This window comes from Rutidosis leptorrhynchoides, chromosome 2 (genome assembly GCF_046630445.1).
Source record: "Rutidosis leptorrhynchoides isolate AG116_Rl617_1_P2 chromosome 2, CSIRO_AGI_Rlap_v1, whole genome shotgun sequence".
Lineage (NCBI taxonomy): Eukaryota > Viridiplantae > Streptophyta > Magnoliopsida > Asterales > Asteraceae > Rutidosis > Rutidosis leptorrhynchoides.
This window is the reverse complement of record NC_092334.1, coordinates 63,047,882-63,119,970: the sequence shown is the minus strand read 5'-3', so window position 1 is coordinate 63,119,970 and position 72,089 is coordinate 63,047,882. Positions and strand designations below refer to the sequence as shown.

At 32.0% G+C, this 72,089-nt stretch overlaps 3 protein-coding genes across 3 annotated transcripts; all 3 read right to left on the bottom strand.

The window, feature by feature from the left end:
- Nucleotides 1-39,716: 39,716 nt before the first annotated feature.
- On the bottom strand, nucleotides 39,717-45,646 carry LOC139890941 (serine carboxypeptidase 1-like). The gene is made up of 9 exons (XM_071873873.1): nucleotides 45,632-45,646; nucleotides 42,685-42,853; nucleotides 42,286-42,393; nucleotides 41,927-42,198; nucleotides 41,603-41,852; nucleotides 41,389-41,488; nucleotides 40,260-40,355; nucleotides 39,979-40,084; nucleotides 39,717-39,851 (listed from the first exon to the last, which is right to left on the bottom strand). Exons 3-9 carry the CDS (start codon nucleotides 42,359-42,361, stop codon nucleotides 39,717-39,719), a joined length of 1,035 nt encoding a protein of 344 aa, XP_071729974.1. The 5' UTR covers nucleotides 42,362-42,393; nucleotides 42,685-42,853; nucleotides 45,632-45,646.
- Nucleotides 42,575-43,060, bottom strand: LOC139887930 (serine carboxypeptidase II-3-like). The gene has a single exon (XM_071870976.1). It carries the CDS (start codon nucleotides 43,058-43,060, stop codon nucleotides 42,575-42,577), a length of 486 nt encoding a protein of 161 aa, XP_071727077.1.
- Nucleotides 44,373-46,101, bottom strand: LOC139887929 (short chain aldehyde dehydrogenase 1-like). The gene is made up of 3 exons (XM_071870975.1): nucleotides 46,079-46,101; nucleotides 45,809-46,029; nucleotides 44,373-45,037 (listed from the first exon to the last, which is right to left on the bottom strand). The coding sequence occupies exons 1-3, from the start codon at nucleotides 46,099-46,101 to the stop codon at nucleotides 44,373-44,375; spliced, it is 909 nt and encodes a 302-aa protein (XP_071727076.1).
- Nucleotides 46,102-72,089: the final 25,988 nt, after the last annotated feature.

Below are 72,089 nucleotides of genomic sequence, written 5' to 3'. Positions count from 1 at the left end.
GAAAGGACGATACAAACGCTTGAAGACATGCTACGAGCATGTGTTATTGATTTCGGAAACAGTTGGGATCGACATCTACCGTTAGCAGAATTTTCCTACAACAACAGCTACCATTCAAGCATTGAGATGGCGCCGTTTGAAGCACTTTATGGTAGAAAGTGCAGGTCTCCGATTTGTTGGAGTGAGGTGGGGGATAGACAGATTACGGGTCCGGAGATTATACAAGAAACTACCGAGAAGATCATCCAAATTCAACAACGATTGAAAACCGCCCAAAGTCGACAAAAGAGCTACGCTGACATTAAAAGAAAAGATATAGAATTTGAAATTGGAGAGATGGTCATGCTTAAAGTTTCACCTTGGAAAGGCGTTGTTCGATTTGGTAAACGAGGGAAATTAAATCCAAGGTATATTGGACCATTCAAGATTATTGATCGTGTCGGACCAGTAGCTTACCGACTTGAGTTACCTCAACAACTCGCGGCTGTACATAACACTTTCCACGTCTCGAATTTGAAGAAATGTTTTGCTAAAGAAGATCTCACTATTCCGTTAGATGAAATCCAAATCAACGAAAAACTCCAATTCATCGAAGAACCCGTCGAAATAATGGATCGTGAGGTTAAAAGACTTAAGCAAAACAAGATACCAATTGTTAAGGTTCGATGGAATGCTCGTAGAGGACCCGAGTTCACCTGGGAGCGTGAAGATCAGATGAAGAAGAAATACCCGCATCTATTTCCAGAAGATTCGTCAACACCTTCAACAGCTTAAAATTTCGGGACGAAATTTATTTAACGGGTAGGTACTGTAGTGACCCGAACTTTTCCATGTTTATATATATTAATTGAGATTTATGTTTACATGATTAAATGTTTCCAACATGTTAAGCAATCAAACTTGTTAAGACTTGATTAATTGAAATAGGTTTCATATAGACAATTGACCACCCAAGTTGACCGGTGATTCACGAACGTTAAAACTTGTAAAAAAACTATATGATGACATATATATGGTTATATATATATAGTTAACATGATATTATGATAAGTAAACATATCATTAATTATATTAACAATGAACTACATATGTAAAAACAAGACTACTAACTTAATGATTTTGAAACGAGACATATATGTAACGTTTATCGTTGTAACGACATTTAATGTATATATATCATATTAAGAGATATTCGTACATCATAATATCATGATAATATAATAATTTAAAATCTCTTTTGTTATTATAAACATTGGGTTAACAACATTTAACAAGATCGTTAACCTAAAGGTTTCAAAACAACACTTACATGTAACGACTAACGATGACTTAACGACTCAGTTAAAATGTATATACATGTAGTGTTTTAATATGTATTTATACACTTTTGAAAGACTTCAATACACTTATCAAAATACTTCTACTTAACAAAAATGCTTACAATTACATTCTCGTTCAGTTTCATCAACAATTCTACTCGTATGCACCCGTATTCGTACTCGTACAATACACAGCTTTTAGATGTATGTACTATTGGTATATACACTCCAATGATCAGCTCTTAGCAGCCCATGTGAGTCACCTAACACATGTGGGAACCATCATTTGGCAACTAGCATGAAATATCTCATAAGATTACAAAAATATGAGTAATCATTCATGACTTATTTACATGAAAACAAAATTACATATCCTTTATATCTAATCCATACACCAACGACCAAAAACACCTACAAACACTTTCATTCTTCAATTTTCTTCATCTAATTGAACTCTCTCAAGTTCTCTCTTCAAGTTCTAAGTGTTCTTCATAAATTCCAAAAGTTCTAGTTTCATAAAATCAAGAATACTTTCAAGTTTGCTAGCTCACTTCCAATCTTGTAAGGTGATCATCCAACCTCAAGAAATCTTTGTTTCTTACAGTAGGTTATCATTCTAATACAAGGTAATAATCATATTCAAACTTTGGTTCAATTTCTATAACTATAACAATCTTATTTCAAGTGATGATCTTACTTGAACTTGTTTTCGTGTCATGATTTTGCTTCAAGAACTTTGAGCCATCCAAGGATCCATTGAAGCTAGATCCATTTTTTTCTTTTCCAGTAGGTTCATCCAAGGAACTTAAGGTAGTAATGATGTTCATAACATCATTCGATTCATACATATAAAGCTATCTTATTCGAAGGTTTAAACTTGTAATCACTAGAACATAGTTTAGTTAATTCTAAACTTGTTCGCAAACAAAAGTTAATCCTTCTAACTTGACTTTTAAAATCAACTAAACACATGTTCTATATCTATATGATATGCTAACTTAATGATTTAAAACCTGGAAACAAGAAAAATACCGTAAAACCGGATTTACGCCGTCGTAGTAACACCGCGGGCTGTTTTGGGTTAGTTAATTAAAAACTATGATAAACTTTGATTTAAAAGTTGTTATTCTGAGAAAATGATTTTTATTATGAACATGAAACTATATCCAAAAATTATGGTTAAACTCAAAGTGGAAGTATGTTTTCTAAAATGGTCATCTAGACGTCGTTCTTTCGACTGAAATGACTACCTTTACAAAAACGACTTGTAACTTATTTTTCCGACTAGAAACCTATACTTTTTTTGTTTAGATTCATAAAATAGAGTTCAATATGAAACCATAGCAATTTGATTCACTCAAAACGGATTTAAAATGAAGAAGTTATGGGTAAAACAAGATTGGATAATTTTTCTCATTTTAGCTACGTGAAAATTGGTAACAAATCTATTCCAACCATAACTTAATCAACTTGTATTATATATTATGTAATCTTGAGATACCATAGACACGTATACAATGTTTCGACCTATCATGTCGACACATCTATATATATTTCGGAACAACCATAGACACTCTATATGTGAATGTTGGAGTTAGCTATACAGGGTTGAGGTTGATTCCAAAATATATATAGTTTGAGTTGTGATCAATACTGAGATACGTATACACTGGGTCGTGGATTGATTCAAGATAATATTTATCGATTTATTTCTGTACATCTAACTGTGGACAACTAGTTGTAGGTTACTAACGAGGACAGCTGACTTAATAAACTTAAAACATCAAAATATATTAAAAGTGTTGTAAATATAATTTGAACATACTTTGATATATATGTATATATTGTTATAGGTTCGTGAATCAACCAGTGGCCAAGTCTTACTTCCCGACGAAGTAAAAATCTGTGAAAGTGAGTTATAGTCCCACTTTTAAAATCTAATATTTTTGGGATGAGAATACATGCAGGTTTTATAAATGATTTACAAAATAGACACAAGTACGTGAAACTACATTCTATGGTTGAATTATCGAAATCGAATATGCCCCTTTTTATTAAGTCTGGTAATCTAAGAATTAGGGAACAGACACCCTAATTGACGCGAATCCTAAAGATAGATCTATTGGGCCTAACAAACCCCATCCAAAGTACCGGATGCTTTAGTACTTCGAAATTTATATCATATCCGAAGGGTGTCCCGGAATGATGGGGATATTCTTATATATGCATCTTGTTATTGTCGGTTACCAGGTGTTCACCATATGAATGATTTTTATCTCTATGTATGGGATGTGTATTGAAATATGAAATCTTGTGGTCTATTGTTACGATTTGATATATATAGGTTAAACCTATAACTCACCAACATTTTTGTTGACGTTTTAAGCATGTTTATTCTCAGGTGATTATTAAGAGCTTCCGCTGTCGCATACTTAAATAAGGACAAGATTTGGAGTCCATGCTTGTATGATATTGTGTAAAAACTGCATTCAAGAAACTTATTTTGTTGTAACATATTTGTATTGTAAACCATTATGTAATGGTCGTGTGTAAACATGATATATTAGATTATCATTATTTGATAATCTACGTAAAGCTTTTTAAACCTTTATTGATGAAATAAAGGTTATGGTTTGTTTAAAAATGAATGCAGTCTTTGAAAAACGTCTCATATAGAGGTCAAAACCTCGCAACGAAATCAATTAATATGGAACGTTTTTAATCAATAAGAACGGGACATTTCAATATATACACATTAAATGTCTTTACAACGATAATCGTTACATATATGTCTCGTTTAAAAATCATTAAGTTAGTAGTCTTGGTTTTACATATGTAGTTCATTGTTAATATACTTAATGATATGTTTACTTATCATAGTATCATGTTAAGTATATATATATCCATATATATGTCATCATATAGTTTTTACAAGTTTTAACGTTCGTGAATCACCGGTCAACTTGGGTGGTCAATTGTCTATATGAAACATATTTCAATTAATCAAGTCTTAACAAGTTTGATTGCTTAACATGTTGGAAACATTTAATCATGTAAATATCAATCTCAATTAATATATATAAACATGGAAAAGTTCGGGTCACTACAGTACCTACCCGTTAAATAAATTTCGTCCCGAAATTTTAAGCTGTTGAAGGTGTTGACGAATCTTCTGGAAATAGATGCGGGTATTTCTTCTTCATCTGATCTTCACGCTCCCAGGTGAACTCGGGTCCTCTACGAGCAGTCCATCGAATCTTAACAATTGGTATCTTGTTTTGCTTAAGTCTTTTAACCTCACGATCCATTATTTCGACGGGTTTTTCGATGAATTGAAGTTTTTCGTTGATTTGGATTTCATCTAACGGAATAGTGAGATCTTCTTTAGCAAAACATTTCTTCAAATTCGAGACGTGGAAAGTGTTATGTACAGCCGCAAGTAGTTGAGGTAACTCAAGTCGGTAAGCTACTGGTCCGACACGATCAATAATCTTGAATGGTCCAATATACCTTGGATTTAATTTCCCTCGTTTACCAAATCGAACAACGCCTTTCCAAGGTGCAACTTTAAGCATGACCATCTCTCCAATTTCAAATTCTATATCTTTTCTTTTAATGTCAGCGTAGCTCTTTTGTCGACTTTGGGCGGTTTTCAACCGTTGTTGAATTTGGATGATCTTCTCGGTAGTTTCTTGTATAATCTCCGGACCCGTAATCTGTCTATCCCCCACTTCACTCCAACAAATCGGAGACCTGCACTTTCTACCATAAAGTGCTTCAAACGGCGCCATCTCAATGCTTGAATGGTAGCTGTTGTTGTAGGAAAATTCTGCTAACGGTAGATGTCGATCCCAACTGTTTTCGAAATCAATAACACATGCTCGTAGCATGTCTTCAAGCGTTTGTATCGTCCTTTCGCTCTGCCCATCAGTTTGTGGATGATAGGCAGTACTCATGTTTAGACGAGTTCCTAATGCTTGCTGTAATGTCTGCCAGAATCTTGAAATAAATCTGCCATCCCTATCAGAGATAATAGAGATTGGTATTCCATGTCTGGAGACGACTTCCTTCAAATACAGTCGTGCTAACTTCTCCATCTTGTCATCTTCTCTTATTGGCAGGAAGTGTGCTGATTTGGTGAGACGATCAACTATTACCCAAATAGTATCAAAACCACTTGCAGTCCTTGGCAATTTAGTGATGAAATCCATGGTAATGTTTTCCCATTTCCATTCCGAGATTTCGGGTTGTTGAAGTAGACCTGATGGTTTCTGATGCTCAGCTTTGACCTTAGAACACGTCAAACATTCTCCTACATATTTAGCAACATCGGATTTCATACCCGGCCACCAAAAATGTTTCTTGAGATCCTTGTACATCTTCCCCGTTCCAGGATGTATTGAGTATCTGGTTTTATGAGCTTCTCTAAGTACCATTTCTCTCATATCTCCAAATTTTGGTACCCAAATCCTTTCAGCCCTATACCGGGTTCCGTCTTCCCGAATATTAAGATGCTGCTCCGATCCTTTGGGTATTTCATCCTTTAAATTTCCTTCTTTTAAAACTCCTTGTTGCGCCTCCTTTATTTGAGTAGTAAGGTTATTATGAATCATTATATTCATAGATTTTACTCGAATGGGTTCTCTGTCCTTCCTGCTCAAGGCATCGGCTACCACATTTGCCTTCCCCGGGTGGTAACGAATCTCAAAGTCGTAATCATTCAATAATTCAATCCACCTACGCTGCCTCATATTCAGTTGTTTCTGATTAAATATGTGTTGAAGACTTTTGTGGTCGGTATATATAATACTTTTGACCCCATATAAGTAGTGCCTCCAAGTCTTTAATGCAAAAACAACCGCGCCTAATTCCAAATCATGCGTCGTATAATTTTGCTCGTGAATCTTCAATTGTCTAGACGCATAATCAATCACCTTCGTTCATTGCATTAATACACAACCGAGACCTTGCTTTGATGCGTCACAATAAATCACAAAATCATCATTCCCTTCAGGCAATGACAATATAGGTGCCGTAGTTAGCTTTTTCTTCAATAGCTGAAACGCTTTCTCTTGTTCATCCTTCCATTCAAATTTCTTCCCTCTATGCGTTAATGCAGTCAAGGGTTTTGCTATTCTGGAAAAGTCTTGGATGAACCTTCTGTAGTAACCAGCTAGTCCTAAAAACTGGCGTATGTGTTTCGGAGTTTTCGGGGTTTCCCACTTTTCAACAGTTTCTATCTTTGCCGGATCCACCTTAATACCTTCTTTGTTCACTATGTGACCGAGGAATTGAACTTCTTCCAACCAAAATGCACACTGTACAATTCTTCCTTCCTCAATACTTCTAACACCTTTCTCAAATGTTCACAGTGTTCTTGGTTATTCTTTGAGTAAATAAGTATGTCATCAATGAAAACAATGACAAACTTGTCAAGGTATGGTCCACACACTCGGTTCATAAGGCCCATGAACACAGCTGGTGCATTAGTTAAACCAAACGGCATGACCATAAACTCGTAATGACCGTAACGTGTTCTGAAAGCAGTCTTTGGAATATCATCTTCTTTCACCCGCATTTGATGATACCCGGAACGTAAGTCAATCTTTGAATAAACAGGCGAGCCTTGTAGTTGATCAAATAAGTCGTCAATTCTCGGTAGTGGGTAGCGGTTCTTGATGGTAAGTTTGTTCAACTCTCGGTAGTCGATACACAACCTGAATGTACCATCTTTCTTCTTGACAAACAAAACAGGAGCTCCCCACGGTGATGTGCTTGGTCGAATGAAACCACGCTCTAAAAGTTCTTGTAATTGGCTTTGCAGTTTTTTCATCTCGCTGGGTGCGAGTCTGTAAGGAGCACGAGCTATTGGTGCAGCTCCTGGTACAAGATCTATTTGAAATTCAACGGATCGATGTGGGGGTAATCCCGGTAATTCTTTCGGAAATACATCGGGAAATTCTTTTGCAATGGGAACATCATTGATGCTCTTTTCTTCAGTTTGTACTTTTTCGACATGTGCTAGAACAGCATAGCAACCTTTTCTTATTAGTTTTTGTGCCTTTAAATTACTAATAAGATGTAGCTTCGTGTTGCCCTTTTCTCCGTACACCATTACAGGTTTTCCTTTTTCTCGTATAATGCGAATTGCATTTTTGTAACAAAAAATCTCTGCTTTCACTTCTTTCAACCAGTCCATACCGATTATCACATCAAAACTCCCTAACTCTACTGGTATCAAATCAATCTTAAATGTTTCGCTAACCAGTTTAATTTCGCGATTCCGACATATATTATCTGCTGAAATTAATTTACCATTTGCTAATTCGAGTAAAAATTTACTATCCAAAGGCGTCAATGGACAACTTAATTTAGCACAAAAATCTCTACTCATATAGCTTCTATCCGCACCCGAATCAAATAAAACGTAAGCAGATTTATTGTCAATAAGAAACGTACCCGTAACAAGCTCCGGGTCTTCCTGTGCCTCTGCCGCATTAATATTGAAAACTCTTCCGCGGCCTTGTCCATTCGTGTTCTCCTGGTTCGGGCAATTTCTAATAATGTGGCCCGGTTTTCCACATTTATAACAAACTACATTGGCATAACTTGCTCCGACACTACTTGCTCCGCCATTACTCGTTCCGACACCATTTGTTCCTTTCGTTCTATTAACCCCTGGTCCGTAGACCTCACACTTCGCCGCGCTATGACCATTTCTTTTACACTTGTTGCAAAATTTGGTGCAGAACCCCGAGTGATACTTTTCACACCTTTGGCATAGCTGCTTCTGATTGTTGTTGTTGTTGTTGCGGTTATTATTGTTGTTGGGATGATTGTTGTAGTTGCTGCTATTGTTGTTGTTGTTGTTGTTGTTGGGCCGTTTGTTGTAGTTGCGATTGATGTTGCGATTGTTGGGATAATTGTTGCGATTATTGTTGTAATTGCTGTTGTTGTTGTATTGGTGATTCTTATCACCGTTTTCCTCCCACTTTCTTTTGACTTGCTTCACATTGGCCTCTTCAGTAGTCTGTTCTTTAATTCTTTCTTCAATCTGGTTCACTAGTTTGTGAGCCATTCTACATGCCTGTTGTATGGAGGCGGGCTCGTGTGAACTTATATCTTCTTGGATTCTTTCTGGTAATCCTTTCACAAACGCGTCGATCTTCTCTTCCTCATCTTCGAATGCTCCCGGACACAATAGGCACAATTCTGTGAATCGTCTTTCGTACGTGGTAATATCAAATCCTTGGGTTCGTAACCCTCTAAGTTCTGTCTTGAGCTTATTGACCTCGGTTCTGGGACGGTACTTCTCGTTCATCAAGTGCTTGAATGCTGACCACGGTAGTGCGTACGCATCGTCTTGTCCCACTTGCTCTAGATAGGTATTCCACCATGTTAACGCAGAACCTGTGAAGGTATGCGTAGCGTACTTCACTTTGTCCTCTTCAGTACACTTACTTATGGCAAACACCGATTCGACCTTCTCGGTCCACCGTTTCAATCCGATCGGTCCTTCGGTTCCATCAAATTCCAAAGGTTTGCAGGCAGTGAATTCTTTGTAGGTGCATCCTACACGATTTCCTGTACTGCTAGATCCAAGGTTATTGTTGGTATGTAGCGCAGCCTGTACTGCGGCTATGTTTGAAGCTAGAAAAGTACGGAATTCCTCTTCATTCATATTCACGGTGTGTCGAGTAGTCGGTGCCATTTCCTTCAAAATAGTCAAATGGAACAAGTTAATCATACAGAGTATTAAGAGTAGTTAATAGTATTTCGTAGCATAATATGAACTCATTTATAAAAGCTTTTTCTTCATATTAGCGTTTTATAAGTTTAAATTCGGGTAGTACCTACCCGTTAAGTTCATACTTAGTAGCTAATATACAATTCAACTACTACAATTCTATATGAAAAACTGATTATAATAATATTTCGCGTTCAAACTTTTCCACAATATTTTACAAACTTACAATACCGCTTATTTTACATATAGCATGAAATATAGCACACAATAAATTTGATACAAGATGGTTGTGAAGATAATTCTAGCTAGTACACAAGTCGTTCAGCAAAGGCAATAAAGACACGTAATTCATACGTCCAGAAACAAGTCATGCATTCTGGTTTTACTAGGATTACTTCCCATCCTTGGTCTTGTGGAACATAACCGTTATGGCCGTTGATAATACAGCGTGTTGTAACGTCGTCAAAGGGACGAGGGTTACGTAATGTCCAACAGTCCCGTAACAATCTAAAAACCTCATTTCTTACCCCAATTACCGACTCCGTCACTTGTGGGAACATTTTGTTTAATAGTTGTAGCCCGATGTTCTTGTTCTCACTTTGGTGAGAAGCGAACATTACTAATCCGTAAGCATAACATGCTTCTTTATGTTGCATGTTAGCCGCTTTTTCTAAATCACGAAGTCCAATATTCGGATATATTGAGTCAAAATAATTTCTTAACCCATTACGTAAAATAGCATTTGGGTTCCCCGCAATATATGCGTCAAAGTAAACACATCGTAACTTATGAATTTCCCAATGTGATATCCCCCATCTTTCGAACGAAAGCCTTTTATAAACCAAGGCATTCTTGGAATGTTCTTCGAATGTCTTACAAACTGATCTCGTCTTAAATAGTTGTGCCGAAGAATTCTGACCGACTCTAGACAAGATTTCATCAATCATGTCTCCGGGTAGGTCTCTTAAAATATTGGGTTGTCTATCCATTTTGTGTTTTTATACTGTAAAATAGACAAGAGTTAGATTCATAAAAAAAAATACTTATTAATACAAGCAAATTTTTACATATATCATAAAGCATAACCACACTATATTACTTATATTACACCACACGAATACAACTATCTTATTTCGACTCGCTTGTTTCTTCTTCTTCGGTTTTGGTTCGTTTTGCCAAGTTTCTAGGGATATATGATGTTCCCCTAATACGAACCGTCGTTTTCCACATTGGTTTAGAAAAACCTGGTGGTTTAGAGGTTCCCGGGTCATTGTTACAACTTAAGGACTTCGGGGGTTGACGATACATATAAAGTTCATCGGGGTTGGAATTAGATTTCTCTATTTTTATGCCCTTTCCCTTATTATTTTCTTTTGCCTTTTTAAATTCAGTTGGGGTAATTTCTATAACATCATCGGAATTCTCGTCGGAATCCGATTCATCGGAGAATTGGTAATCCGCCCAATATTTTGCTTCCTTGGCGGAAACACCATTGACCATAATTAACCTTGGTCGGTTGGTTGAGGATTTTCTTTTACTTAACCGTTTTATTATTTCCCCCACCGGTTCTATTTCTTCATCCGGTTCCGATTCTTCTTCCGGTTCCGACTCTTCTTCCGGTTCCGACTCTTCTTCCGATTCCTCTTCGGGAACTTGTGAATCAGTCCACGAATCATTCCAATTTACATTTGACTCTTCATTATTATTAGGTGAGTCAATGGGACTTGTTCTAGAGGTAGACATCTATCACATAATATCAAACGCGTTAAGAGATTAATATATCACATAATATTCACATGTTAAAAATATATAGTTTCTAACAAAATTTGTTAAGCAATCATTTTTCAAGTAAACACGGTCGAAGTCCAGACTCACTAATGCATCCTAACAAACTAGATAAGACACACTAATGCAAAATTCTGGTTCTCTAAGACCAACGCTCGGATACCAACTGAAATGTCCCGTTCTTATTGATTAAAAACGTTCCATATTAATTGATTTCGTTGCGAGGTTTTGACCTCTATATGAGACGTTTTTCAAAGACTGCATTCATTTTAAAACAAACCATAACCTTTATTTCATCAATAAAGGTTTAAAAAGCTTTACGTAGATTATCAAATAATGATAATCTAAAATATCCTGTTTACACACGACCATTACATAATGGTTTACAATACAAATATGTTACAACAAAATAAGTTTCTTGAATGCAGTTTTTACACAATATCATACAAGCATGGACTCCAAATCTCGTCCTTATTTAAGTATGCAACAGCGGAAGCTCTTAATAATCACCTGAGAATAAACATGCTTAAAACATCAACAAAAATGTTGGAGAGTTATAGGTTTAACCTATATATATCAAATCATAATAATAGACCACAAGATTTCATATTTCAATACACATCCCATACATAGAGATAAAAATCATTCATATGGTGAACACCTGGTAACCGACATTAACAAGATGCATATATAAGAATATCCCCATCATTCCGGGACACCCTTCGGATATGATATAAATTTCGAAGTACTAAAGCATCCGGTACTTTGGATGGGGTTTGTTAGGCCCAATAGATCTATCTTTAGGATTCACGTCAATTAGGGTGTCTGTTCCCTAATTCTTAGATTACCAGACTTAATAAAAAGGGGCATATTCGATTTCGATAATTCAACCATAGAATGTAGTTTCACGTACTTGTGTCTATTTTGTAAATCATTTATAAAACCTGCATGTATTCTCATCCCAAAAATATTAGATTTTAAAAGTGGGACTATAACTCACTTTCACAGATTTTTACTTCATCGGGAAGTAAGACTTGGCCACTGGTTGATTCACGAACCTATAACAATATATACATATATATCAAAGTATGTTCAAAATATATTTACAACACTTTTAATATATTTTGATGTTTTAAGTTTATTAAGTCAGCTGTCCTCGTTAGTAACCTACAACTAGTTGTCCACAGTTAGATGTACAGAAATAAATCGATAAATATTATCTTGAATCAATCCACGACCCAGTGTATACGTATCTCAGTATTGATCACAACTCAAACTATATATATTTTGGAATCAACCTCAACCCTGTATAGCTAACTCCAACATTCACATATAGAGTGTCTATGGTTGTTCCGAAATATATATAGATGTGTCGACATGATAGGTCAAAACATTGTATACGTGTCTATGGTATCTCAAGATTACATAATATACAATACAAGTTGATTAAGTTATGGTTGGAATAGATTTGTTACCAATTTTCACGTAGCTAAAATGAGAAAAATTATCCAATCTTGTTTTACCCATAATTTCTTCATTTTAAATCCGTTTTGAGTGAATCAAATTGCTATGGTTTCATATTGAACTCTATTTTATGAATCTAAATAGAAAAAGTATAGGTTTATAGTCGGAAAAATAAGTTACAAGTCGTTTTTGTAAAGGTAGTCATTTCAGTCGAAAGAACGACGTCTAGATGACCATTTTAGAAAACATACTTCCACTTTGAGTTTAACCATAATTTTTGGATATAGTTTCATGTTCATAATAAAAATCATTTTCTCAGAATAACAACTTTTAAATCAAAGTTTATCATAGTTTTTAATTAACTAACCCAAAACAGCCCGCGGTGTTACTACGACGGCGTAAATCCGGTTTTACGGTGTTTTTCGTGTTTCCAGGTTTTAAATCATTAAGTTAGCATATCATATAGATATAGAACATGTGTTTAGTTGATTTTAAAAGTCAAGTTAGAAGGATTAACTTTTGTTTGCGAACAAGTTTAGAATTAACTAAACTATGTTCTAGTGATTACAAGTTTAAACCTTCTAATGAGATAGTTTTATATGTATGAATCGAATGATGTTATGAACATGATTACTACCTTAAGTTCCTTGGATAAACCTACTTGAAAAGAGAAAAATGGATCTAGCTTCAACGGATTCTTGGATGGCTCGAAGTTCTTGAAGCAGAATCATGACACGAAAACAAGTTCAAGTAAGATCATCACTTGAAATAAGATTGTTATAGTTATAGAAATTGAACCAAAGTTTGAATATGATTATTACCTTGTATTAGAATGATAACCTACTGTAATAAACAAAGATTTCTTGAGGTTGGATGATCACCTTACAAGATTGGAAGTGAGCTAGCAAACTTGAAAGTATTCTTGATTTTATGTAACTAGAACTTGTAGAATATATGAAGAACACTTAGAACTTGAAGATAGAACTTGAGAGAGATCAATTAGATGAAGAAAATTGAAGAATGAAAGTGTTTGTAGGTGTTTTTGGTCGTTGGTGTATGGATTAGATATAAAGGATATGTAATTTTGTTTTCATGTAAATAAGTCATGAATGATTACTCATATTTTTGTAATTTTATGAGATATTTCATGCTAGTTGCCAAATGATGGTTCCCACATGTGTTCGGTGACTCACATGGGCTACTAAGAGCTGATCATTGGAGTGTATATACCAATAGTACATACATCTAAAAGCTGTGTATTGTACGAGTACGAATACGGGTGCATACGAGTAGAATTGTTGATGAAACTGAACGAGGATGTAATTGTAAGCATTTTTGTTAAGTAGAAGTATTTTGATAAGTGTATTGAAGTCTTTCAAAAGTGTATAAATACATATTAAAATACTACATGTATATACATTTTAACTGAGTCGTTAAGTCATCGTTAGTCGTTACATGTAAGTGTTGTTTTGAAACCTTTAGGTTAACGATCTTGTTAAATGTTGTTAACCCAATGTTTATAATATCAAATGAGATTTTAAATTATTATATTATCATGATATTATCATGTATGAATAACTCTTAATATGATATATATACATTAAATGTCTTTACAACGATAATCGTTACATATATGTCTCGTTTAAAAATCATTAAGTTAGTAGTCTTGTTTTTACATATGTAGTTCATTGTTAATATACTTAATGATATGTTTACTTATCATAGTATCATGTTAAGTATATATATATCCATATATATATCATCATATAGTTTTTACAAGTTTTAACGTTCGTGAATCACCGGTCAACTTGGGTGGTCAATTGTCTATATGAAACATATTTCAATTAATCAAGTCTTAACAAGTTTGATTGCTTAACATGTTGGAAACATTTAATCGTGTAAATATCAATCTCAATTAATATATATAAACATGGAAAAGTTCGGGTCACTACATGGCATGACTGTCATTACAAATGAGAAAAATGAGCTTATTCCTACTAGGACTGTAACAGGATGGCGTATTTGTATTGATTATAGAAAATTAAATGACGCCACCAGAAAAGATCACTTTCCCTTACCTTTCATTGATCAAATGTTGGAAAGATTAGCCGGAAATAGTTACTATTGTTTTCTTGACGGTTTTTTCGGATATTTTCAAATTCCAATAGCACTCGAGGACCAAGATAAAACCACATTCACGTTCCCTTATGGTACTTTTGCTTATAAACGCATGCCATTTGGACATTGCAACGCCCCTGCAACCTTTCAAAGGTGCATGATGGCGATTTTTCACGACATGATAGAAGAATGCATGGAAGTTTTCATGGATGACTTTTCAGTCTTCGGTGATACATTTGAATCATGTTTAGTTAATCTGGAACGAATGCTTATTAGATGCAAACAATCAAATCTAGTACTTAATTGGGAGAAATGCCATTTCATGGTTAAAGAAGGCATCGTTCTTGGACATAAAATTTCAAAGGAAGGAATTGAAGTGGATAGAGCTAAAGTAGATGTAATTGCTAAACTTCCACATCCCACCAATGTTAGAGGAGTTAGGAGTTTTCTAGGGCATGCCGGTTTTTACCGACGTTTCATTAAAGATTTTTCTAAAATTGCCACTCATATGAATAAACTCCTAGAAAAAGATGCTCCATTCATCTTTTCAGATGAATGTATCAAATCTTTTAATATTCTTAAAGAGAAACTCACTAATGCGCCGATCATGATAACACCAAATTGGAATCTACCATTTGAACTAATGTGCGATGCAAGTGATTTTGCAATGGGAGCCGTTTTAGGACAAAGGATTTAAAAACGATTTCAACCTATATATTATGCTAGTAAGACATTACAAGGAGCACAAACAAATTACACAACTACTGAAAAAGAACTCCTTGTTATTGTCTTTGCTTTTGACAAATTTCGATCATATCTCGTTCTAGCTAAAACGGTGGTCTATACCGACCATTCTGCTCTTAGATACCTATTTTCGAAACAAGATGCTAAACCAAGATTAATCCGTTAGATCTTACTATTACAAGAGTTTGATATTGAAATCCGAGATAAAAAGGGAGCAGAAAATCTCGCAGCCGATCATCTTTCTCGTCTTGAAAATCCTGAATTAGAAGTTCTAAATGAATCGGCCATACAAGACAACTTTCCTGATGAATATCTATTGAAGATAGATTGTAATGAAATAACATGGTTTCCAGACTATGCAAACTACTTAGTATGTGGATTCCTTGAAAAGGGATTATCGTACCAAAAACGAAAGAAATTCTTTAGTGATATAAAACACTATTTCTGGGAAGATCCACATTTGTTTAAAAGTTGTCCCGGTGGAATAATACGCCGATGTGTATTCGGAGATGAAGCTAGTAAAATCTTAAACCATTGTCACACAGGACCAACAGGAGGGCATTATGGGTCTCAACTCACAACAAGAAAAGTTTACGATGCTGGATTCTATTGGCCTACAATTTACAAAGACGCACACCTTCTTTGCAAATCCTGTGATGCTTATCAAAGGGTCGGAAAAATAAGTCAACGTGATGAAATGCCACAAAATGTCATTCAAGTATGCGAAGTATTTGACATTTGGGGTATTGACTTTATGGGTCCATTTCCAAAATCTCATAATAATTTATACATTCTCGTAGCCATTGATTATGTATCTAAATGGGCGGAAGCACAAGCTCTCCCAACTAACGATGCACGAGTTGTAGTCAACTTTTTAAAACGTCTTTTTGCAAGGTTTGGAACACCGAAAGCTTTAATAAGTGATCGGGGAACTCATTTTTGTAATAATCAACTTGAGAAAGTTCTTAAAAGATATGGAGTAACTCATAAAATCTCCACCACATATCATCCACAAACAAGTGGACAAGTTAAAAATACCAACCGAGCTTTGAAACGTATTCTAGAGAAAACCGTAGGATCAAATCCGAAGGAATGGTCCATAAAATTGGAGGATGCACTCCGGGCTTTTAGAACAGCCTACAAAACTCCAATTGGAACCACACCTTTTAAACTCGTTTACGGAAAAGCATGTCATCTTCCAGTAGAAATTGAACACAAAGCATTTTGGGCTTTGAAGACATGTAATCTTGATTTACATGAAGCCAGACGTCTACGGTTAAGTCAACTAAATGAATTAGAAGAATTAAGACAAGAAGCATACGAAAATTCTTTAATCTATAAAGAAAGAACAAAGAAATGGCATGATAAAAGAATCAGAAGTTCAAAAGAATTTAAAGAAGGAGACAGAGTTCTTCTTTTCAATTCACGATTCAAGCTATTTCCTGGAAAATTGAAATCAAGATGGTATGGACCATTCATAGTCAAAAGAGTTTTCCCGTACGGAACGATAGAATTAATAAATTCAAATGGGATTGAATTTAAGGTTAATGGTCGCAGAGTTAAACATTACATAGATAGTCCGATGGAAGTAGACAACGAAGTTAATCACAATTTCGATACCACAGCTAACTAAGTGTGGGGAGAATCAAGTCTTTAAAGGATAATATGTATTTCTGTTAGAGTTAGATTTTCTGTTTTCGTGTAGTTCTCGAAAATGGAACCCGAATGGTCTTTCCCTAGCAGACCCTAAAGAACTAGTCTTCTCCCCCCATTCTGAATTTTTATTTTTTTAGGTTTTTACGAAATGAAGACTTCCTGTGAACTAAACCATGGTCTAATGCTACATGCTTTGATCACTAAACGTAATAATGACACACTTCCGAGTGAACTGGTATCAGTAATCAGAGAAAAATTGGACGGAGTAAGAAAAGAATCCAGATGCGAATATAATAAGTTACAATTTGGTAAAGGAAAATCAAAATCCGCAGCGAAAAGAAGAGCACGACACCTTGAAAGATGTCACAAATGCGGAAAATGGTCACACGAAGGTAAATGTTCAAATAATCAAACCTATTCAAACACCGAATTTGTTACTTTATGCAGAGATGGACCGTTCATATGTTTAGAAGAAAAAACACTGAATGCTCGAGGTTACGCCTATGTAGCCATGGAAAATCAATTAGTCCGACTATCTTATGAGTGGGCTAGAGCATATCACTAAGAAATCTATCTCACAGGTAAGTCTGTACAGTTTTTATTTTTATTTTTATTTTTAACCTTTTGATAATAAACGATAATTTGTTCGCTATAAAGTATTAAATTGGTATTCGATAAAATTAGGTCTTGCGACCGAAATTATTGATATCATTCAAAAATTTATTGCATCACTGCGAAATTTACCGTTTATTCTTAAGGTACAAATATCTTTAATCAATCAACCCAAAATATTTCAAAAATTCGTCATGAGTTAAATTAGGTCAATGAACTGAAATTACTTTACCGAAAAGAGGGGCGCATATTTTTGATAATATTTGATTGATTAAAGTGGGATAGAAGCCAAAAAGATTTTTAATTTTATTTTTACCATGTTTTTAAAATTAATATATAAATATTAAATTAATATTGTAAACTTCTTTAAAATTGTAAATATTTGAAAAATTAATATTTTTAATATAAGTTTGTATGTATAAAAACATAAATATAATATAAGTTTGATGTAAAATTTTATTAATATGAATTTTTAATTTTATGCATTTTAAATTTAAGTTTGGTGTGAATTTATAATATGAATTTTTAATTAAGTTTGGTGTGAATTTAAAAACGAAAATTTACTTTATTTCGTTAAGTTAAAATATGATTTTTAAAATTCGTCGTGAGTTGAAGACTAGGTCATTGAACCAAAATTGCTTTACCCGAGGGAGGGACGAGAACTTTTATTATCATTATTTTTAATCTTATTGAATTAAAGTATGCCAAAAACATTAGAAAAAACCCAAAAATCTTTGCTTTTAAAACCGCGCTTAAAAATGACAAATTTCAAAATTTTGTCGAGGGACGGACTAGGACATCGATCCAAAACGCCCTCATCCTAAAAAGAAACAAAATTTTAATTTTTGAATTAATTTTATGTTTTATAAAGTTATAAGATTTTTATTTAAAAAAAAAAAAAAAACCACCGCGACTCGCGGTGATTTAAACTGGCCCACCACCGCACTCGCGGAGGTCACAAAACCCAGATGGTTATCTGGTCGAATAGACCAGTCTCAATACACACATACACACACATTTTTACCCGAAAAACCCACGAAAATTCATCACAAATTCGCCATTTTTCATCATTTTTCATCAAATCTTTCATAAAATCGCAATGAGGAGACTATTATCAAGGAATTACTCGAGGAAATCGGTAAATTTCTACACCTAAACACCATTAAATCCGAATTTTAGTTTTCTTGAACAATTTCATACATAATTCGATTTTGATGCTTTCTAGTGTAATAATGCTTCAATTGTTTGTGTATTATGCTTGTATAACCTAGATTGATGCTATTTAACATGATTAGAAGCTTTGAACTTCAATTTTTGAATAATCTAGGGTTTGTGTTCTTGAGCAAAATTAGGGCTTTTTGATATAAACAGGTTATGGTCGATTTTTGTCATGAATTATTGTTAAATTGAGTAGTATAATATGTTTAGGTAGTTAAATGATCCAAACATTGATCCTAAACATGATTTTTGGAGATTAAAGTTGTAACAACCCGTCCTTATCCACCTGAACGAAGTTCTTAACATCTGGTTCCATTGCGATGGTCGACACCAAGTAATGTCCTTAACATGAGCAAATGCACAGCGGAAGAGTTAATTCGTACCTGAGAATAACATGCTTTAAAATGTCAACATAAAGTTGGTGAGATATATAGGTTTGATGCTAGCAGCGTTATAACTATGGACCACAAGATTTCATATATAAACATATAATAAAAATATTCTAAGTGGTTGAGCACTTGGTAACCATACTTAACATTTAATCACGTCGCATATTCCCTTTATTATGAAATCTTACTACACCGTACCAAGTGTAGTCACGAAACGAAGTACTGTGCAACCGTTGAATACTGGTCGTCCAGTCCGGTTGGGGTTGTCAGGCCCGATAGATCTATCAACAGGATTCGCGTTTACAATACCGCTGTAAATATTAGTTACCAAGCTACAGGGAAGTATGCCAGTGGTACAACTCAACGTAGAATATATTTTTCAGTTACTTGTGTCCATAACGTAAAACATAAAATACATGTATTCTCATCCCGAAATATTTAGAGTTTAAAAGTGGGACTATATACTCACCTAATGTATTTTGTAGTAAAAATACATATAACATCATTGAACACGTATAAGGTTGGCCTTGGATTCACGAACCTATATCATTTATGTATATTAATACATATAATCATAATCAAACAAATTTGTATATATTATAATCTAATTTATATATTATATATATATAATTTGTATATGTATTCAAATTGATTAATATTTATATAGGTACATTAATATATTCATATTTATATGTATAATTGTTTAGTGTTATATTAAAAAAATAGTTTGTTATAAGTAAATATCTATATAGATAATATTAATAGGTTTATTATGTGAAAATATTATTTTGATAATAAAAATGATTTACGAATAATAATAATAATAACTAACATTAATAATGAAGATATTAATAATTTTAATTAATACTTATACTAATAATACTAATACTTCATAATAATAATAATAATAATTAAAGAAACTACCTTTAAGAAAAACAGCAAAAAATATTGTCCCTGCCGGGACTCGAACCCACGACCTCGAGGATACACACAAGCCACCCTTAACCATTCTGCTGAGCACCTTTTTCTGATTCATTACCCGTATTAAATTTATAAAAACCCAACCGTTCTGTTTCCTATTTCTATCTTCATGTTCTCGGCCCAACTTCATAATTCCCTAAACCTATCTAATCGAATTTTAATGGCCCAAATCCAGGAATCTGTTTTAATGATTTCTTATAACCCAAATAGGGTTTTCGGTGTTTCGAATTTTTTTAAAAACAAAAAAACACAGCCGACGTATTATATGTAAAAGGGATATTTCATGAAAGCAATAACGCACCTATTCTTTTTTTTTTATAACTTTACAGCTCATCTCCATTAAATCTAAAATGTTTGCTATTAAATATTCATCATCATCATCGTCACTTTCCTTCATCATCATCTATTTCTTTTACGAAAGTGTAGCAACATTAAGGGAGTAAGGTTTCTATTATCATCTTCATCATCATCATGTTTTGTGGGAATGGGTGATCGATCTTCGGTGAAGATGGTTGATGTTGTTGTGGCTCAATCGAAAATAGAAACAAGTGGTAGCATTTATGGTGGATTTTATTCTTTATAAGGAGAGAAAAGAGGAGGGAGGAAGGTGGTGATGGGAGATTATAATCGTAGGTGGTGGTGGCGGTTTATCCGGTGGTGGTGGAAGGGGGTTTCTTCCTTCTTCTTGCCGGTCACCATCTAGGTCGTCATCATCTTGTGTTTGAAACAGAAATGAAATAAAATAACCGAAACCTTGAAGGTAACGGTTTTTGTGATGGTGTTGTAATTCAAACAGAATCTTGATGGTTTATGAAGGACGAAGGTTTTGGTGGTTTTACCAACGAACAATCAACATAACAGGTGAAATTTTCTATGAGTTTTAGAAGTGATACGAAGGTTTAATGATGAGAGTGGCGATTTGTTTCACGATGAAGTTTTTAACCGGATCAAAAAGGTGGTTTCCAAGTTAGTGGTTGTTTCCGGTTTACAATCGAAACAAAAGTAATGGGTGGCGTATGAGGTGATTCGGTGGAGATGATGGTATTAGAAGGTGGTCGAATGGTGGTGGTTGTTCGTGGGTTCGAAGATAACCTTGAAATGGGTTCGGTTTTATTAATTTCTGTTTTCATCTTACAAGCTCGTACACAGCAAGGAGTGAGTTATATAGAGAAATTGAGTGGTTAGCGTTCATCTATAATGCTCAGACAGATCCGTAATTAAAGGGAGAAAAAGCAGGGAAGAAAATAACATGATAGGGATGTAGAGAATCACATGTTAAACAGAATAAATAGGATAGAAACAATTAGATATTCGCATATATTAAAACAGGAATTATATGGCTTACTGCTGGCCGAACTTATTGATATTGGGCTTATTGGGCCGAGAATTCAACTAGGTGGTTCTGTTGGGCTGCCATTTCGTTATCTTGATTGGGCCAGGGAAAAAAATGGAACTAGGATGAAGATATACGTTGTATATAGTTTTAATTAGAGACTAAAACAGATAATAAGAAATTAACTAATTGGTTTTAAAGTTTATATATATCTGTTTATTTATATATTGTATTATTTGTACTAATTAATAATTATATAGTAATACCATAAATAATAATAAAAATAATAATAACAATTTATAATAATATGATATTTATAATAATAATAATCCTAATATCAATCTAAATGTACAAGTTTTCATTAATATGTTTAATTTAATATATATATATATATATATATATATATATATATATATATATATATATATATATATATATATATATATATATATATATATATATATATATATATATATATATAAGTAACTACATGTATAGTTATATACATCAACATTTCTGTTTAAGGTTCGTGAATCACCGAGAATGGTCAAAGGGTAACTGATTGTCCAAATATAGATTTCAAACCTTTCTAGACTCAACAAAACATATTTTGCTTATCGTGTCGGAGACATATAAAGATTAAGGTTTAAATTTGGTCGAAAATTTCCGGGTCGTTACAGTACCCACCCGTTAAAGAAATTTCGTCCTCGAAATTTGGTAGAGGTTGTCATAAATAACAATATGAATGTTTTCATGACAAATATGAGGTAATAATAGAGTTTTATCATTATTGGAAGATATGGATAAAACGATTCGATCATGTGAATCGCACGAGTGAAGCTATCACAAAAGAGTGAAATGAGTAAATATGGAATTGTTTTAACCAATAACGTGATTGAAATCAATTTTCGGAATTTATGGGATTTAAAGAAAATCTTACGTAATAAGATTTTGTTCTTCGACGATTTAGGAAACAGAATCTCCGTTGATTTAACGCAGCAAATCTGTTTCGATTTCTTGGTCGGATATTTCACTATAAATCTACCTCATTCGTTTCCTTATCTCCATATCCTACATCTTCTACTCTTTCTACTTAATTCCTACTTTAAAACATTCGCCAATATGCTCCATCTCGTTCTGATTCTTGTTATACTTTTAACTTCCATATCTTTCATTCTTCTATTTCATTTACCGCCTGAAGAATCTATCCACTTCTACTATACTCTTGTGTTTATAGTGTTTCTAATCCTCCTGTGTCTTTATATTTCTATATGCAACGATATACACGGTTTGAAATTTCGGGGTCGTTATCGGGCTTTGTATTCTTCGTTATTTTTCAGGGCCTTCTGCTTTCATTTTCTCTTCCCGACTTCGAGTCACGCGAGTAATGGTTTAGAATTCGTAGGTATGAATTTTGAAATGAACATAGCTAATGTTCTTAGAAAGAAGTGGTAATGGCACGATTTTGATTTGTCAAATTACCAGAATATCCAGAAAAATAGAACTATTAAGATGATTTGTTCTTAATATGTTTCGAAATTGAATAGAATGTAAGAGCCGTGTAACATGGTATATGATGACGGTACTGTGAATCATTACATTCCATTAGAAACTTAACATGAGTTACTGTAATATAATGAAGTTGATCAAGTTTCATTATATTATACTAATTCATGCATCAGTTCCCAACACTATTTCAAAACATTCATGTTTTAAATTTGAAGGTTTCAAAATTTAGAAACTAACACAGTTTCTTTTATGTTGTAACGTATACGTTACGAAGAGATAAACGATTCCAGATAGGAATAGTTGTGAAATTATCTCCAGAAATATGGAGAATATGTATAACGGAAGATATGAAGATATCTTATATATCTTAAGATAAGATGATGATGAAAAATATCATCTGGAAAGGTTTAGAATAAGAAGTAGGGTTCTTACTAACGATTTCAGCAGGCTCTGAATTGTTTGGATTCTTTGAAGTCAAACTAATTCTTTATAATTCGTCAACAGCCTCTTTCATACTTTGCTCAATTCGTTTTCCAGTTTCAACCCTTCTCTTTTTCTGAGCTTTTTCAACATACTGTACTTCATTGTCAAGCTTTTGTTAAAGTCGTTTATAGTTTTTGCTGCTTCATTAGCATTTCAAGAACTACTTCACAGTTCAAGGTGTTTTTCAGAAATTTCACATTTGAAGTATAAAATTCTTAGAGATAAACATTGTAGGTATAACTGAAGAAGTTCTGCAAGATTTTCAAAATACTGATTGCGGATTTCGCCAAAGAGATAACGAGTTGCTGGTACATCTGCTGATGATGTTGTGAAATATAAAAGGTTCTCCGGTAACGACGGCGAATGGACAAGGTATAAATATCGAGGTCATAATAGGAGTAGTCTCACTGAGAAGTCGAAGCGGAGCTGTGACAAAATTAGCTTCTTGAAAAGGAATTGTAGGGTTTTTGCTAAATAATGGCAAAGGATTCAACATTATATGTGTTAAACTATGAATTTGAATTCGAGAGTTTTTCAGGTACATAAATCTTTTCTTCCGTAGATGAAGTGCGACTGGTTCAACTTCTCGATCGAGAAGTTTTCAAGAATCGTGAAAAGTTGTGAATGCGAATTGTAATCGCCAAGATACGAATGAAGTTTAGATAGAATCAAGTGGCAAACTTGAAGAATTGTTTAGTTTCATATGTTATAATCAACATTTTAATTCATTTTAATCGTCCAAAGTTAGCAGTATTGTCCGATGGTTCAATGATTCATATATAATTTAATATACAATATTCGAATTAAATAATACGTATCGTGACCCGTGTACCGGTCTCGGTGTCGATCACAACTCAAAGTATATATATATTTTGGAATCAACTCCGACCCTGTATAGCCAGCTCCCACCTTCACATATAGAGTGTCTACGGTTGTTCCGAAATATATATATAGATGGGTCGATATGATAAATCGAAACCTTGCATACGTGTCCCGTTATTTAAAGTGCGTAAAAGTAAATAACAGAAATTAAATGACGATAAATAAAATTGCAAGAATGTAAATTGCGATAAATTAAATGTTAATCAGTTAGCTGGGAACAATTAGCCGGAACAGTTAGCGTGGAATCCTTAACAGATTTTTAATTAGTTAAATCGTGTGTTTCTAACAATTTTATTATATCCAATGTTTTCTTCATTATGCCACTTGTTAGATTCTGATGAGTCAAAATCCAAATATGAAATTTGAATGGAAATGGTTATTCTGTGATGAACGGATACGTATATCGGTGATTGTAGGTAGGATAGTAAATAACCGTTGAATCAGATTCGAAGAATGTACAGTGTAACTTGTTAATGTGAATTTTAAATATTCCTTGGGTACTACCTACCCGTTAAAATATTTCCATCATTAACAGTTTATACGAAAGAATTTTTAATTACGATCTTTATGAAAATATACTTGCATATATATTTTCTTCAGATGTAATTATGGATTTAATGAGTCAATAAGATTTTATACTCATTTGATTTATTGTTAGCACTTGATTACATGATCTCTAAAACTTTAGAGATTACATAATTGCCATGTCGGACGAAGGTAAATGAGGTAGAACAATACGTAGAATGAAATTAATCGATGTAGAACGATATGTAGAACGAAGTTCATACTCGAAGTACAGATGGTGATATTGAGGCGTGTAATGTTGATATTCGAGGTACGGGTTACGATGTTGAGGTTTACAACGCGGTTGTGGTATAGGGGTGATAAGGGTACTGTCGGCGTTGATGATGGTAGTATGGATTATGCTGCTGGTGCTGCTGCTGGTGTTTGTAATCTCCGCACCAGATTCTCCAAAGCCATTACTCGAGCATGTAGTTCGTTAACTTCTTATATTATGTCGGGATGATTGACGATTGAAACGAGCGGGTGAGTAAGATTCGAAATATAGGATATTATATCATCGTGACGGGATATTCTAGAAATGAGAGGGTAAATGGTTTCTCGAACAGGTTCGCCGGTAAGTGCTTTCAAATTCATCGTCAAGAGGGCAATTTGGTGAATGAGAAGGATCTTCGGTGTGAAATGATTTTTCGGATGTCGGATGATATTCTAGCTATATAGAATATCTATGTATAATACCAAAGATTTCGTAAACTACAGAGAAATTTACGGCATATGTCAGGCAAATCTACAGATGCGCTAGGATATGAATTTTGTCTATACACTATCGATGCACTAAATGCAGTAAGACGTGTCTAGACTTAAGAATACTAAGCAGGCAATTCTTAAGGATGATAAGCAGATGATTTCCGACTAAAAATGATAAGCAAAACTTTTGACATATAGACACGGTCAAAGTCCAGACTCATTAATGTATTCTAACAACTACTAGTCAGACACACTAATGCAAGACCTGGTTCGCTAAGACCAACGCTCTGATACCACATGTAACAACCCGTCCTTATCCACCTGAACGAAGTTCTTAACATCTGGTTCCATTGCGATGGTCGACACCAAGTAATGTCCTTAACATGAGCAAATGCACAGCGGAAGAGTTAATTCGTACCTGAGAATAACATGCTTTAAAATGTCAACATAAAGTTGGTGAGATATATAGGTTTGATGCTAGCAGCGTTATAACTATGGACCACAAGATTTCATATATAAACATATAATAAAAATATTCTAAGTGGTTGAGCACTTGGTAACCATACTTAACATTTAATCACGTCGCATATTCCCTTTATTATGAAATCTTACTACACCGTACCAAGTGTAGTCACGAAACGAAGTACTGTGCAACCGTTGAATACTGGTCGTCCAGTCCGGTTGGGGTTGTCAGGCCCGATAGATCTATCAACAGGATTCGCGTTTACAATACCGCTGTAAATATTAGTTACCAAGCTACAGGGAAGTATGCCAGTGGTACAACTCAACGTAGAATATATTTTTCAGTTACTTGTGTCCATAACGTAAAACATAAAATACATGTATTCTCATCCCAAAATATTTAGAGTTTAAAAGTGGGACTATATACTCACCTAATGTATTTTGTAGTAAAAATACATATAACATCATTGAACACGTATAAGGTTGGCCTTGGATTCACGAACCTATATCATTTATGTATATTAATACATATAATCATAATCAAACAAATTTGTATATATTATAATCTAATTTATATATTATATATATATAATTTGTATATGTATTCAAATTGATTAATATTTATATAGGTACATTAATATATTCATATTTATATGTATAATTGTTTAGTGTTATATTAAAAAAATAGTTTGTTATAAGTAAATATCTATATAGATAATATTAATAGGTTTATTATGTGAAAATATTATTTTGATAATAAAAATGATTTACGAATAATAATAATAATAACTAACATTAATAATGAAGATATTAATAATTTTAATTAATACTTATACTAATAATACTAATACTTCATAATAATAATAATAATAATTAAAGAAACTACCTTTAAGAAAAACAGCAAAAAATATTGTCCCTGCCGGGACTCGAACCCACGACCTCGAGGATACACACAAGCCACCCTTAACCATTCTACTGAGCACCTTTTTCTGATTCATTACCCGTATTAAATTTATAAAAACCCAACCGTTCTGTTTCCTATTTCTATCTTCATGTTCTCGGCCCAACTTCATAATTCCCTAAACCTATCTAATCGAATTTTAATGGCCCAAATCCAGGAATCTGTTTTAATGATTTCTTATAACCCAAATAGGGTTTTCGGTGTTTCGAATTTTTTTAAAAACAAAAAAACACAGCCGACGTATTATATGTAAAAGGGATATTTCATGAAAGCAATAACGCACCTATTCTTTTTTTTTTTTTTATAACTTTACAGCTCATCTCCATTAAATCTAAAATGTTTGCTATTAAATATTCATCATCATCATCGTCACTTTCCTTCATCATCATCTATTTCTTTTACGAAAGTGTAGCAACATTAAGGGAGTAAGGTTTCTATTATCATCTTCATCATCATCATGTTTTGTGGGAATGGGTGATCGATCTTCGGTGAAGATGGTTGATGTTGTTGTGGCTCAATCGAAAATAGAAACAAGTGGTAGCATTTATGGTGGATTTTATTCTTTATAAGGAGAGAAAAGAGGAGGGAGGAAGGTGGTGATGGGAGATTATAATCGTAGGTGGTGGTGGCGGTTTATCCGGTGGTGGTGGAAGGGGGTTTCTTCCTTCTTCTTGCCGGTCACCATCTAGGTCGTCATCATCTTGTGTTTGAAACAGAAATGAAATAAAATAACCGAAACCTTGAAGGTAACGGTTTTTGTGATGGTGTTGTAATTCAAACAGAATCTTGATGGTTTATGAAGGACGAAGGTTTTGGTGGTTTTACCAACGAACAATCAACATAACAGGTGAAATTTTCTATGAGTTTTAGAAGTGATACGAAGGTTTAATGATGAGAGTGGCGATTTGTTTCACGATGAAGTTTTTAACCGGATCAAAAAGGTGGTTTCCAAGTTAGTGGTTGTTTCCGGTTTACAATCGAAACAAAAGTAATGGGTGGCGTATGAGGTGATTCGGTGGAGATGATGGTATTAGAAGGTGGTCGAATGGTGGTGGTTGTTCGTGGGTTCGAAGATAACCTTGAAATGGGTTCGGTTTTATTAATTTCTGTTTTCATCTTACAAGCTCGTACACAGCAAGGAGTGAGTTATATAGAGAAATTGAGTGGTTAGCGTTCATCTATAATGCTCAGACAGATCCGTAATTAAAGGGAGAAAAAGCAGGGAAGAAAATAACATGATAGGGATGTAGAGAATCACATGTTAAACAGAATAAATAGGATAGAAACAATTAGATATTCGCATATATTAAAACAGGAATTATATGGCTTACTGCTGGCCGAACTTATTGATATTGGGCTTATTGGGCCGAGAATTCAACTAGGTGGTTCTGTTGGGCTGCCATTTCGTTATCTTGATTGGGCCAGGGAAAAAAATGGAACTAGGATGAAGATATACATTGTATATAGTTTTAATTAGAGACTAAAACAGATAATAAGAAATTAACTAATTGGTTTTAAAGTTTATATATATCTGTTTATTTATATATTGTATTATTTGTACTAATTAATAATTATATAGTAATACCATAAATAATAATAAAAATAATAATAACAATTTATAATAATATGATATTTATAATAATAATAATCCTAATATCAATCTAAATGTACAAGTTTTCATTAATATGTTTAATTTAATATATATATATATATATATATATATATATATATATATATATATATATATATATATATATATATATATATATATATATATATATATATATATATATATATATAAGTAACTACATGTATAGTTATATACATCAACATTTCTGTTTAAGGTTCGTGAATCACCGAGAATGGTCAAAGGGTAACTGATTGTCCAAATATAGATTTCAAACCTTTCTAGACTCAACAAAACATATTTTGCTTATCGTGTCGGAGACATATAAAGATTAAGGTTTAAATTTGGTCGAAAATTTCCGGGTCGTTACAAAAGTGGACTTTTTAGGTGCAAAATTCATGAACTTGATTAATTTGATATAATTGCCATTTGAAACTTGTTTAATTGTTAGTAATGACTATTTTGACATGTTATTTGAGTTAAATGCTTATGAACTTTATCTACATTTTCATATGTGCTTATTTGGAAAAGTATAGAATTGTAAAAAAAAAAAAAAAAAAAAAATTGTGAAAATGTGTATAAGTTTAATTTTGATTTAACATGTTATTGTGATTGTTTTAAGTTGTTATCTTGCTAAAACTAATGCATATTTGGATGCACAAACATTGTGTTTGATATATTTTGCAGACTGAAAGGGGTGAATCTTCATCCCAGGCTCGCAATGCTCCTCCGGAAGATGCAAATCAACAGGAAATTAATAGCCATTACCGACAAGATATGCCTCACCCAATTGTTTCATATTCAGACATTCATGAGGTAGATTTACATCCGAATTTGAGATTTGATAGATATTAGATAGACTATCCAAAATATCAAAAGAACCTGCACAACCTTGTGTCTAATAATGTTGAGGTACCCAGAGTTATAGATTGGGCACCATTAGAGGTAGTGGAATTGGCCGAGCCAATCAGGGAATTACTTGCTCAAAGGTATGGTAATTCTATTTTTAGTGATTGGATACGTTTATTCAACATGTGTAGACCTGTGTATAGAGAATGGTGTATAGAGTTATTATGTACTATTGAAATAAATGATCGGGTAGATACTTTAACCGATCGTAGTTTTATTAGATTTTTATTAGGAGGGGAGATGCGCCATATGTCTTTACTATACATGGCTCGGGCTTTAGATATATATACGCCCGAGGAGCTAGCATCTTATGATTGCCAGAGGTTAATAGTTTATGGTAGGAGGGTGGATGAGAATTTTGATACGAATGACGTATGGAGTAGGATGACTAGCCATCGCCGATTCCAGGGGGGATTATACTCTTATCTTGATATTGATAGAGCTGAATTAAGAGTAATCCATAGGTTTTTAGCCAATTCGATTACACAACGAGGTAAGAATAAGGAAAAGGTAAATGAACAGGATTTGTTTTACCACATGTGTATTCGAGACCCACACAGCGCTGTAAGTATACCTTTTTGTGTGGGTTATTATTTATTGACTATGGTTAGGGGTATGAGGCGTGGTAGCATAATTGGAGGTGGTATATTTATTACTTTAATTGCTGAATATCTCGGTGTGGATAGAAGTCGGGAGGATTATTAATGGCAGAACCAGAACCCCGCGATAGAATAGATTTGCGTATTTATCATGGTGCTAAGGTCTTAAAGAAACGAAACAACGCGGCAGTACGTTATGATGGCAGGCATCCACAGGTTGAGAGAGATCAACAGCCAGGTAATGTGGGAGGGGGAAATGAAATGACAGAAATGCAAAGGTTTATAGCTTCACAAGAATATGAAAATGCTAGACATCGAGCATTTGAAGATTGGCAAGTTCATCAAAATCACATCATAGCTCATTGCCAACATGTAGGTAGAAACTATATTCCTACTCCAAAGCCCGAATTTCCTCCCTGGTCTATAGAGATCCAACCACCATATCCTACTTATAACCCAGCTGAAGCATTCTATAACACATACGGTTATGCATGGAACCCCTACTGGTATCAGTATCAACCCTAGTTTATTTAGTTTTATTTATTTTATTTTTGTAATGTTACTACATTTAACACTTATGTTGATATTGTAATAGTTTTTATAATTTTCTAACTTTTATTATTAGATTTTAATAATTTTTGAATGTGGGGTAATATACCAAACTTCAAAAATATATATATATGTTTGCAGTTTATCTTATGTACACAACAGGATAAAACAACGCATTTTTAAAGACTGGCATTAAGTTCAGCAAAAGCAACTAATTTTGACGACAAGATGCAAAATATATGTGAAATAACAACAAGACGGAATGAACAAATGATGTGCACCATTTATCATTCAACACAAACAACAATATGTTTGGAAACTTTGGTAAAATTTAATCATTTTTCTACGCTAATCACCCTCAATAATTTAAATTGTTACTGATTTCTTGCAAATGAGGGCATTGCAAGATCTTAAGTGTGGGAAGGGGTTAAATTCTTTCGGATTTTAAAAAAAAAATTTATTTAAACACTTGGTTACCATTAAAAATACTAGTAACGTAGTAGTTGTATTAGAATCTAGTGCTCTCTGATAACAAAGAACAGCCCTAGTCTTATATACTGACTATCCAATTCTAGTAAAAAATTTCAAAATTTTCAACTAAATGAATTTAAAATCATGTTTATACATATTTATGAACGATGAAAACTAGGTGTTAATACCGAAATTGTCGTTACCTCGGAAAGGACATAAATTGAGAAACAACCCAAAATGTTAGAATTCATTTAAGAATGGAATAGAGGAAAATAAAAAGGCAAAGAAAAGAAAATAAAAGCCAAGTGTGGGAAATTTTTACCAAGTTTTTCAAAACATATATCACATATTTCTGTAACAAATAATTGAAGATACTTTTGCTTTGGACTAAACTAAAAAGTTTTACCCGATTTACTGTAAAAAAGATGGATCTACACGATGAATCAATTCCATCATTAAAAGGAAGTAAAGTCTTCCGAAAAAGAAACGCGCCTCTTGATTTAGGTCAAGAAGTTGTCGTCCAGACCAGCTGTAGGTTGACGAAAAACCTAGAAAAGTCATCACTAAAATCAGCAGGAAATCCACGGACCTCAGCATCAAACAGGGTCGCCAAGTGGTCAGACTTATCCTAACCATGAGAGGATCTGTCTCGTAAAATGGGGAGGGCGCCGTGCAAATTAGCTTGATAAGACTAATGAATCAGACCTCCAGAAAGGATAATCTCCTTAAAGATCAAAAATCAGCTTTTAAGACTGATATTACTCAATCCTTGAGATTGACCTTAAAGATTGAGAATTCAAATTCATGGAATTCGATGATATCTAAACTCGAGCTTGAACGAGAAAATATTTTGATCAAAAATTAAAACCGATTTGTTTTCTAAAAACCCATTTTCATTGACGTAAAATCCTAGGAATTCACCTGGAATTCATTAGGTCACCTGAACCAAATCGGGTGTCAACCGTAAGAACGGTGGTTGCATAGCATGGTCAAAGACAGGACCTTGTGCCAGACCAAAAAATTATAAGGGTGAGCTTTACTATTGCTCCTACAAAGGATAGTAATTGCGTCTGATACGTTATAGACCATAATTAAAAGCATGTCAGGGGACATTGCCTTAACAGTTGCTTGTTCAACGCTTTCCTTTACAACCGGACGGTAGTTTACCGAAAGGTAATATACGGAGCAAGTAAACTGGACATGTTGCTTTCCCAATACAAGGTTAGCAAGTGGGTGACACAAAACCACAAGTTTTGAGCTAAAGTTTTCAAATCTGAAACCCACCAAACCCACAAAAAGAATTTGCAAACACCGGTGAAGGGTTATTCCGGAAAACTTATCTAGGGTAAAAGCTAGATTTAATTTTCAAAAGATCAAATGTTTTCATAAAGATCCAATTTCCTTAAAGGATCTAAATTTTTATAGTCATGTGAGACTGTAAACCACATCGTTACTACCATTGTTTATACCGCCGTATAGAAATCACGGATGTATAAAGTGTGAAGAATAAAGAAGTGATTCTAGTATATTTCAAGACTATATTGCTTGAGGACAAGCAACGCTCAAGTGTGGGAATATTTGATAATGCTAAAAACGAACATATATTTCATAGCATTATTCCTCAAGAAAGACAAGCTTTTAGTTGCAATTGTCCTATTTACAAGTGATATTCGGTTAAATAATAAAAGGTGAAGACAAAAGATAGATTCGACGAATTGAAGACGCAAACGACCAAAAATCTCAAAAGTACAAAATACAATCAAAGAGGTTCCAATTATTGATAAGAAACGTCTCAGAATTACAAGAGTACAAGATTCAAAACGCAAAGTACAAGATATTAAATTGTACGCAAGGACGTTCGAAAATCCGGAACCGGGACCAGAGTCAACTCTCAACGCTCGACGCAACGGACTAAAAATTACAAGTTAACTATGTATATAAATATAATATAATATATAATTAATTATATAAATTATATATATATTATATTTATATATTAAAACCGTCAGCAGACTATGATCCAAACTTGTGTGAGCTGGAAACCACTGCTCCGCACTCGCGGAGCCTATAAAGGCAAAAACCTCCGCACTCGCGGAGGTCTGAACAGAAAACGTGGGCCTATAAAAGGCCGAGCATTCGGCCGAATTTTACACATCTTTTTCTTTCCATCCTACGTAAACTTATATATATATATATATATATATATATATATATATATATATATATATATATATATATATATATATATATATATATATATATATATATATATATATATATATTAATTTTAATTTTAATTTTAAATCCTAATAATAAGGGTATGTTAGCGAATGTTGTAAGGGTGTAAGTCGAAATTCTGTCCGTGTAACGCTACGCTATTTTTAATCATTGTAAGTTATGTTCAACCTTTTTAATTTAATGTCTCGTAGCTAAGTTATTATTATGCTTATTTAAAACGAAGTAATCATGATGTTGGGCTAATTACTAAAATTGGGTAATTGAGCTTTGTACCATAATTGGGGTTTGGACAAAAGAACGACACTTGTGAAAATTAGACTATGGGCTATTAATGGGCTTTATATTTGTTTAACTAAATGATAGTTTGTTAATTTTAATATAAAGATTTGCAATTGGACGTCCCTATAAATAACCATATACACTCGATCGGACACGATGAGCGGGATATTTATATGTACGAATAATCGTTCATTTAACCGGACACGGGAATGGATTAATAGTCTATGGAATTATTAAAACAGGGGTAAAATTATGTACAAGGACACTTGGCATAATTGATAACAAAGTATTAAAACCTTGGGTTACACGCAGTCGATAACCTGGTGTAATTATTAAACAAAGTAATAAAACCTTGTTACAGTTTAAGTCCCCAATTAGTTGGAATATTTAACTTCGGGTATAAGGATAATTTGACGAGGACACTCGCACTTTATATTTATGACTGATGGACTGTTATGGACAAAACCAGACGGACATATTAAATAATCCAGGACAAAGGACAATTAACCCATGAGCATAAAACTAAAATCAACACGTCAAACATCATGATTACGGAAGTTTAAATAAGCATAATTATTTTATTTCATATTTAATTTCCTTTATTTTATATTTAATTGCACTTCTAATTATCGCACTTTTATTTATTGTCATTGTATTTAATTGCACTTTTAATTATCGTATTTTTAATTATCGCAATTTTATTTTATCGCACTTTTATTTATCGCAATTTCATTATCGTTATTTACTTTACGCTTTAAATTAAGTCTTTTATTTATTTAATATTTTACCTTAGGTTTTAACTGCGATTAAAGTTTTAAAAATCGACAAACCGGTCATTAAACGGTAAAAACCCCCCTTTATAATAATAATATTACTTATATATATATATTTATATTTTTATAAATTAAAACTAATATAGCGTTAGGCTTTGTTTAAAAGATTCCCTGTGGACGAACCGACTTACTAAAAACTACACTACTGTACGATTAGGTACACTGCCTATACGTGTTGTAGCAAGGTTTAGGTATATACATTCTATAAATAAATAAATATCTTGTGTAAAATTGTATCATATTTAATAGTTTTTCCTAGTAAAATATAAAGCTATTTCATATACACCTCGCAGAACATCAACTATATACTCCAGTTAGTCCCACTCACCGATTACCAGCAAATGAGAAGGTGTTCAGCTGTCTAATCACTGAACCTTCTCTTTCTCCTTTTCTCCTGAGAAAGACATATACACAAGTTAGTTATAATGTCTCGATAACAACCCGACAACAAAACAATAACACCAAATACCAACACTTAAGCACTTAACAACTGGTCCACCAACCGTACGAGTAACACTCTCACTCGTACATTTGAGAACACTCAACCGTATGGGTGACAACTTACTCGTACGTTTGGTCTATGACTGAACACCCATCAAAGAATTAAATGATCCGTACGGTTCACCACACGAGTGACCAGTGACTCGTACGAGTCACATCCCAACTGTATGTATCATCTTACCCAAAACAATAGTTCTCCATAACCACTCACTCGCACGGTTCATAACACGGTTGATCACCCTAACCGTACGAGTGAAGGCTCACTCGTGCGAGTGATGAAGAACAGTTGCAGCAGCTGTTTAAATGGGTTTCAACTCAAGATGTACAACATAAAAATCAATACATACAGTAAATTAACACATATCATCATGTATTCACTATATGATAAGTCTACATAATAAACTCAATCAATAACGACACTAAACGAGTACAAAACATGACATACACAATAAAATCCCTTCTTCTGACCAAAATAAAGTTTGATCTAGCTTTTTTAAAACCTTATCATTGTAAATTAAACTTCAAGACAAGTCCAACGATAGTTTATTCATCAAAAACGGAGTACGGTTTGAAAGTTACAGCCTTTTCAATTTTACCAAAAACTGATCTGTGCTCACTCGCGCGGACGAGACCTCACTCGTACGAGTGAGTCCTCAACCGCGTGGTTGAGCCTCAAATGCGTGGTCACTCGTACGAGTGACCTGTCAGAAGTGTGGGAGCTGTTAGAACATTCCAGCTCGCTGTTTTCGTGTTTTTTGACCCAAAAACTCAATTTTTGCAAGATCTAACACCAAAACCACTTCCAAAACATCATATAAACTATATAAAACATATTTCTAACATCAATTAACACATACATACACATTAGATCAAGAATCAAGCTTAATTTCATCAAAAACCCATATGAACACAAAAACCCAATTTGAGCAAGAATCACTACATGAATCTATGAGAAGCTTACCTTAAAATGATCACGAAATCATAGAGAACAAGAAGATATGATTAATTTGAGCTCAAGAACATGATCTAGCAATTAGGTTTTTGTTAGGTGAAGAAGATGAAGAACGAGGTGTTTGGAAAAAATCTGGAAAGTGAGAGAAATGGACTACACTAGTCATCTTAATTGGGTTAAATTCCCACACTGTGCAACACACGGGTATTTATCAATTATCTAATATCTTTCGTACATCATTTGGCAACTCAAACGAAGTCCAAATTAAATATACAAACCTGTTCTGTGACCCTTGTCACAAACTGGTCCTAACCACATCATCAACAAATAATAAATGTTAATTTAAAATAAAAGCATATAATAACACAATATAAACTTAAGGGCAAACTAGTAATCTTACAACTAGGCCCGGTTGAGGATGTTACACTTATCTTTCAACTTTTAAATTTACAATTTACACTTACCAGTGTCACATGACAACATACAAAATACATATTTTAGACGGAATAGACGCAAATGTATAATGTTTACAAAAGAACACATTTCAACTAAGTAAAATCACATCAGAGTTGACTCCTGTCAAACATAACATTCACTATGCCCGTCTTCTCCCCAAAATGCATCATTTACAAAAGCTAACAACCTGCAGGGAGGAGATGGAGGAGAATTAGCACGAAGCTAAGTGAGTACAACTAACTACAGGCAATAGCATACATAACTGTTATACTAATCATGTCACAAAGGCTAACACATAATCATCACCCAAGTGCCGTCTACAGAGACTCTGACGGCTCAGTCAAACCATTAACCACTAGTTGATCGGACTGGAGCTTACCAGAAGTTCCTCCACCACCGTATGTATATATATTATCCACACGCGATGGACGCGTCATTCACATATATATACACCACGATTGTCTAGGATACAACATGAGGAACCCAACCCGCAGGTTGATCTCTCCTACCGAGGCTACCACACAATAGGGACGCACTGGGCTCCATCAGACAAGCATCAACTAACATGCAGTCATCACAACATACTAACTAACCATAGTAGCAAGTATATCTAACAAGCATGGCAATCATAATATAACATGCTACTATATACTATATACACCAGTTAGTCCCACTCACCGAATACCAGCAACCAGCTCAGATAATCTACTACTGAGCGGCTTCCTTATCCTTATCACCTAAACATAAGGAAAATCAAGTTAGTTGCTGTCCGTTAACACCAAACAACACAATACATAAATTTTTGTATCAAAAAGCGTTCGCTAAAAATTTCTGCTTAATACTTATGCATTTTTCAAAATTTACATCCTGATCATCAATAAATAAACGGGCAGCATAACGGCTAGGAACAGCTAAATTTCACTATAATGCATCACTGATCTACATCCGTACGGTTGCACACGCAACCGTACGGTTACAGCCTCCATCCGTACGGTTACAATATGTAACCGTGCGGTTGCAAGTTTCTGGCCCGGTTGCACAACACTGCTGCATCCGTACGGTTGCACTTGCATCCGTACGGTTACACCACACAACCGTGCGGTTGCAACCTGCAACCGTGCGGTTGTATTCATCGAGCTACAGTAGCAGAAACTGACGGGTTTCAAGTATAAATCACCAATTCTTGTTCTAGAGCTCGTTTTTGACATCCAAATTACCCACAACTCGACAACAACATAGTTTAGACTATAAACCCACAATTTTGACATCAAAACAACATCAATTTAAAGATATTTGACCCAAATTCACACTTTCAACTAACTCACACAAAAACCCAATTTTCTCAAAGATTAGAGCATGAAATGTTATGATTCTTACCTTGATAGAATCGGTAAATCACATAGAACAAGAAGATATGATTAATTTGAGCTCAAGAAAAAGATCTAGGGTAATTAGGGTTTTGGTTAGGTGAAAGAGTAAGTACGGGTGTTGAGTGGAAGTTTCAAGAAATGGAAGAAATGAGCTGAATATTGCTTATATATTTATGTTAAATAAAATACCCCATCACACACGGGTATTTACCAGTTATCTAATAACTTTCGTACATCATTTGGCAACCCAAACGAAGTCCAAAATAAATAGACAAACATGTTCTATGACCCTTGTCACAAACTGGTCCTAACCACATCATTAATTAATAAACATTAAATAAATAAAATAAAAGTATATAATAACACAATACTAACTTAAGGGCATTATAGTAATCTTACAGCTATGCCCGATTGAGGATGTTACATCCAAAGGACAAATTTAAGTCCTTGGATCAGAATTCCATCACATGTGATTGAATTTTACAATCACATGTGATTGGATTTGACATGCAAAATCACATGTGATTGGGTTTTACAATCACATGTGATTGACATGCAGAATCACATGTGATTGGGTTTTTACTATCACATGTGATTGTAAAAACCCAATCACATGTGATTGACTTTTCGAATTGTAATGATGATAAGAGTGATTTTTAGAATCAAAGACTTTTAAGTTGTGATTCTTTCATCAAAGTTGTTCAAAATCAAATCTTAAACACTCATTAATCATTAACTGAAGCTAAATCATCACATAATTCATGAATTTAATGATGAACACAAACAATTGACTTTTTTTCTCGAACCTTTGACCTTGAAATTCGGATTCGTTTCTTCAATTTAGGAACTGAGATATTGCAGATAGTTTCACGATGGGATTGTGAACACTTATACATTTTAACATTTCCTCAAATCGTTCCTGATTGATCCGGAGACCTAATCGCCTTGACTTTTTGAAGAACGAAGAACACGATTCAAATAGCTTCAAATCCGTTGTTGTTGATTCAATCTGATGATGAACGGGGTTTAGGATTACGATATATATATCATGTATTTCAGCTCAATTCATTGTAAGAATCATCATGAGAAGAATTCACAATTTGAAGGTGTTGAAGAACATGAACGTACTTGTAGTTCCCCAAAATTTGAAGGTGATGAGAAATCATCTACAATTGATCTAAGGGTTACGATTTATCCCTTTGATCTCAGCTTAAATTAAGGCTTCAAATGAATATTCCTCACTGAGTATTATCATATCATTTAATATTTTATTAAAATTAAAATATATTACCATCTTTGAATAATAGACAGGGGCGGAACATTGTGTAGACAGGATGGTGCACTCGCCTCAGCTGAATTTTTTTAGAAAAAATTTGAACTAAAAAATTAAAAATTTTACTAAAAAATAAGGGTTTTTCAGTGTTCGCCTCAGCTATCATTGGAAAATTTAATAATTTTTACATTTGCCCCGTCTGTGGTCCGGTTCAAGTTCCGCCACTAATAATAGAGACGATAATTTTATCCCTCGTCGATCACTAGACTACTATCTACGTGGACTTCTATCTATTTATATTTTTAATATAATTCCAAATTTATTTTCGTTTTTATGATATTCACAAGTCACAAGTGGGCTGAGCCACCATGACCCATATGCCACATCATACATGTCAATTTGAGTTTGTCAATTTAAGTGAGCTGAGCCACCCATGGCTATAATATTTATATAATCTTTTGGTGATATTTTCACAGACAATATACCGTAATTTTTGAATGTGTAATATTGGGAGTGACAAAAAGATGAAAATTAACATCAAAACATCCTTCAAGTAAATCAATGCACCAACAGTTCGAGTTATTATAACCTATAATCAAATCAAATACATTAATAGTAAGTCGAAACAATGATTTTTAAGCAAAAAAATCATTAGAAAAACTAAAAATGAATCCAGGATTAAAGACCAAATATATTATTCTTCGGGATCGAAATCGTGAAGAGTTTTTCAAGGAAGCTTTCCTTCCAAAAACGACGAAAAGAATGCAAGTCCACGAGCCGGTTGGTAACTCGGGACAAAGTGTCCAGCTCCTCTTATGGTCACAAATGTCAAGTTTTCGTATCCCTCGACATATCCACCAACCTGAATACCGATAACCATAAGAAATCGATCTCATGAGCCATTTACGTCACCAATATATAAAAAAACAATTCCAAAAAAATAAAAAAGTATAACGAATGAAGACTTTCGAGAGGGTATCTTTTTTTACCTCGCCTCCGTACATCCATGGATACCATGGTGTCTTTATGGATGTTTGTAGTTTGTCGATTGAGTACTTACTTACTGTCACTGGCACTCTTCCATCTGTATCTCCACTGCAATTTTCATAAAGCCGTAATTTTATTGATTACATATTTAAATTTGCTAAGTTATTATTATTATTTTGTTGCTAAATAACAATTACTATTAAAATTAAAGGAACCTTCGTCAATAGATAATAACGGTTACTATTACTGAGCACCATTTTGATGGTAGCATTAATTTCATTACCTAAAGATCCAGACACTAATTCCACTGGACATCAAATCCTTAATCACAGGTAAGACTGTAAATGGCATGTCCTGCCAGTTTTCATTGATATAATCACTGCACACAATCACAAGATTTTATATATCAATTTTAAGCTAGATGACATATATTTGTATGTGTTTTTAATAAGGTTATATATATATATATATATATATATATATATATATATATATATATATATATATATATATATATATATATATATATATATATATATATATATATATATATATATATATATATATAGTAGAGGGATCAAATGAGAACATTTTAGGAATGAGAACTCTGAGAACTAAGGTAGTCTAGCAAAAAATAGGACGCGGCCGAACAAAAAATCACATATTCGAACAATTTTTTTTGGCGGACGAACAATTTTCCAGAGGGTCGAACTATTTTGGCTAGATGCAAGTGCTATTTTTGTTCTACATTTTTATGTAGAACATAATGTAGAACACATGTAGAACATGCTTTTCTACACTTGTTTTACATCATTTTTCATCAAATTAAGTTATGGTTTAGATTTTAGGGTTTAGATTTTAGGGTTTAGGGGTTTAGATTTAGGGTTTAGAATGAGTTTTTTACACGAACGGTTTAGAGTTTAGGGTTTAGGGTTTAGGGTTGAGGGTTTACGGAGTAAACCCGAAAACCCTAAACCCTAAATCGGGCTAAATCAAAAAAAAAAAAAAAAAAAAAATTGAATTTTGAAAAAAACAAGTGAAATTCGAACAAAAAAAAGAAATTCGAACCAATTTTCCTTCTACAATTTTGTAGAACCGAACCAAAATTTTGTAGAACCGAACAAAAAATCAGGCGGCCGAACAATTTTCCCCAATTCGAACGAATTTTCGTTCTACAATTTTGTAGAACCCAACAGAAAATGTAGAACATGTGATTTTCATGCATCTTAATTTTTGTTCGACTAACCACAAAATTGTTCGGCCGCGTCTTTTTTTGTTCGAATTTGAGTTCTCAGGTTCTCACTCTTAGTGAGTTCTCAGTGGATCCCTCCCCTATATATATATATATATATATATATATATATATATATATATATATATATATATATATTGAACAGTTAGTATAGTATTACTTGCAGTCGTTCCATTGAACCGGTTTTGCGTGAAGGGATTGTTGTACAGAAGGAGTGTTCAAGTATTCAGCAATGTAATTCTCACTACATGGATCAAAATCTGATATCTGTACAAATCATATAAAATTATTTGTCAATATATTTATTTTTATATAGATATTTAGAGATGTATAAACATATATTTACTGTTTCGATAGAGCAAAATGGAAAAAACTAACTGAGGGGGTGCTATTGCTGTACGGTGAGCATAAAGGAGCATATATGTCATAAAAGTAGATGTTACTAAAAGCATCGAACGCCTGACTTGTATAATCGTCACACGATTCTGTTTCTACTGCACCCTGAGAAAAATTACAGTTGGAGATAATTCCATCATGGATTTTATCAGAAATAAGCGCGTGCGTCCAGAAAAATTCAAACATTCCTGTATTTTCTGTTTCATCGTCCACGTACGCATTTCCTAGCTGAAAAGTTTCAAGTTATTACATTTGTACCAAAATTGAAATTAATATTTTGGTAATATAGTTTGCAGGCTTACTGCAATTCCTTTAAGGTTAATGACAGTTTGATTAGTTATCTTGTTGTTATCAAGAATTAATTGGGCGAGTTGAGGAATGTAATGTCCTGCATAGCTTTCTCCTGCGATATAAAAATCTCGAGGTTTGTATTCTGGGAACCTTTCTAACCAATTAATTAGAAACTTATATGAATCCTTTGCTGTTTGTACGTCGCCAGTTATATAATCTTTAGACGTGTTTGAGTAAGAAAATCCAACTCCCGCAGGGGATTCCAAGAAAAGTACATTTGCAACTGCAAAGGTTATTATGAGTTTATGATCAATAACTAAAAAGAACTCTGTTTTTATTTAAACTTGTACAAGATATATATGATTCTTACCATTGTTCCATGCGTATTTGTTGCGCGATAGGGTCACTTTATCAGCATTTACTCTAAAGGGCCCGAGTTCCATCATGGCCCCACTTCCAAAAGAAGAGCAACCGGGCCCTGCAGAGTTCAATATTCATTTTATTTTTCATTTTACATTTTTTTTTAACAAATCATCTTTGGCTTATCATAAATAGTACGGAGTATGTAGGGTACAATGTAATAAGTATTGTCTATAGATTATTATTATAAGGGTTCAAGTCCAACCGTGGGCTTAGTCTCCAACCGTGGGCTTAGTCTATTAATAGTCCACAGTTGGATATGGACCATAATAATAATCTATGTATCTATAATCTAATAATAGGATCTTAGTTTTTGAACATGAATGACTCGAAATAAAGAAAATGTTACCTCCATTGAGCCAGAGGACTAGAGGATTAGTGGAAGAGTTGGTTGGTGACTCTGTAAGATAGTAAAAAAGTGCTCTCCCATGGTTCGGGTCAACTGTCACATAACCTGAATACTGGTTAAAGTCGGTTCCATCCGGCTGACCTGGCAACGCTGATATCTTGTCAGCATCCTTCAACCCGTCTTGTGGGCCCATGTAAACAGGTGAGTAGGACTGGTCATTTTTCCATTCTTGTGTACTTGCATGACCTGAAAATGATCTTCTTTTAGAACGTTGGATCTTTAGAGCGTTCTCAAGAGGGTCATATCCATTGCCACCATAACACGACACGAAAACTAAGAGACTAAAACAAACAGATAGAAGAAATGAAGTCTTCATTGTTATGTAAGAAATGTTATAAGTTGATTTTAAGTTTGATCATGATCTAGAAACACTTATATATACATGTGGATTCTTGTGGGAAGTAACGAGGTTTGATGTCGTCTTGTTGAGTTTAACGTTCGAATGTTGAAACTTAAGCTTTCATTGTTTAAATCGAAACAAAACAACAGGAAACTGATACAATGTTGCCGGATTTATATTATACTCCTATTTTTTAAGACTTCATTTGGTGCAATGGAAGATTGAATGCTTAACCACTAATTAATTAATATTAATATATATTATATATTATTATGATGAAATTTGAAAAAGGAAAAAAGTCAATTGTCACTATCAAATTGAAAAAATTTTCTACACAAAAATTCAAATTGATGTATATATATTAAAAAAAATGTTACCATGAGTATGAAAAAATTGTATATATAAACCAATCACTGACACAAATTAAAATCAAAATATTAATTATGTTAAGTGATATTATTATTGTTATTATCCTAATCCTAATAATATACGTAGCTAATCATTCTTTCATGGTATAAACTCTGAGCGACTAATAGTACGGTATATATGGTTAATTATTAATGATTAATGGATAACTTATTTTAACTCGATCCAAAATGAGAATGAAATGAAGAAATAAATGAAGTTATGACAATATATATCTGGGCCCATATATATTTGGGTTCTTGGTTCTCCAATTGTTGCAACTTTTGTTGATAATAATAAAGTTTACTTGCTTTTCAAAATAAAAATAAAAATCTGGGCCCCTATAATATATCTGCGCTATATCTACATGCCGCTCCTCATACTCTGTTGAAATCTTGATAACGCATTCATTTTAATGTATCCCAACTGTCCCACTAATTATTGTCTTGTGAATCTTTATCCTAAAATTTCAATTTATCGTTATAAGTTACTGTTACTATTACTCATGACCGGTGAGTACGTATCTTAGACTCATTTATATGAGTACTTTCTTTGTTTCCTCAATATAATATAATGCTTAAAAGCATTGATGCGAAGCTTATGAGATGTTCAACAATCCACTAGATGAAACAAAATAATTATTTAATATCATCATGAAGGATTCGTAATTTAAAAAAAACTCCCCACCACAATCAATCTATAGACCATTGACCGACAAACTTACATTGACCCTGTTAAAAATCAAATACGGTGAAAGCTAATACAAACAATTAAAAGCGACCAAACAAACCGATTACCATTGCGCCAAACAACCACATCAAAACCTGAACCGAAACCAGAACGGCCAAAAAACCCTAAACTTGCCACCACCCAAACCCGGTTATCATAACTTTTGGCCTAAGGCTTCAAAAGTTTGTTTAATTACCCCTGAATAAGTAGGATTAGTAGTACTATAACCACCATCAACTACCAAATTAACTCCACTAACAAACTTGGAAGCATCACTACCCAAAAACACCGCCGCTTCTGCCACATCATCTGCCGTCGGCACCACCTCTTTCAACACCGAAGACGCACACAATATACCATCAACGACAGCCTTATCCAACCCCATTGCGTTGGTCAATAATGGTGTCGAAACCCCACCGGGTGAAATACAATTAACCCTAATCCCATGTTGCCCTAATTCAACGCACAAGTTCTTCATCAACCCTACCACTGCGTGTTTTGATACGGTGTATGCATGTGGTGATTCACCTGAAATTACGGATGCTGAGCTGGATGTGAATAAGATCACGCCACGTTTTGCCGGAATCATAACCCTGGCCGCATGTTTAGCTCCCAAAAATGATCCAAATACATTTACGTCGAAAACTCGTTTGAAGTTTTCATTACCCGAGTCTAAGATTTTGAAATCTAGGGTTCCTGGGATGCCTGCATTATTAAACATGATGTCGAGTTTTCCAAACGTCGAGACAGTCACATCAACTACGTTCTGCACGTCGGAATCTTGAGTGACATCACAATGGACGTAAATAACATTCTCACCTAAGAGGGATAGAGGTTTAAAAAGAAAGTTTGTTAGTTTCGAACGGGTGTAAATGAGTCGAACTACTATAAAGCTTTTCTTTTTGGGTAAGCGAGGAAACCCTCCTATGAACGAAGCTACTACAAAGCTCTGTTTGTCAAAAACTCGATTTGAGCCGAGCTTAAACGAGCTCTAGCTCTCAAGCCCGAGCTTAAACATATTTTGAGGATCATTTAGTAGACGAGCTCGGGATCGAGCTTCTTATTTCGAACAAACTTGCAAGCCTAAACGAACCGTTAATCTATATGCAAGTATAAAATTACTCCTATTATTTTTATTTTTTTATCACAATATAATATCAAATAGTTATATAATGAGTCGAACTCGAGCCGAACTATTGACAGTGGCGATTTGAAAATCAAAATTGAAAGTTCTCATATACAATTTGAGTAGTACTTTGTAAAAACAAAATTCTAAAGAATGACGGTTTACTTTTACAAATCCATAAATTTTAAAATCATGTGGAGTTTTATCTTTAGATTTAGTGATATCCTATACAATTTGAGTAATGTGTTGTTTAATAAATATTCAAACTATTTGTGTCACGACACCACCCGCTCTTTCCTGGGATCACCACTGTATAATGTCAATCGAGTTGAGCTCAAACTTAATATATTAAACTCAAAATGAGGCTTTAAACAAGCCGAACCCGACTTGACTTGTTTATACCCTTAGTTACCATGGGACATATATTAAAAAATTATAAGACAATCTAGCCCATTTAACCCTACCTGGCTCCGACCCTTTTCCAGAATTAAAGTGTAGATCGTTACAAAGAGAGCGACCTAGATCATCTTGGACATCTGCGATCACGACTTTGGCGCCATGTTTAGCGAAGAGCCTGACCGTGCTTTCGCCGAAGCCGCTGGCTCCACCTGTAACTATGGCAACTTTTCCTTGCAATCTATATAATGTAAAAATTTGTAATGATATGATCGTTAAAATACTTTTACTTTTTATGTTCACAAAAAGGTTTAAAATTGGATGTCACAGATAAATACCTGCAGGGAATAAAACCATTCATGGTGGGTTTGTTTGCTACTGAAGAACGGGAGAAGGGAATTTATAGTCTACTTACAACATGCAAAAAAAAAAAAAAAACTGCATGAGAGTTTGCCAAGCTGTAAGTATTTATCATAGGTGTCCCACCTCAATACCTGTAACCAAGGTTACAAAATGCGCAATTCGGGGATTAACCGATCGGCAATTTGCAGATTAATCGATTTAATCGAATTGTACTTTATATACTTTTAAATATTAAATTTCAAAAAATTATATGTATCAATTTAGAAGGAAACCATAAAAATAAATATAATTTTGAAATAATGGTGTAAAATTGTTCATTTTGTTCAAAAACTCTAAAGTTCTGGTTTAAGTTCATGTTAAAAATGTTGACCAATTTTGACCTTAACCGACTTTGATTACCAAATTCGATTTTGACCCATCAATCGACATTGACTGATTAATTAAACGCATTTTGAAAAATCGGAACGCATTGCTTTTAAAAATGAGTAATCGGAGATTAATCGGTGAGTAATATATTTTTTTACAACACTGCCTGTAACTCTGTATTTCAACTTTTTAAGATTATTGTACATCTTTATGTATTTTGCTAAATCTATATATCTATGACCACTACAAGAAACGGATCATTTACGGGCGATTTTTAGAGACGACATATCGGCCCAATAACCTTTTATGGATGACATGTCGTTCCAAATATGTCATTCGGAATGCCATGTCCTTTGGAATTAATGCCTCGTCCGTCCAAAAATTTCGAAAAAAAAAAATGCTAACCAAAAACTAGAAAATTTTGCCGTTTCATGATGTTGTCCGGAAAAGTCAATTTCTGTGTTGTGGACACTTATGATGCTAAGATCACAAAATTTGCATGATTTTAACCAATAATCATAATCAATTAAATATTAAATAAATTTTTATTTTGAAGTGTTGACCCTTAACCTTTTTATATTCTTCTTTAGAAAACATTAACAATAACAATGAAATGCTGTGATGTTAATTATATTATTTCATCAAATTTATTGATTTTAGATCTACTCGGTACTATATGGACTGTTATTGAATACGGAGTACATCGTACTTGTAATTATAGATGGTGACATTCGAGTAAGTAAAATGGATGGTGATGATGCGAAGGAGTAAGAGATAATTTTGTGGATTTTATTCTATCGTATGTGGATAAATTATCATTTACTGTACTAATCTACTTAAATCACTCAAAATAATTATATATACTGTACTTACATAATACGGAGTATTGAATATTTAATAAGTATACTTTTCTAAAATATAATATTTATGAAAATATAACGAAATATAGAAGGATTATTATAAGTATTTTAATATGTAATGATGTTCCTCTATTCTTAGTACTTATGATTAGTATTAGTACTGTATCATTTTCACTATTTATTTTTCGTTATATATTAGAAAAAAAAATAAAATAAAAATAAAATTATTACATCTATAGCCGAATAAAGTGATAATCCCTTATGTATTTTTGTAACTGTATTTCTGGAACGGTGATATGTTTTTTTAGATGTAAAAGTAGTACTACTTTAAAAAGGTACTCCGTAATAATACTATAAAATATTGGTGTCACATTCAAATAATAGAAATGAATTATTGGAGCCATAAATTGAGGCAAACATAGGTGGTAGAAATGGTTATGTTAAATGTCCACCATCTTGAATAAGGGGTGTGGCCACTCCCATGCTATAACTTATCTCAGTTGAGATCACAAGTTGACCATATACGCCTCTAATTTCTGTAGGTGCATTCCTCTTTGTATGTAAATACAGTATCATATATACTACAACTTGTTCAAATTAATTACAATAATTAAGTGATGAAGTTAATACGAACGTATTTTCAACCTTTTGAAATATTAATTAATTGAATATTGAATTCTCCAAAAAGGGTCTATATGACATATCTTATGTGCAATCTATTCAAGTAAAAGTGTAGAACATTGCATCTATACACCACTTGTAATTTTGATAAACCATCAAATTTATTTCAAATATATATGATTAAAAATTTTGTCAAAAAACATAATAAATACAACTTCCAAAAAATACCTTTATCTCTCAATTCGACATAGATATAAGGAATTCAAAAATCCGACCTCCCGCCCATTTTTTTGCTTCTCCGACAACCATCATCTCGTCGGTGGTCTGAATCTTTTCATTTTTCCTTCCTTTTAACCCCTTTTCTTTCGTATCTTTCTCTCTCTATCTCCGGTGGTAGATCGAGATTTTTTTTTTCATTTTTCGGTGACCGCCATTGAGTTTTAAGGGATGCATGCGGAAGTTCTCATGTATTCCAAGCTCAAGTGGTGCATGATTATGCTAATGAAGACATTCTCTCGATTGCTCGCCAGTTTCTTTTTTCTCGTTTTTGGCGATTAGTTTACCAATAACTTTTTTGTTCGCCGGAGTTTACACTTTCGGTTGTGCTTGCCTCTTCTCCTCCTCTTTTTATCATCTTTCACATCCACTTAACCTCTTCTCTCCTCCTCCACTTTCATCCGCTTTCCGATTGGCTCTATCTATTTTCTTCGTTTGTCATCGAAGGTGCTTCAACATTCTCTATGTCGTTATCTTGGGACTTATATTGGTGATAACTGGAGTATGGTGAGCTTTTGCAAGTTTTCAATGATTGGATAGTTGTTTTTGTGCAGGCTATTTTATGCATGAAGGTTTCCCTCTGTCCGGTTGGTCGCTTTAATCGTATTCACGTCAACAAGTGTGACAATCGACAGGCTGGTGTGATGATCCGGGAATTTCCGACCAAATTTAAACTTAATCTTTATATGATTCCCGACACGATAAACAAAGTCTGTTAAACTGAGTCTCATAAATTTTGAACTGTTTACATGAAATCATTTGACCTTTGACTGTGCTCGACGATTCACGAACAATTGTTTGTAAATATATATACATACGTATATGATTGCTATTAATAATTATTATATTGAAATATATAAATCATTTGACCTTTGACTGTGCTCGACCATTCACGAACAATTGTTTGTAAATATATATACATATGTATATGATTGCTATTAATAATTATTATATTGAAATATAAAATATATAAATGTTAAATATTCAAACATGTTATTATATAGAATAAGTAATACATAAGTAATAAAATGTAAAGTTAATATATTATATGTAAATACAAGTCAAAGTATAAAAGTTATATTAAGATCATTACTTTCATTAATGTTAATATTTATAATAATATCTGCATTATGGATATTAGTAATATAAATGAAATTTGATATGTAAAATTTTTATTATTAATATTATTATTATATTAATATCATTATAGGTAGTGTTATCAATAAAATTAATAATAAAATATTTGATATCTTTGTTAATATCATTATAATTAATAATAAAATTCTAATTTTAGATATTATGATTATTATTTATATTGTTATTAAATATTATTATTAAGAATTATTATTATTAAAACTTATTATCATTATCATCATTTTTATTATTATTAGAAAATAATACAAACTATTGTTTTTATCACTTATAAAATTAGTATTTCCATTATTATAATTAGTGTTTCTATTTTTATTAATCTGTATTATTAATATAATTATTAATAATTTGTATTAATTTTATTATTATTATTATTAGTTTCATCATTTTTTTACTAATATTATTAATAATAAATATTAATGGTTGTATTATTAATATTATTATGTTCTTTATAGATAAATAGATATACGGATTCAGTACAGATAGATAGATATACGTACACAAAAACACAGATAGATTGATATACGGATACAGATACCAAATAATTAACACATGGAGATATATATATCCCTTTCAATTTTTTTTTCTGTTTAATCTGTGACCTGCTCGACATACAATCATTCACCCGTGATTTTTTTTTTTTACAATCATTCAATCCAACCTCCAATTAATCACACCCTATTAACCTACTGCGTTTTGTATAAGGAATTCAAACAGAAAAATAAAAATAAAAAGATGAATGTCGACCCCGTTCTTTAACTTTTTGGTCAAATTTCGAATTCGAACCAATTTTAAAAATGTAATAATGCAGAAGGGTTAGGAATATCATCCTAAAACTTTCTGTAAAGTTTCAATTCCCAATTCTTAGAAACAAAGACAAATTCGTGGGTTAAAGTTTTGATTTCCAAAAGTCAAACATTTTTATTCAATCAAATTCGCGTTCGTTATAATGTTTCAAGTTCAATTGGTGTTTGAGAAAGTTTTTAGGATGGATTTGCAATATATTTCGTGTTATCATCTTTGTTTAATACGCTCAAAAAATTGAAAATCAATTTTTTTTTATTTCAAACAGCTACTGAATGATGCTGTATTCATTTTTTTTTTCGTTTTATATATTTTTTTATTTATCAAAAACATCAATTACTGATTTTCTAGTTGTCTACAAGTCCTAAATTAAATCATGAATTGGTTGCCTTGGGTCCTCTGGTCGTTCGAGGTGTATGAAGGAGGAAGAGGGATAATAAACAGAAATGAGTTATATTGTTTTTAAACTGATACTAAATCAGAGTTGTGTGGACGGTTGAATGGTTAGGAGTGTTTCGGGTGTTCATGAGGTCTGGGGTTCGAGCCTCGCTTGAGGCAAATTTTTTTAAGAAGCTTACTGAAGGTAGATTTCTTTTTATTATGTTAAATTTATCATTATTATTAATTATTATTATTATTGTTATTATTATTATTTATTGTTGATTATTATATAATTAAAATGATTATTATTATTATTAACAATTAATTATTATTAAGTATTAGTATTAGAGCATTATATGTACTACTATTATTTGTTATTATAATTATCATGATTACAAAAATTAGGTATAAAATAATATATGATTGTGATTGTATTAAGTATGATTAAAGTTATGTTATATTAAAATAGTACTATGAATATAACCACAATATGTATGATAAATACTAACACAACATACATAGAAGTATAGATACGTAATGATGTAAAAAAAAATTATATTTAAAACGATGCATATACGAATAAGTAAATACTATAAACATGGTTTTAAAGAAAAAATAAGTATATAACTTGTGATATATAAATATTAGTAATAAATACAATATATACTGATTATAATTTTTTGTATATATATATATATAAGCATATATTTTTAAATGACATATTAATATGTATATAAATATTTATTAATAATATAATATATTACGTTTTCATATAACTATATAATTTGTATTTACTTAAAATATTATCATATTAAAAACTTTGAATATTTATAACATATCGATATAATTTATGTATCAAAAATATTTTCACAGAAACTTACTACATTTATATTAATAAATGTATTATGATAATTCAAATATAAATATTAGTTATTAAAAATTATTAATGTAATGATATAATAAATATTATATAACCAAAACTTTTAATATGTTAATACTATAATATTGAAAAATAAACATAAAAATTATTTCTATAACATTTATATCACTAGTAACATATAAATCTGCTCGATTACGATTATGTGTATTAACATATATATGAATAATATAGGTTCGTGAATCCGAGGCCAACCCTGCATTGTTCAAATGTCGTCATATGTATTTTTACTACAAAATACAGTACATTGAGTTTCATTTACCTTTTTACCCTTTATATTTTTGGGCTAAGAATACATGCGCAACTTTTATAACTGTTTTATGAAATAGGCACAAGTAATCAAAATTACATTATATGGTTGAATGATCGAAATCGAATATGCCCCTTTTTATTAAGTCTGGTAATCTAAGAATTAGGGAACAGACACCCTAATTGACGCGAACTCTAAAGATAGATCTATCGGGCCCAACAAGCCCCATCCAAAGTACCAGATGCTTTAGTACTTCGAAATTTATATCATGTCCGAAGGAGGATCCCGGAATGATGGGGATATTCTTATATGCATATTGTGAATGTCGGTTTTCAGGTGTTCAATCCATATGAATGATATTTTGTCTCTATGCATGGGACGTATGTTTATGAGAAATGGAAATATGAAATCTTGTGGTCTATTAAAATTATGAAATGATTATTTATGATAAACTAATGAACTCACCAACATTTTGGTTGACACTTGAAAGCATGTTTATTCTCAGGTATGAAAGAAATCTTCCGCTGTGCATTTGCTCATTTTAGAGATATTACTTGGAGTCATTCATGACATATTTCAAAAGACGTTGCATTCGAGTCGTCGCGTTTATCAAGATTATTATAAAGTCAATTATAGTTAGATATATTATGAAATGGTATGTCTGCTGTCAACTTTTGATGTAATGAAAGATTGTCTTTTCAAAAACGAATGCAATGTTTGTAAAATGTATCATATAGAGGTCAAGTACCTCACGATGTAATCAACTGTTGTGAATCGTTTATAATCAATATGGACTTCATCTGGATGGATTAGGACGGGTCTCTACAGCTGGTGGGTTTAAAGATGTATGTTTTGTTATTCTTTATTTTTTGTTTATTTGTTTTGCGCATTATCAGTCTGATGACTGGTGTTAGTCGGTTTCAATTTAGGGTGATCCGAGGGGAATATGGTGCTACTTGGTAGAGTTAGAGGTTTTGTTCATTGTAATGTACTTGTTTTAGGAGTATACTGAAGTTTGGTCATTGATGTTGGATGGAGGGGTAGGTTGAAGTGTAATTGGTTTTTTCAAGGTTGTTTCGGTTGGTGTTCTTTGCTACTGTAATATCCTATAATCGGGTCTAGGTGAAATGACCATTTTACCCTTGGGTATGGTGTAATTAATGATTTTAATAATTGTATGTTTATAATTATTTATGTATTTAGTTAAGACTAGTTTGTGACAAGGGTAACAGAACAAGTTTGTTTGTTTAATTTGGACTCCGTTAGTGTCTCCTAACGTAGTGCGTAAGATATCAGATAACTGATAAATAACCGTGTGTCATGGGGTATGAGTTTTTAACCCATTTATAAGCTTGCTTCTAGACATTTCTTGCATTTTCCCCAAAATTGAAATTTAGACCGCACCTAATTTCTTGCTCTATCAAACCCTAAGTGATTCAAGATTAAAAATTGGATCAAGTAGCCTAAGTGAATGATTTTCAGCATCCTTGTGATCATCTAACTAGGTTTGTTAATTGAATCCTTTTTTATTCTTAGAAATTGGGGTTTTATGAGTTTTATATAAAAGAGTAATTTGGTAATTGAGTCTTTCGTTGTGATTTAAAAAAATTGCTGGTGTTATAAGTTGGTATCAGAGCATAGGTTTGGCCACATGTACATTGTGTTGAATGTTATGTTCCCAAACTTTGTGTTGTGTCAAACATATCTGAGGGGACGAGCAAAGTAAATGTAGGGATTACATGCGTTAGTTGATAGGTACTAACCTGTTTTCCACCAAGAGTTTGTGTGAGATGTTGTGGTAGTGCAGATATGACAGATATTACAGGAAATGCAACTGGATCGTCAGCCCCCAGAACATTCAGAGCCTCAGATGAAGACGGGTATGTGTCAGAAGATAATCTGCAGGAACAAATTCTAGATTTGGAAAGTCAGTTAAAGGAAGCACATGATCGAATAAGGGATTTAGAACAACGTCAGGGTAACAGTGAATCCAAGTGGTAGTGTACCGAATTAGATGTTTATTGGGTATCCAGTGCAGTCACATATTTATCAGCAAACTGGAAGTGCTTTCCAACAACAGTAATGGTTACCACCTCAGTTTAATCAACAATTCCCAAATTAGATGTAGGGTCCGTATCAAATGCCGACGTTTCAACAACCAAAGAAATGTACCTTTAAATAGTTTCTGAATTGTAATCCGCCAGAGTACTCAGGAAGTTCTGAAATGTCCCGTTCATATCGATTACAAATATTTCATATTAATTGGTTTCGTTGCAAGGTTTTGACCTCTATATGAGACGTTTTTCAAAGACTGCATTCGATTTTTAAAACAAACCATAACCTTTACTTTATCGATAAAGGTTTAAAATACATAGCGTAGATTACCAAATAATGGTAATCTAAAGTACAACGTTTACATACGACCATTACATAATGAGTTACGATAATATATTACAACAATTTATTTTTCGAATGCAGTTTTTCTTTAAACATTATCATACAAGCATGCTGACTCCAAATCTTGTCCTTAATTTAGCATGCAACAGCGGAAGCTCTTAATAATCACTTGAGAATAAACATGCTTAAAACATTGAAAGGACCCATTCATATACATTATAAACGATTCACAATAGTTGATTACATCGCGAGGTATTTGACCTCTATATGATACGTTTTACAAACATTGCATTCGTTTTTAAAAGACAAACTTTCTTTACATCAAAAATTGATGGCATGCATACCATTTCATATTACATCCAACTATAATTGACTTAATATTAATCTTGATGAACTCAACGACTCGAATGCAACGTCTTTCAAAGTATGCCATGAATGACTCCAAGTAATATCCTTAAAATGAGCTAATGCACAGCGGAAGATTTCTTTAATACCTGAGAATAAACATGCTTTAAAGTGTCAACCAAAAGGTTGGTGAGTTCATAGGTTTATCATAACAATCATTTCAATATATTAATAGACCACAAGATTTCCGTTTATAAATATATGTACACTCGCAAGTGTATAAAAGTATTCTATAAGTTGTAGGCACCCGGTAACAAGCCTTAACGTTCATGTTTTACCCTCTGAAGTACACCAGATCAGGTGTGTTTAAAATAACCTCGAAGTACTAAAGCATCCCATAGTCAGGATGGGGTTTGTCAGGCCCAATAGATCTATCTTTAGGATTCGCGCCTACCGTACATAGACAAGTAGTTTAATGTTACCAAGCTAAGGGTATATTTCTGGTTTAAACCCACGTAGAATTAGTTTTAGTACTTGTGCCTATTTCGTAAAACATTTATAAAAACAGCGCATGTATTCTCAGTCCCAAAAATATATATAAAAGGGAGCAAATGAAACTCACCATACTGTATTTCGTAGTAAAAATACATATAACGTCATTTAACAAGTGCAAGGTTGGCCTCGGATTCACGAACCTATATTAATTATATATATTTATATGTTGGTCAATATTTGTCTAATAATTTTTGGTCAAGTCATAGTGTACCACAATCCTAATGCTCGAGACTAATCTACAAAAGTTAATATAAATTTCATTTGTCTTAAAATGATTTCCAAAAATTTTGTACATAATTAAATATAGTTAAATATCGTCATTTTATATTTTTAAATATTTACAAAATTTATTAGAGTAAATAATATTATAATTTATTTGTTAACACATAAAACTTTATATATATATATTTACTAAATGATAATAAAAATGACATTTTTTTTATTATAACAATAATATTTTTATTTAAAATTATACTTTCAATAAATATATATTAATTTTAATGTTAATAATGATATTAAATTAATAGTTCAATCAAAATAATGATTTGATAATCTTTGATAAAAATATTATTTGTTTTAATTAATTTTTTTTATAATGATAATCATAATAATCATAATAATAATATTAATATTTTCATTAAAAATAATACTTTTATTAAAAATGATAATTTTTGTGTTAATGATAATAAAAATAATAAGTTGATAATTTTAACCATAATAATGATCAAAATGATAATTTAATAGTTTTTGATAAAAAAAATATTAATTATTTTTAAATAATAATAATCATAACAAATATAATAATATTTTGATAATAATTATAATAATAGTAATGATAATAATAATCAAATAATTTTAATGATGATTTTAATGACGTCGTAATAAAAATATTCATTTTTAATAATTAACACAAAAATTCAATTGATTATAACTTCAAATCCGTCCGTTGAATCCATTCGAAATCTAAATGAAAAATTTATAGTTTTTCGCCACCTTTCCAAAAACATATATATCATATACCTTATCTTAACCGCAGAGGTAACTAATTCAGATTCTATCCTAGGATATATTTTGTGAAAAATAAATATAATAGCATGCATAATCCTAATTTCTCGAGCACTAGTCAGGGACACACTAAAAGTAAATAAAAGTCAAGTTTTGAGTGCTCACGTATCAATATTGAGATTCAATATTGCAGGATAGTATTTAGACGCAACGGAGATGATAAACATTAGTTTGACTCACGAGCAAAACCCCCAATCATTACCCATAACCTCCATAGCTATAACCCATAATCTCCTTAATTTTATTCCACTCATGACACCAATTTTGGAACACTTGGGCAGAACCCCGTCATAGAATTTTAATACTAATGGTACTCCTAATCTCAAGATTAATAATAATATTAATCTTAATATAGATAATAATAATAATAATAATTTTAATAATTATAATAATAATAATAATATATGAATATATAAGAAAGAGATTGAGAGACAGAAGATGAAATGAAATGAATTCGAGATATGTGTTTGTGTCGTGTGATATATATATACGTATATATTTAATATAATAATATAAATATAATATAATAATTAAAATAAAGTAATAATATAATAATATAAAATTTTAAAACGTGTAAAATAAATAATATATAATAATTCAATTTTAAATCTTACGAATCTTTAGAATTTAAAAAGTTGTATTTCTCAAATACTTTAGGGGTATATTATGTAACTTATAATTAATAATTTCTATCATGTCACTTTCATGTGAATAGTAAATTAATTAATTTCATTTCATTTACTATTCATATGAATAGTAAATGAATTAATTTCGATTCAACTATTTAAGCTACACGTTGTTGTACGTTGTGCTTTAAAAATTGTACATTTTTAATTTAACTTTGTTTCTTAAAAAAAAATTACAAAAATTATATCATAAAAAAAATAAAAATAAAACGACTTAATATATAAAATTTTAATTTGAAATAGCATCGTTTAATAGTAAATTTTTATCATTTCATATATAAATCATGACGGGTTCGAGTTTTAAATTATAGGTTGTTCGTGAATCGTAGGGTAAAGTCCAATGGTTAGTTGATTACATAAAGATTTCAAAACTTTCGAGACTCAACATTACAGATTTTGCTTATCTTGTCGGAAACATATAGAGATTAAGGTTTAAATTTGATCGGAAATTTCCGGGTCATTACAGTACCTACCCGTTAAAGAAATTTCGTCCCCGAAATTTGATAGAGGTTGTCATAGATAACAATAGGGGTGTTTTCATGACGAATATGAAGTAATAATTGAGTTTTATCATTATTGAGAGATATAGATAAAACGATTCGATCACGTGAAGCGTACGAGTGAAGTTATCACAAAAGAATGAAATGTGTAATATGGAATATTTTTAACCGATGACGTGATTATGATTGATTTTCGGATTTTAAGGGATTTAAAGAAAATCTTACGTAATAAGATTTGATTTTTCGGCGATCGGGATCTTCTTTGATTTAATGCGACAATCTGTTTCGATTTCTTTGTCAGATATTTTACTATAAATCTACCCCTTCGTTTTTCTTATTCTCCACACCTTCTATTCTTTCCCTTTCTACTCATTCCTTAATATGCTCCATCCAATCCTGGTTCTTGATATACTCTTGTATTTATAGTGTTTCTAGTTCTCCCGTGTCCTTATATTGCTATATGCATTGATATACACAGTTTGTAATTTCTGAGTGGTTGTTGGGTTTTATATCTTCCCTTATGCTTCATTGTTCCTGCTTCTGTCTTCTATAATCATTGTCATTCACAGTTAATGCTCTTTTCTATTTACTACGATTTTTTTTACTACTATTTTTATTTCGAAGCTTCATTCTTTTTCTTTTCCTCCTCTTCAACCAAGCATCTCTTGTAATGGTCCGTAATTCACACATATGGATTTTGGAGTGAAAATTGTTAATGCTCTAAGATAGAAATGGTAATGGAAAAATTTTGATTTGTCAAATTATCAGAATATCCTGGAAAAGACCGAATCATCAAGAAATATTTTCTTGATATTTTTAGAATTTTGAATAGAATGTAAGAGCCGTGTAACATGGTACATGATGATGGTACTGTGAATCATCACATTCCATTAGAAACTCAACATGACTTACTGTAATATAATGAAGTTGATCAAGTTTCATTATATTATACTAATTCATGCATCAGTTCCCAACACCGCTTCAGAACATTCCTATTTTAAACTCGAAGGTTTTAGAATTGTAGAAACTAACACAGTTTTTTTTTATGTTGTAACACAGATATTACGGAGAGATATATGATCTTAGATAAGAATAGTTGTGAAAATATCTTCAGAATTATTGAGGATATTTATAATGAAAGACACGATAATATCTTAGGTTTTCTATCATCGATGGATAACAAGGAACATTTGTCTATGAAGGTCTAGAATGAGGAATAAAGTATTTGCCGACGATTTTAGCGCACACTGAATCATTTGGATCCTTTGAAGTCATACTTATTCTTTATGATTTGTCCACGGCTTTCTTCATAGTTTCGCATAATCCACTTTTCGGTACTAAATTTTCTGTCGAGCGTTCCTAACCCTCCTTTCTTCATCATCAACTTTTGGCCATTAAGACCATCTATTACATGCTGCTTCGTCAGCATTTTCAAAGTTAATGGATCTGGGTCATCGGTTATCAAACCGAGGTGGTTTCCGGAGAATTGTGTTTTTAGATGATTAAACGCTGATGGTAATTTGGTGGAATATAAAAGGTTCCCCAGTAACAATAAAGAGTACGCATATATATCAAGGTTGTTTCGGATGAAAAGTCGGAGTTGACTTGTTGAAGCTGTGACAAAATTTGGCTACTTTGAAAAAAATTCGTAAGGTTGTTTTTGCTAATAAATGCTAAAGAATTCGACGCGGGTACGTGTTAAGCTGTAACTTTGAGTTCGAGAGTTCTTCAGGTGCATAAATATTTTCTTCCGTAAATGAAGTGCGGTTAGTTCAACTTCTCGATTGAGGGATTTTCAAGAATCATGAAAGATTTAAACGCAGATTGTAACTGTCGAGATACAAATGAGATTTAAGATGAAATCAAGTGGCAAACTTGAAGAATTATTTAGTTTCATATGTTATAGTCAATATTTTAATTCATTTCAGTTGTCCAAAGTTAGCAGTCCAATAGTCCGATTGTCCAATGGTCCAAATAATTCATATATAAATTAATATATAATATTCGAATTAAATAATACGTATCGTGACCCGTGCACCGGTCTCAGTATTGATCACAACTCAAACCATATATATATTTTGGAATCCACCTCAACCCTGTATAGTCAACTATAGAGTGTTTATGGTCGTTCCGAAGTATGTATATAGATGGGTCGATATGATAAGTCGAAACCTTGCATACGTGTCCCGTTATTTATAATACGTAAAATAAATAAATATATATCATGACCCAGTATACAATGTGTTGTCTCAGAATTAATCCGACGTATTGTTATACATGTGTCCCGACGGTATGTAAAGTACAGAAATTAAATGACAATAAATAAAATTGCGAGAATGTAAATTGCGAGAATGTAAATTGCGATAAATTAAATGTTAATCAGTTAGCTGGGAACAGTTAGCTAGGAACAGTTAGCGTGGTATCTTAACAATATTTCAATTAATTTATTCGTTTGTTTCTAACAAATTTTATCATGTCCAATGTTTTCTTCATTATGCCACTTGTTAGATTTTGATAAGTCAAAATCCAAAGATGAAATTGAATGAAAATGGTTATTCTGTGGTGAACGGATACGTATATTGGTGGTTGTAAGTAGAATAGTAAATGACCGTTGAATCAGATTCGAAGGATGTACAGTGTAACTTATTAATGTGAAATCTAAATATTCCTCGGGTACTACCTACCCGTTAAAATATTTTCATCATTAACAGTCTGTACAAAATAATTTTTAATTACAATCTTTATGAAAATATACTTGCATATATATTTTCTTCGGATGTAATTATGGATTTAATGAGTCAATAAAATATTAAACTCATTTGATTTATCGTTAATACTGGATTACATGATCTCTAAAACATTAGAGATTTCATAATCACCATGTCGAACGAAGATATATGGGGTAGAACGTTACATAAAGCGAAAGTAATCGATGTAAAACGATATATATAACGAGGATTATACGATGATATTGAGGCGTGTGATGTTGATATCCGAGGTACAGATAGTGATGTTGAGATTTACGACGTGATTATGGTTTAGGGATGATAAGGGTACTGTCGACGTCGATGATGGTGGTACTGATTATGCTGCTGGTGCTGCTGCTGTAACCTTCGCACCAGGTTATCCAAAGTCGTCACACGAGCGCGTAGTTCGTTAACTTCTTCTAGTACTACGGGATGATTGACGGTTGAAGCGAGTGGATGAATAAGATTCGAAATATGGGACCGTGACGAGCTATTTTAGAAATAAGAGAGAAAATGGTGTTTCAAACAGGTTCGACGGTAAGTACTTCAGATTCATTGCTAAGAAGGCAATTTAGCGGATGAAAAAGGATCTTCGATGTGAAATGATTTTCGAATATAGGATGATATTCTAACTTCATAGAATATCAAAAGATTCCGTAGGCTACGGAGAAATTTACGACATGTGTCAGGCGATTCTACAGTAACAAATACGCTAAGATATGAATTTTGTCTATACACTATCAATGCAGTAAATGCAGTAAGACGTGTCTAGACTTATGAACGATAAGCAGGCAATTTCCTAAGGATGATAAGCAGGTGATTTCCGACTAGAAATGATAAGCAAAACTTTTGACATGCAGACACGGTCAAAGTCCAGACCCACTAATGCATCTAAACAACTAACAGTTAGACACACTAATGCAAGACCTGGTTCGCTAAGACCAACGCTCTGATACCAACTGAAAGGACCCGTTCATATACATTATAAACGATTCACAATAGTTGATTACATCGCGAGGTATTTGACCTCTATATGATACGTTTTACAAACATTGCATTCGTTTTTAAAAGACAAACTTTCTTTACATCAAAAATTGACGGCATGCATACCATTTCATATTACATCCAACTATAATTGACTTAATATTAATCTTGATGAACTCAACGACTCGAATGCAACGTCTTTCAAAGTATGCCATGAATGACTCCAAGTAATATCCTTAAAATGAGCTAATGTACAGCGGAAGATTTCTTTAATACCTGAGAATAAACATGCTTTAAAGTGTCAACCAAAAGGTTGGTGAGTTCATAGGTTTATCATAACAATCATTTCAATATATTAATAGACCACAAGATTTCCGTTTATAAATATATGTACACTCGCAAGTGTATAAAAGTATTCTATAAGTTGTAGGCACCCGGTAACAAGCCTTAACGTTCATGTTTTACCCTCTGAAGTACACCAGATCAGGTGTGTTTAAAATAACCTCGAAGTACTAAAGCATCCCATAGTCAGGATGGGGTTTGTCAGGCCCAATAGATCTATCTTTAGGATTCGCGCCTACCGTACATAGACAAGTAGTTTAATGTTACCAAGCTAAGGGTATATTTCTGGTTTAAACCCACGTAGAATTAGTTTTAGTACTTGTGCCTATTTCGTAAAACATTTATAAAAACAGCGCATGTATTCTCAGTCCCAAAAATATATATAAAAGGGAGCAAATGAAACTCACCATACTGTATTTCGTAGTAAAAATACATATAACGTCATTTAACAAGTGCAAGGTTGGCCTCGGATTCACGAACCTATATTAATTATATATATTTATATGTTGGTCAATATTTGTCTAACAATTTTTGGTCAAGTCATAGTGTACCACAATCCTAATGCTCGAGACTAATCTACAAAAGTTAATATAAATTTCATTTGTCTTAAAATGATTTCCAAAAATTTTGTACATAATTAAATATAGTTAAATATCGTCATTTTATATTTTTAAATATTTACAAAATTTATTAGAGTAAATAATATTATAATTTATTTGTTAACACATAAAACTTTATATATATATATTTACTAAATGATAATAAAAATGACATTTTTTTTATTATAACAATAATATTTTTATTTAAAATTATACTTTCAATAAATATATATTAATTTTAATGTTAATAATGATATTAAATTAATAGTTCAATCAAAATAATGATTTGATAATCTTTGATAAAAATATTATTTGTTTTAATTAATTTTTTTTTATAATGATAATCATAATAATCATAATAATAATATTAATATTTTCATTAAAAATAATACTTTTATTAAAAATGATAATTTTTGTGTTAATGATAATAAAAATAATAAGTTGATAATTTTAACCATAATAATGATCAAAATGATAATTTAATAGTTTTTGATAAAAAAAATATTAATTATTTTTAAATAATAATAATCATAACAAATATAATAATATTTTGATAATAATTATAATAATAGTAATGATAATAATAATCAAATAATTTTAATGATGATTTTAATGACGTCGTAATAAAAATATTCATTTTTAATAATTAACACAAAAATTCAATTGATTATAACTTCAAATCCGTCCGTTGAATCCATTCGAAATCTAAATGAAAAGTTTATAGTTTTTCGCCACCTTTCCAAAAACATATATATCATATACCTTATCTTAACCGCAGAGGTAACTAATTCAGATTCTATCCTAGGATATATTTTGTGAAAAATAAATATAATAGCATGCATAATCCTAATTTCTCGAGCACTAGTCAGGGACACACTAAAAGTAAATAAAAGTCAAGTTTTGAGTGCTCACGTATCAATATTGAGATTCAATATTGCAGGATAGTATTTAGACGCAACGGAGATGATAAACATTAGTTTGACTCACGAGCAAAACCCCCAATCATTACCCATAACCTCCATAGCTATAACCCATAATCTCCTTAATTTTATTCCACTCATGACACCAATTTTGAAACACTTGGGCAGAACCCCGTCATAGAATTTTAATACTAATGGTACTCCTAATCTCAAGATTAATAATAATATTAATCTTAATATAGATAATAATAATAATAATAATTTTAATAATTATAATAATAATTATAATAATATATGAATATATAAGAAAGAGATTGAGAGACAGAAGATGAAATGAAATGAATTCGAGATATGTGTTTGTGTCGTGTGATATATATATATGTATATATTTAATATAATAATATAAATATAATATAATAATTAAAATAAAGTAATAATATAATAATATAATAATATAAAATTTTAAAACGTGTAAAATAAATAATATATAATAATTCAATTTTAAATCTTACGAATCTTTAGAATTTAAAAAGTTGTATTTCTCAAATACTTTAGGGGTATATTATGTAACTTATAATTAATAATTTCTATCATGTCACTTTCATGTGAATAGTAAATTAATTAATTTCATTTCATTTACTATTCATATGAATAGTAAATGAATTAATTTCGATTCAACTATTTAAGCTACACGTTGTTGTACGTTGTGCTTTAAAAATTGTACATTTTTAATTTAACTTTGTTTCTTAAAAAAAAATTACAAAAATTATATCATAAAAAATAAAAATAAAACGACTTAATATATAAAATTTTAATTTGAAATAGCATCGTTTAATAGTAAATTTTTATCATTTCATATATAAATCATGACGGGTTCGAGTTTTAAATTATAGGTTGTTCGTGAATCGTAGGGTAAAGTCCAATGGTTAGTTGATTACATAAAGATTTCAAAACTTTCGAGACTCAACATTACAGATTTTGCTTATCTTGTCGGAAACATATAGAGATTAAGGTTTAAATTTGATCGAAAATTTCCGGGTCATTACAGTACCTACCCGTTAAAGAAATTTCGTCCCCGAAATTTGATAGAGGTTGTCATAGATAACAATAGGGGTGTTTTCATGACGAATATGAAGTAATAATTGAGTTTTATCATTATTGAGAGATATAGATAAAACGATTCGATCACGTGAAGCGTACGAGTGAAGTTATCACAAAAGAATGAAATGTGTAATATGGAATCTTTTTAACCGATGACGTGATTATGATTGATTTTCGGATTTTAAGGGATTTAAAGAAAATCTTACGTAATAAGATTTGATTTTTCGGCGATCGGGATCTTCTTTGATTTAATGCGACAATCTGTTTCGATTTCTTTGTCAGATATTTTACTATAAATCTACCCCTTCGTTTTTCTTATTCTCCACACCTTCTATTCTTTCCCTTTCTACTCATTCCTTAATATGCTCCATCCAATCCTGGTTCTTGATATACTCTTGTATTTATAGTGTTTCTAGTTCTCCCGTGTCCTTATATTGCTATATGCATTGAAATACACAGTTTGTAATTTCTGAGTGGTTGTTGGGTTTTATATCTTCCCTTATGCTTCATTGTTCCTGCTTCTGTCTTCTATAATCATTGTCATTCACAGTTAATGCTCTTTTCTATTTACTACGATTTTTTTTTACTACTATTTTTATTTCGAAGCTTCATTCTTTTTCTTTTCCTCCTCTTCAACCAAGCATCTCTTGTAATGGTCCGTAATTCACACATATGGATTTTGGAGTGAAAATTGTTAATGCTCTAAGATAGAAATGGTAATGGAAAAATTTTGATTTGTCAAATTATCAGAATATCCTGGAAAAGACCGAATCATCAAGAAATATTTTCTTGATATTTTTAGAATTTTGAATAGAATGTAAGAGCCGTGTAACATGGTACATGATGATGGTACTGTGAATCATCACATTCCATTAGAAACTCAACATGACTTACTGTAATATAATGAAGTTGATCAAGTTTCATTATATTATACTAATTCATGCATCAGTTCCCAACACCGCTTCAGAACATTCCTATTTTAAACTCGAAGGTTTTAGAATTGTAGAAACTAACACAGTTTTTTTTTTATGTTGTAACACAGATATTACAGAGAGATATATGATCTTAGATAAGAATAGTTGTGAAAATATCTTCAGAATTATTGAGGATATTTATAATGAAAGACACGATAATATCTTAGGTTTTCTATCATCGATGGATAACAAGGAACATTTGTCTATGAAGGTCTAGAATGAGGAATAAAGTATTTGCCGACGATTTTAGCGCACACTGAATCATTTGGATCCTTTGAAGTCATACTTATTCTTTATGATTTGTCCACGCCTTTCTTCATAGTTTCGCATAATCCGCTTTTCGGTACTAAATTTTCTGTCGAGCGTTCCTAACCCTCCTTTCTTCATCATCAACTTTTGGCCATTAAGACCATCTATTACATGCTGCTTCGTCAGCATTTTCAAAGTTAACGGATCTGGGTCATCGGTTATCAAACCGAGGTGGTTTCCGGAGAATTGTGTTTTTAGATGATTAAACGCTGATGGTAATTTGGTGGAATATAAAAGGTTCCCCAGTAACAATAAAGAGTACGCATATATATCAAGGTTGTTTCGGATGAAAAGTCGGAGTTGACTTGTTGAAGCTGTGACCAAATTTGGCTACTTTGAAAAAAATTCGTAAGGTTGTTTTTGCTAATAAATGCTAAAGAATTCGACGCGGGTACGTGTTAAGCTGTAACTTTGAGTTCGAGAGTTCTTCAGGTGCATAAATATTTTCTTCCGTAAATGAAGTGCGGTTAGTTCAACTTCTCGATTGAGGGATTTTCAAGAATCATGAAAGATTTAAACGCAGATTGTAACTGTCGAGATACAAATGAGATTTAAGATGAAATCAAGTGGCAAACTTGAAGAATTATTTAGTTTCATATGTTATAGTCAATATTTTAATTCATTTCAGTTGTCCAAAGTTAGCAGTCCAATAGTCCGATTGTCCAATGGTCCAAATAATTCATATATAAATTAATATATAATATTCGAATTAAATAATACGTATCGTGACCCGTGCACCGGTCTCAGTATTGATCACAACTCAAACCATATATATATTTTGGAATCCACCTCAACCCTGTATAGTCAACTATAGAGTGTTTATGGTCGTTCCGAAGTATGTATATAGATGGGTCGATATGATAAGTCGAAACCTTGCATACGTGTCCCGTTATTTATAATACGTAAAATAAATAAATATATATCATGACCCAGTATACAATGTGTTGTCTCAGAATTAATCCGACGTATTGTTATACATGTGTCCCGACGGTATGTAAAGTACAGAAATTAAATGACAATAAATAAAATTGCGAGAATGTAAATTGCGAGAATGTAAATTGCGATAAATTAAATGTTAATCAGTTAGCTAGGAACAGTTAGCTAGGAACAGTTAGCGTGGTATCTTAACAATATTTCAATTAATTTATTCGTTTGTTTCTAACAAATTTTATCATGTCCAATGTTTTCTTCATTATGCCACTTGTTAGATTTTGATAAGTCAAAATCCAAAGATGAAATTGAATGAAAATGGTTATTCTGTGGTGAACGGATACGTATATTGGTGGTTGTAAGTAGAATAGTAAATGACCGTTGAATCAGATTCGAAGGATGTACTAAAAAGGGGCATATTCGGTTTAATAATTCAACCATAGAATGTAGTTTCACGTACTTGTGTCTATTTTGTAAAATATTTATAAAACTGCATGTATTCTCATCCCAAAAATATTAGATTTTAAAATTGGGACTATAACTCACTTTCACAGATTATCAATTCGTCGAGAATTAGACTTGGCCACGGGTCGATTCACGAACCTATAACAAATATATACATATATATCAAAGTATGATCAAAATATATTCATACCATATTTTATTATGTTTTAACGATTTAAGTTTGTTAAGTTGACAGTCCAACGTTAGTAGTCCATAATTAATTGTCCACAGTTAGTAGTACAGAAATAAATCAATATATATATTATCTCGAATCAATCCATGATCCAGTGTATACAAGTCTCAGACTCGATCACAACACAAATTATATATATTATTTTGGAATCAACATCAACCCTGTATAGCTAACTCGATCGTTACCGCATATAGAGTGTCTATGGTTATTCCAAATAATATATATAGATGACGTCGATATGATATGTCAAAATATTGTATACGTGTCTATGGTCTATCAAGATTACATAATATATGTTAGAATACATGTATAATTGATGTGTTCAGCGTGGGGTACGAAATACTATATATTTTTATTACGAAATACGATACAAATTACACAAGTTTTAATTATTTATTTACAGATGGGATATACTTAAACCTTGCTACAACACTATAGGCAGTGTACCTAATCGTAGAGTAGTGTAGTTTTTAGTAAGTCCGGTTCGTTCCACAGGGAGACGACTTATTGCACACTATATTTTAAACAACTGTATTTGTACAAAATATAAATATATATTACAATTATTATTATTATAAAAGGGGGTTTTTACCGTTTAATGACCGGTTTGTCTATTTTATATTTTAAGTGTAAAAATAAATGACGATAGCTAAAGTGCGTAAAATAAATAACAATAAAATAATTATGCTTATTTAAACTTCCGTAACCATGATGTTTGACGTTTTGATTATAATTTATTACACAGGGTTAATTGTCCTTTGTCCTGGATGTATTTGAAACCTATCTAGTTTTTGCCCATAATAGTTCATCGGTCATAATTATAAAATGCTCGGAAAATTTAACCTTATACCCGAAGTCAAATATTCCAACTAATTGGGGACTTAAACTGTAACAAGGTCTTAATACTTTGTTTAATGATTACACCAGGTTATCGACTGCGTGTATCCAAGGTTTTAATACTTTGTTAACAATTACACAAATTACCCTTGAATGTAATCCACCCCTGTTTTAATTAGTCCATTAACTATTAATCAATCCCCCGTTTCCAGTTAAATGAACAATTATTAGTATTTATAGATATCCCGCATACCGTACCCGATTAAGCGTATGTGGTTATTTATATCTACGTCAAATTGTAAATCTTTATATTAGATTAACAAGATATCATTTAGTTAATCAAATATAAAGCCCATTAATAGCCCATAGTCTAATTTCCACAAGTGTCGGTCTTTTGTCCAAACCCTAATTATGGTCCAAAGTTCAATAATCCCGTCTTAATATTTAGCCCAACATCACGATTACTTCGGCTTAAATAAGCATAATAATAACTTAGCTACGAGACATTCATTTAAAAAGGAGAACATAACTTACATTGATTATTTATCGCGTAGATTTACACAGACAGAGCTTCGACTTTAGAACCCGTAAAATAACCTTTACATTACCCAAACTAATCTAATATAAAACTAAACTATATTATATATATATATATATATATATATATATATATATATATATATATATTAAACAGAGAGTGAGATTGAATTGGGATGGTGTGTAGAATTTGAGCAGAATGCGTGAGCTTTTATAGGCCCACTTTGAACTGTATAGCTCCACGAGTGCGGTACTTTTGTGCCTTACAGCTCCGCGAGTGCGGAGCTTCGAATTTCAGCTCACAATTATTTTGGCACTTTGCTTGTCGACGTTTTATTATATAATATATATATATATATATATATATATATATATATATATATATATATATATATATATATATATATATATATATAATTTATATAATTATTTATATATTATATTATATTCTTGTGCATAGTTGACTTGAAATTTTAGGTCCGTTGTCTCGTACGTTGATAGTTGGTTCATGTCTCGGTTCCGGATTTTCGAACGTCTTTTCGTATGCGTAGATATCTTGTACTTTGCGTTCTGCGACTTGTACTCTTGTCATTTTTAGACATTTCTTATCAATAATTTGAACCACTTGGATTGTATCTTGTACATTTGAGCTTTTTGGACGTTTGCGTCTTCAAATCTTCGTTTTCTTCATTTGTCTCCGCACTTATTTAATATAAACGATTACAACTTAAAAATAGAACAATTACAACTAAAAACTTTACATATTGAAAGAATATTGCTACTAAATATATGTTCATTTGGAGCACTATCAAATATCTCCACACTTGAACGTTGCTTGTCCTCAAGCAATACAGAACTTGAAATTAAATCACACTTCAATCGAATCACTTTTTTTATTCTCACACTTTATACATCAGTGATTTTGATACAGCGGTATAAACAATGATAGTAACGATGTGGTTTACAGTCCCACATGACTTATAAAAATTTAGATCCTTTAAGGAAATTGGATCTTTATGAAAATATTTGATCTTTTGAAAATTCAATCTAGCTTTTATGAAACGACCCGTTCATATCACTATAAATGCAGTACGTTATTCATTGGTCCCATAGCGAGGTATTTGATCTCTATATGATACATTTTAGAAATTATTGCATTCGTTTCATAAAAAGCACACAATTATTATACATAATGCATGTTTTAAACAAGTGGGCGATTATTTAAGAAATAATCCCCATAATACATCGGTCTCCAAATACTACACACGTGACATAAAAGTTGAATATAATACATGACGAAGGTTTTATTGAATGCAACACTTCATTTAAACAAAAACATGAGACTCCATACACAGCTCGCTCAGATAATGCAACAGCAGAAGAATTTCTTAAGGACCTGAGAATAAACATGCGTAAACAGTCAACACAAAGGTTGGTGAGATATATAGGTTTATCATCGATATAAATATTGAAGCGACCCGTCCTAATCCATAAGGACTAATATCATATCATATGATTCCATTGCGAGGTATTTGACCTCTATATGATACATTTTACAAACATTGCATTCGTTTTTAAAAGACAAACTTTCATTACATCGAAAGTTGACGGCATGCATATCATTTCATAATATATCTAACTATAATTGACTTAATAATAATCTTGATGAACTCAACGACTCGAATACAACGTCTTTTGAAATATGTCATGAATGACTCCAAGTAATATCTCTAAAATGAGCAAATGCACAGCGGAAGATTTCTTTCATAACTGAGAATAAACATGCTTTCAAGTGTCAACCAAAAGGTTGGTGATTTCATTAGTTTATTATAAATAACCATTTCATAATTTTAATAGACCACAAGATTTCATATTTACATTTCTCATAAACATACGTCCCATGCATAGAGACAAAAATCATTCATATGGTGAACACCTGGTAACCGACATTAATAAGATGCATATAAGAATATCCCCTATCATTTCGGAAAATCCTTCGGACATGATAAAAACAACATCGAAGTACTAAAGCATCCGGTACTTTAGATGGGGTTCGTTAGGCCCAATAGATCTATCTTTAGGATTCGCGTCAATTAGTAGATCGGTTTACTAATTCTTAGGTTACCAAGCAAAAGGGGTATATTCGGCTTCGATCATTCACCCATATAATGTAGTTTCAATTACTGGTGTCTATTTCGTAAAACATTTATAAAAATTTCGCATGTATTCTCAGCCCAAAAATATAAAGGGTAAAAAGACAAATGAAACTCACCTAATGTATTTTGTAGTAAAAATACATATGACAATATTGAACAATGCAGGGTTGGCCTCGGATTCACGAACCTATATCATTTGTATATTAATTAAAATATGTACTTGTAATCGAATGAATTTATATGTTATTATTACTAATAATATACTTGTTATATTATGTTATGTAGACAAACTTAATATATTTACTTCATACTTTGTATAAAATTAATACTTATCTTATTAAATTTTAATATAGCTTAATTAATAACAAAATATAGTATTAAGTAATATTAATATAATGGTCATGTTTTTATATATATTTTTATTTGTAATTATAACAATAATAATAATAGTGATAATAATAATAATAATAATAATAATAATAATAATAATAATAATAATAATAATAATAATAATAATAATAATAATAATAATAATAATAATAATAATAATAATCCGTGTTAATCTTACATATGAATTTCATAATAATATTGATATTCATATTTATAATTTTCATATTTATAACCTTAACAACATTTTTTTTTAAACTTTTATTTTCATAATCATTATAGTTTTTACAATAATGATATTGATATTAATAAAAAATATAGTTGTAATAATATTAGCAATTGTAAAAGTAATAATATTGATAGTAATAATAGTACTTACGAAAATAATAATAATATAGATATTAATAATGGCAACCATAATACTTATACTTATAATACTTGATAATACTAATACCAACAATAATAATATTACTAATTCTTAATGATAATAATAACAATAACAATAATAATTATAATAACAATAATCATAATAATAATAATTATAATGATAATGGAAAGGAAATAAAAATATATACCCTTTAAAAATGCTTTCCTAAAAAAAAACTTGCCCATGACGAGGCTCGAACTCAAGACCTCTCGCTCACCCGACATCCCTCAAACCATTACGCTGTAACTACTTTTCTGTTTTATAACCCACCTGATAAAGTTATAACCCGTTTCAAATACATGTTCTTCTCCCCCTTCGTGATTTGGATTAACCAGAAAAACAATTAAGAGTTTATAACCATGAATAAAATTCTAGGTTTGGCATTACATGAAACAGATACATCCGTTTGTTTTGAATCTAAAGAAAAGAAAAAAAAATATAAAACATAAACGAAAATCTGCCGTGTTCATCGAAAGGAAAAGAAAAAAAATTACATAATATCTGATTTTGATTTTGAGATCATTAGGGACTTCGATTCCTTCATGAAAAAGATGTTAACTCATTACTAGAAACTCTACAAGTTATCAATTTAACCAGAAATCTCAGTATGGCTTCGAATTTTTGGATGAACACATTAGTTGACTTTTAAAATCCCAAACTTTGACTTCGAAATTCTCAATCGATTGAACGAATTGGAATCTAAGAATTTACAGATTGTTTAAGTGTGAGAATCCTAATACAACTGTATTATCACATTTTGTGATTGATTTTGAAATCGAGTTAAAAAAAAAAAAATCAACACGAACAGAGAATGGAAGAGCTGTAATATTCTTTTTCTGTTTAT

Bases quoted from the DNA above. Each gene is read 5' to 3' on its own strand.
- LOC139887929 (XM_071870975.1), bottom strand. From the start codon at position 46,101: ATGAATGGTTTTATTCCCTGCAG. The intron at 46,030-46,078 runs GTATTTATCTGT...GAACATAAAAAG, and splicing joins AATGGTTTTATTCCCTGCAG to TAAAAGTATTTTAACGATCA. The intron at 45,038-45,808 runs GTAGGGTTAAAT...TATCCCTCTTAG, and splicing joins TGGAAAAGGGTCGGAGCCAG to GTGAGAATGTTATTTACGTC.
- LOC139887930 (XM_071870976.1), bottom strand. From the start codon at position 43,060: ATGAAGACTTCATTTCTTCTATCTGTTTGTTTTAGTCTCTTAGTTTTC.
- LOC139890941 (XM_071873873.1), bottom strand. From the start codon at position 42,361: ATGATGGAACTCGGGCCCTTTAGAGTAAATGCTGATAAAGTGACCCTA. The intron at 42,199-42,285 runs GTAAGAATCATA...TAACCTTTGCAG, and splicing joins CAAATACGCATGGAACAATG to TTGCAAATGTACTTTTCTTG. The intron at 39,852-39,978 runs GTAAAAAAAGAT...ATCGGTATTCAG, and splicing joins CATGGATGTACGGAGGCGAG to GTTGGTGGATATGTCGAGGG.